A 72,089-nucleotide genomic window follows, 5' to 3' on the forward strand; every position below is an offset into this window, starting at 1 on the left:
CATTGTACATATCAGAGTCAGGTGCTCGTTTTCTTTTCAAAAGCATGTTAGAATTGCTCATCTGGAACTCTATAGAGCAAATTATTTAAGTTATAGCTGTCTGACATTTTCCTGTAACATTATCCATAGATTTGGACCATATCGTCGGCAGCCGTCCGTCTCGAGAGACGATGGTGTAGCTTCTTAAGAGTCTATCTGCACCGCCGAGAATGGTTGTGCAGTCCGACTCGGGAGTGACATGGTATCTGTCTCCTCCCGTGTTGAATCGACGTCTTGCGATGACGCTGGAGTGTCCTCTCCAGTGAAGCTGACGCTACAGAGCCTGGGCAGGGTGATATGGAGGGTCTGCTGTTGCCCATGCAGCAGACCCCCCCTCTCTTCGCAGCTGAAGGGTCCAAGGGAAAGACTGAGTCAATACAGCTTGGCTTCAGGTGCGCCGCAGGAGTTGCCGGTGTTGACTACAACGTCAAACCGCCTTAGGGACTCCGGCTCCGGATTTTCTGTCGGGGTTTACTCCCTTAGCCTTTCCCCTGAAGAGGTATGCCGCAAGGCAGCGGAGGTTTTTTGGAGTCAGAGTTTTCCTTCTCTGATGTGCCCTGACTGGAAGATCGAACCAGCGACACTTAGCTCGCAGGCCGACGCTCAATCCACTGAGCCAAACCAGCCAGGGACCATATCACCTCATAATAAATGAAGGAGTCTTTTTAAAAGCTTGTAGTACTAAAATCCTGTGGTGAGAATTCCGAATAGACTTATCTTAAATTCTGTGCTGTTCCAGTTAGTGTTACAGCCAGGTTCCTATGTACTTTTACAAGATAGGTGAATAAACATAGTTTTCAAAAAATACAGACATGAAAATGAAGCACTAATGTCTTTTGATGCTAGATTTTCCATTACTCCTACTGATATGCTTATGTGGACATTGTTCCCAGGCCTGTGATGAATTCCTCTTTCCTGGGGCAAACTGCTAAGTCTTATTTTCTTTTTTGGTTAGAACTGGGACTTGTCCATTAAACCTAAGACAGCTAGTTCTGGGGACACTGCTTAAGCCTAAAGGAGGTAACATTAGGACCAAAAAGAAAAAAGGTAGCATATTACACACCGCAGGCGGTAAATGTGTAGGAAGTATTACCAGGAGAGAAGTAACATGGACTGAAAACATAAATCCTTGAACATTCTTAGATAAACCACAGAAGCTAGATCCATAAATATTGTGGTGGGTTTAGGAATCTTGAAACTACCCTTAATGTAGATATTGATGTTGCAATAACTACGTCTTCCTAAAACGTTCCCCTAAGTGTCCCTGTAAAAATCACACTGAACTGATTGTGTAGTGAAGTGAACTAGTATAATCTCCACTTCCACTTTCGATTCTGAACAGAAGAGGGTAGAGTGAGGCAGCAAGTTGCCTGGGATCACAGATTTGGAATCATATGGGTGATCTTTACTAAAGGCTTACATGTGTCAGCCAGCCTTTGCCTCGCACGGGTGCAGGGGAAGTGAAGGAACTTAATGTTATCAATGAGTTCTAATCGGTATTCCCTACCCCCAACCCCACCCCAACAGGGATTTAAATTTTCTATAGAGCTTTTAATGCTTTCAAGATTCAGCATAAAGGTCTTTTTACATTGTTTCCGGCTAAATAAAAGTTAACCGCCTTTGCCTTGCTTGCTCACTCCCATACTTGAAATGTTGGAGGCTACAGAGTTTCTATACAATCGCTCACGTCTCCGCCCCATTGAATCGGAGAAATGGCATTTCAGGAAGGAGAGCTGCTTCAGGCGCCAAATACAAGGGCTCAAAACGAGGAACGCGTCGTCGGCGGTTAACCCCGGGAAAGAAAAATCAGGCGATTTAGGGGAGGGGCTTGGCGAGGCTGGGAGTCTGGTTTTAAGCGCCAGAGAGCTAATTAACAGGAAATTAGGCAGAGTGGGCGTGGCGCCTGCGTCCGGTCCCGGTGCTTCTTGCAGGTCCCCGCAGTTCAGCGACCGCCTGCTGGGACTGGCTTGTTCCTTGCTCCTGCTGCGATCCACGGTGCGTGCAGGGGAGGGATGCACGGGGAGGGGATGCACGGGGAGGGGATGCACTGGGAGGGGGGGAGAGGGTGGCGGGCGGGGAGGGGAAAAGCTGGTGGCGGGTGCAGGCCAGAGAGGTTTCTGCAGCCTTCAACTTCTTCGCTCCACATAGGCGCTGCCAGTTTGCTTTTCAGCCTGTCGCTCCTGAGAGGGAGTTGCGTTCTTGTGCCCTTGTCGGAAATTTTTCCCGTAGTCAAACTCCAGGAATGACTTGAAAGAGTAATCTTTTCATGTTTAAGTGATGATCCATTTGCTCTTTATTCTCATCCACTTTGAAAGGGCCCTGTTGAACTTCTGGGGAATAAAAAGTACATGCAAGTTGTAGCACTGTATTGGCAGTTTCTGCAGTTGAAGCAACTGTTGTTCACCCTCAGGGTGTAAAATCCCGAAGCTCATGGTCAAAGTGGCCTTTGTACCTATTGAAGAACTTGTCTTCTCGTTTACTTTGATAGGCACGAGAAACATCAGCAAGTATAAAATAATAATAACAACAATAAAGTGCAGGAGGACATGGATTAGACACTGATATAATAATAATAATAATAATAATAATAATAATAATAATAATAATAATAATAAAATGCAGGAGGACAGGGGTTAGACCATGTGATGTTTTTATGTCCAGTTGATTGGAAAGCTAAGACTGGAACTCCCTAGAAGGCTCTCCACTCCCCCCCATCTGGAGGAGGAAGCCATGGGGGAGTAAAAGAAAGGGAGCTTGCTTTGGGAGTGAAGGCCTCAGATGTTACTGCTATCTCCAGACTGGGGTGGTGGAGAGAAGGGTGTCTTCCATTTCCCTGCTTCCTTGGAAATAGTTCCAAGGCCTCTTAGCAGTCCTGGCACCCCTCTTATTTTGTCCTTTTCCCTGTCCCTGCTTTCTCTCCAAGGCAGTGCCAAGTAGGCTCTAATGAAGCCTTGTTACACCGCCAGAGGGGAACTGCCCCAGGACCCCAGCTAATAGCCTTGAGTTCTCAGGGCTCTAGCCTGCTGTGAATGCCAAGCCAGACACACCTTTTGCATGCCCAGTGGGCTTCCAACTTGGAGTTGGGCTAGTTTGGGGGACTTGCTGTCCTCTGCCTTGTCCAAATTGAAAGTACTGTGTGTTAACCATCTTTGGCCACTTCAAAATTGGCTCACACCTGCATATCGGTCTCTGTGGCAGACAAATACAATTTTTCTAAGGGCTTGTTTTTAGAGTGGAGTTCGTTAACCATCAAGGCTAGAGAGGCCCAGGGCCCTGAGAACAGCTGCACCCCCGCTTCCCCGCAGGGCTGCGGGCATTCTTCTCCCAGCACCTGGGCTCTGCAGTTTAGGAGGCCAGCTCTGCAGTCACCTCAGTCCTTTCAGGACTTCCTAGGACTCATGAACAGCAACAAAGGACCTGGATTATCTTCTTCCCTAATCTCAGGGCTAGTGTTCTGTTGGTTTCACAGAGTACAAAACTGCCTAGTCATGGCCCTGGGGATGTGTGCCCAGATTGTTTGTGTGTTTCACAATATTGATGGAAAGAGGCCACCATGAATAAAAGAACTTTCCTCCTTTTGGCCAAGAACCTGTAAAGAGAAGAGGAATATTCCTCAGTTGAGAGATGAAGACTCAACTGTGATGGAGCGGGGGAGGGAAGGACAAGATAGGATTGGGATATGACAGATAATTCTCCCAAAGGGCTAGAGCAATCTTGAATTGCTAGCCTGAAGGTGGAGAGACCACAAGTTAAACACCTGAGAAAACTGGGTTCTAGTGCTGGTCCCTCAATTGTGAATTTGGTCACATTAGTCACTCTACCTGTCTGGGCCTCAGTTTCCTTATGTATTAAAGGTGGAGACAAATATTTGCTCTGACTATAGTAAAGTTTTCCAGATCAAGTGAGATAATGTGAAAGCTTGAAAACTCTAAAATTTTATGCTCGGTGCCTAGAACAGTTCCAGAGTAGAAGCTATTTATTGACCCAATACTTAAAGAGCACTTCCCAGGTCCCAGTATATTTCTAAGTACTTCCCACTTTACTCATTGAATCCTCACAAGATTCCTGTGAGGTAGGAAGCATTATTAACTTCATTTTCCAGGGAAGGTAAGTAGGCCCCAGAGAAGTTAAATCATAGCTCCTAAGTGACAAAGTCGAGATCCACCTGAACTCCGGTCTAGTGCAGAGTCTGGGTGTGCTCAACACTCTGCCCTTTGTCCTCTCAAAGGCTGTAACCGCCACATCCTGGAACCGAGCCCTGCTCTCTCGTGAGATAGATTGAGCTATTCTCTATTATACCAACCACTGATAGCCAATAGAAGCAACAACATGCTATACATTGTAATCAATGTTTTCTATAATTTATATTTTTCTCTGCTTGCTTTACTTAGATTATTTCTACCTCATTTTTTGAATGCTCAAATCATCTCATATTTTACACTCTTATTATTACCACTGTACTGTGCTCCTTCCTCCTGGTGACCTTTTCTGGTAAGAAGCTTTCAAATAATTTCATTCTGGTGCAGTGCCCAACCTTGATGCAGGGTCAAGGCAATTTAGTGGCAAATTAAATTTGGAAAAAACAAGTCTAGACTAGCAGCACCTTATTTCATGCTATAAATGACTCCTATTTCTTAACATCTTACCCTTAACCTCCTCACCTGGCCCTTGGTTATGTTAGGAGTGGAAGATGCCGGTCCCAGAGAGGAGGGTCATGGACCCACCGGGTGTGATACCAGAGGCTCAGCATTGGCCCGTCTCCCAAAACCACAGGCCAGAGGAGTTAAGCCACATTTTTGGTGATTGAGAAACTCTCTCTTTGTGAGGTGCACTTTCACATTAATTTTTTTAAATTATATTTTATTGATTATGCTATTACAGTTGTTCAGTTTTTCACCCCTTGCCCCCCTCCACCTTGCATTCCATACTCCCTCAGGCAATCCCTACACCTTTGTTCATGTCAATGGGTCATGTGTATAAGTTCTTTGGCTACTCCATTTGTGATACTTAACATTCCTAAGGCAATTCTGTAATTACCAATTTGTACTTCTTAACCCCTAAGACGTTTTCAACCTTTCCCCAAAAACTCTACTCCCATTTGACAACCATCAAAATGCTTTCTGTATCCATGGTTCTTTCTCTGTTCTTGTTTGCTTAGTTTGTTTTTTAGATTCGATTGTTGATAGATATGTATTTATTGCCATTTTATTGTTCATAGTTTTGATCTTCTTTCTCTTAAAATAAGTCCCTTTAACATTTCATATAATAATGGTTTGGTGATGATGAACTCCTTTAGCTTTTTCTTGACTGGGAAGTGCTTTATTCACCCTTTGATTCTAAAGGAAAGCTTTGTTGAGTAGAGCAATCTTGGCTGTAGGTATTCAGTTTTGATGATTTTGAATATTTCTTGCCAATCCCTTTTAGCCTGCAAAGTTTCTTTTCAGAAATCAGCTGACAGTCTATGGAAATTTCCCTGTAGGTAACTAATTGCTATTCTCTTACTGTTTTTAAGATTCTCTCTCTATCTTTAACCTTTGGCATTTTAATTATGATGTGTTTGGAGTGGGCCTCTTTGTATCCATCTTATTTGGCATTCCCTGTACTTGCATGTCTACTTCCTTCACCAAATTAGGGAAGTTTTCTTTCATTATTTTCTCAGATAGGTTCCCAATTTCTTGCTCTTTCTCTTCTCCTTCTGGCATCCTTATGATGCAAGTGTTGGAATGCTTGAAGTTGTCCCAGAGACCACTTATACACTATCCTCGTTTATTTATTTATTTATTTAATTCTTTTTTTCCTCTTGTTGTTCTGATTGGGTGTTTATTGCTTCTTTATGTTCCAAATCATTGATTTGGTTCTTGGTTTCATGCACTCTACTTTTGATTCCCTGAAAATTGTTCCTTATTTCAATTAGTGTATCCTTCATTTCTGACTGAATCATATTTATGCTGTTGCGGTCCTCACAAAGTTCCTTGAGCGTCCTTATAACCACTGTTTTGGACTCTGCTTCTGGTAGATTACTTTTTTCCATTTTGTTTAATTCTTCTTCTAGTGTTTTGATCTGTTCTTTCATTTGGGCCATGCTTCTCTGTCTTCTCATTTTTGGCAGCCTCCTGTGTTTGTTTCTATGTATTAGGTAGAACTGCTATGACTCCCTGTCTTGGCAGTATGGCCTAATGTCATAGGTAGGTGTCCTGTAGAGTCCAGTGGTACTGCCTCCCCTATTCCCAAGCTGGGTACTTGAGGTACACCCTTTGTGTGGGCTGAGTACATCCCCCTTTTGTAACTAAGCCTTGATTGCTCTTGTCAGGTCAATGGGAGCGATTTACCCAGGCCAGTCTTCTGCAAGGACTGGCTATGACCGCTGACCACCAACCTCTGACCTTGTGAAGGATCAGATGTGCAGGGCAGTGTGTTTGTGCTCCATTGTGACTGTCCACTGGGTATGCAGACTCTGGAGTTTCCTGGGTGGTGAAGGCCAAGGTTAGCTACCCTCTGTGTTCCGCTTGGTGCCATCCAACGTGAGCTACAAAGCAATCTGCAAATGGCTGCTACTTGTGCAGGGCTAGGAGGTTCCCATGTGAAGCCAAGGTGTGAACCTAGGGTGGCTGCTGCTAGTGCTGGGCCTAGGGCCACTTAGCAAGAGGTACATGGGCTGGGGGCTCACTGAGGCTGGCTGTTACTTGTTTGAGAGGATTTATAAGATGTGAAGCATGAACAAAGATAAGCCAGTCATATGGAAAAGCCACTGTTAACAACTTTGCTGGGCCTATAAATTGGGTGGGGCAGAGCCTCGGAATCACTGGGGCAGAACAAACAGTGTGAGCCACATTAATGGAGTCTCAGATATGCGCCCGCCTTCCAGTTCTGTGGCTTTGTTGGGGGAGGGTTCAGAAAAGGAACAATGACCTCTGCCCACCATTATCTCTGGGAGAAAGCTGTCCCCGAGTCTTGCCCTGATGCCAGGCACTTCATTTCCTTCCTGAATGCCACTGGTGCCTTTCAAGCTGTTACCCAGGTGTTGGAGCTCAGAGGGAGTGAGTCTGAGTAGGTGAGTCCGTGTGTGTATGTTCTTTAAGAGGAACTGATTGGGGCTCCAGCAGTTCCTTCCACTAACTCAATCCCCTCTGGCTTTTGCAGTCATAAGTTGTGGGGACTTATTTTCCTGGTACTGGAACCCTGGGTTGGGGGCCTGGTGTGGGGCTGGGACTCCTTGCTCCCAAGATATCCCTCCCAAATTTTTATCCGCCACATTTGGGTGAGGGATGAGCCTGTTCCCCATCTTCGCCCTTCTTACTCATCTTGATGGATGTAGTTTCTTTAATTCTGTAGTTGTTGGACTTCCATTCAACTCTGTTTCTGATGGTTCTGTGATGGTTATTCTGTATTTTAGTTGTAATTTTTATGTGGTTCTGTGAGGAGGTGAGCCATGTTTACCTGAGCCTCCATCTTGACTGGAAGTGCTCCCACTTCCACATTTTAAAGAAGAAGCTTCTCATTGCCTGTTTCCTCCAACTGCTGACATCGGTGTGCTGTTTTCCTATCAACAGTTATGGAAGTCTTCCACTTTTTCTCTACTCTTTCTGTACCAATTTTCACCAAGGGGCAAACATTCCCTGAACTTCTATTCCATTGCTAAATAAATTTCATTATGGGGACGTTAGTAGAGACATACAGAAACTATTGTAGTTTTAAAATTATTATTAAGTAGCAAAACTTATTACTTGATAAACTTTTCTTCATTAAAAAAAATTAACTTCTTCACTGTTTCAGATCTCTTTCCCAGAATCATAATTCTTAGGAATCCCTTATTAAATTAATTAGTTTACTTGAGCTCTGAAGGATAGAACAGCTTATTCATGACTTTCACCCTTCAGTACTGGAACAAGTGCCGATAAGTTATATGTTACCAAAAGTATTACCTTGCACGGAGCATTTATCTGACATCCTATGCTTTCAAGACCACTGACTTGTGGAGGTGAAGTAATTTATCAATTTTTTTTTTTTTAAACCACAGTATATCATTTCTGTTTGCCTGACTCTAAGGAGTGCATATTTGGCTTACCCTTAAAAAATAGGGGTTACTTAGGAAGCTTCACTTTATCTGCAAAATGGGAATAATAATAATACCCACCTTGTAGCATAATTGAAAGAGGAAAGAAGATAACAGATGTAAGGGGTACCAGCAGTGCCAGCCAGAGAGCAGACATCTGTCAGTGTTAGCTGAATCAGAATTGAGCAGTTTGCAGTCTCTTGAAGGAGACAGTACAGGGCGGTTTGTGTACGGGATATGTGGTCAGAGATGTGGTTTTGTGTTGCAGCTTGGCTGCTTCACATATTTCATTCCCATTTTCTTCAAATGTAAAGTGGACCTAGTTGTGAGAATTATAATATTATAGTTATGAAGATTATGTGTAGCAATGCACGTAAAGTACATGGCATAGTTGGACTCAGTGCATAAAATTAAATATATATGTATATTGTATACTGTTAATATCACATTCATCAGTAGCACATAGACAACTATATGACCAGTAACAGAGCAGAGAAAGATATATAGATTTATAGATTTATAGTCTGATAGATAAAATGATTAGAATCTGACAGAGGTCATTCTAATAAGATTGCATGCAGGGGTTGAGTTTTCAAGGCAGGAATGAACATTGCCTAGAAGAGACTGCACTCCATGCTAAGCAGCTTAAATAGTGTTTTAGCGTGAGCATGAGAAAATATGTGTGTTTATGTGAAAGAGATAGAAGAAGCAGATAGGAGAGTTGATAATGGAATACAAAGAGACTAAAAAGGCATGGCTATCAGATAATGTGAGGAGTTTAAATTTTAAGATTTACCCTAAATTCCTACCCACTTTGACTTCAGTATCACCACTGTACCTTAGCTTTCCTCTTGAGCACATAATTACATTCGGTTTACTCTTTCCATCTTTTAGATGGAAGTAGAACCTAAGGAGTTATATAAAACTAATCCTCCTTCCCTTATTTCTTCAATGAAAGTACCATAAATGCCAAGTTTCACCTTGCATTTGCAAGCCTTTCTTAGTTTGCCTCCATTCTTCTTCACTTGCATTGGTACTAATGATGACCATGATCATGGTGATAGTAATGATCATGATAAGAATGTAATAAGCTTTAGTAAGGGTTTTTCACGGGCAGGTGCTGTGCTAAGTATGTTCCACATGTTATCTCAATTAAATTCTGACAACAGCCCAATAAGCTAGAAGCTATTTCTAGACTCATCTTATAAATGAACAAATTTAGCTTCAGAGAGGCCAAATCTCCCAACCAAGGTTAATAACCAAATGGTGGGTTTGGGATTCAGTTCCTGAGAACTTGAATACTACTGAAATCACAGAAAGCTGAAAGTTTGGTTTCGAAAGTTTGAGACATTCCTAATCAAACATTAGTGGTACTACTACGTACATAGTTTGATGTTTCTGAAGAGCTCAGTCCATGGACTCTGATCTTTTGTGTACAGCTTGTGTTCATCTTGATGTAAAAATATGACTTTAGTCTATCTTTACAGCAATTTTCCTACTTATTTTTGGCTTGTAATACCCAATACATTTTTATTTTCATTCTAGTCATTTGATGTCTTCAAGTTTAATGACATAGAACTAGAAAAAAAAATAGTACTGTTTATTTTGAAATTTTAGAAAAAAATGATTATTTCTTTTGTAAGTAACCCAAGATATTTTAAAGAACAGTATGGTTAATACTGCAATATAAACACACCAAGTGATCATCAAGACATTTGGGATATTTATGTCTGCTTTTTCTTATCTTGTCTACAGTCTTTTGAAGATTCCAGATCAAAGTTGAAAAAATGGCTGCCACTAACCAGCTACTGGAAAATAAAGTATTCATGGCCTTTGCCTCCTATGCAGCAATTGTTCTTTCAAAAATGATGTTAATGAGTACTGTAACTGCATTCTATAGATTGACAAGAAAGGTAAGAAACTTGAAGTGTATATTTTCTTACTTTTAAGAGTTGGAATTCTGAAAAGCAATTTTCTTAATCTACATTTTTCCTGTATAGTCCAACGGCACATTGTTTAATGCTGCAAATGAAGTATGCAATCATCTAGTACAGATGGAGTTGATATATTTATGAACAGATGCTTTCCTCTAGAAACTAGTAAATGTTTTTTGTTTGTTTTTTTTTTAATTGTGGATTTCACCTTTTGTCATGCTACTTCAGCATATGAGATTTCTGGAAGATCAAAGTTTTCAAGGAAACTATCTGTGATTTTGAAGTTAATTTTGCCCAGTTAGAGTTTATAAAATAGTCATTTTCCAGATAATTGACTGGTGCTTTCAGCTCTGTTACAGGTCAAAGATAAGCTGTTGGGGACAAAATTAAAGTCCTTATTCCCACAGTATAGCTTCTTATGGGACAAGGCATTTGAATTTTGTATACTTCTGACTTCTTAAGTGAATAATATTGCTACCCAGTGTTATAAGAATGATTTAAAAGAAAAAAAGTGGAGGCATGAAGAAGGTGGCAGAAAGATTTGGAGCACATATCCTATATTCCAGCAAGGTGTATGACACAGTGAGGGGAGTTGAGCAAGTCTACCTTGACAAAGTTAAATGATTTTCAGTGGTGTGGCCCTTGTACCCTATTCAGTAATTTCTTTTTTCAGAAAACCACTTATTTCTCTCTCAATACCTGTCCTGAGTTTTGTCCGTCAGAGTCTTGCTTTAATCTGGAGGTCACAGTACTTGTTAAGGTATTTTCTTGTACTGTCTGGAGGTGTAATTCCTTACCCAGGGATATTTGCATTTTAATGGGGCATATACCCACTTACTTAAATCTCTAATGGGACAAGGTATTGGAGCAGCAAGCTATAAAATAGCTTCCTACCAGCAGGTCCCCACTGTCCTCCAAAAACATAGTGACACCAAGGATAGCAGAAAGGTGCCCTGTCTTATAAGGAAAGGACAGAGGAGTTCAAAATTGTAGAGTGCTAGCGATGTGTTCCAGGAGTCATGATGCCCTTCACATGTACCAGATCATAGAACTGTTTCACATAATTGTTAGCATTATCATGTGAGATCCTCATCAGTGTCCTCATTTTATAGCTGAGGAGCTGAAAGTCAGAAGAGTAAAGTAGTTTACCCAAGGTTTCGCATCAATAAAGGGTGAGGCTGACAATCAAGTTCATATTTGGTTAAACATAAATCTCATACTTTCCATCATAGTATAATTATTTACTTAAAATATATTTATTGGCTATCTAGTGTATGCCAGACATTTATTTAGGAACAAGATAGATGACCTGATGTCAAGAACTGATACTGTATTACATTCCTGCCCATCAGTCTCCTTAACATCTTTATCTGAAATAAATACTCATATCACATAAAGAAAAATGTTATATTATTTATGAGATTTCTGAGCTTAAATTAAGGCTAATTTTATAGTTCATGTTTTTATTTATTAATTTATTATGAATTATTAAACAATGGACCAAACTTAAATATTTTTTAAGTGCATATTTCAAGTTTCAAGGGATGGGGAAATCATTTCAAACAGCATAATAATTACAGAAAGGAATACATAAACATACGCGGTCTCTCCAGAAAAAGTCCAGCCATTTTTAATGTAACAAGAATGGTTTGCAGGACATTGATGTAACCTGGCAGCCAAGGTGAGTGGACTGGAATGTGCCTGTGTGAACAATAACGACTTCACTGTACTAGTCAGTGGGGGTGGTAGATGCCATTGAGTGAGCGTGTGCACTGTGTGGCTGTCGCATTCAAAATGACTGAGGGAGTAGATCAACAAACCTGCATCAGTTTGTGTTAAGCTTGAACGTTCCTCTGCAGAAACTATTTGGATGATTCAGAAGGCTTTTGGGGACAATGCAATGAGTGCAATGCAAATAAAAGCGTGGCACAAATGCTTTAAAGATGGTTGAGAATCTGTTGAAAGTGATCCATGTTCTGGAAGGCCTGAAACAAGCAGAACACCTGGAAATGTTGAATGTGCACAGGCTGCAATCAGTAAAGATCTGCAATAGTGCGAGAACTAAAGCTGACCTAGGAATTCCAAAAACTACTGTGTCAGAGATTTTGATGCAGGATTTTGACATGAAACATGTTGTGGCAAAATTCGTTCTATGGCTTCTGCTACCAGAGCAGAAGGAACATCATGCTGCAGTTGCTAATGACATGATTCAAATCACTACCAGTGAGCCAGATTTTCTCAAGAAGGTCATAACTGGAGATGAATTATGGGTCTATGGCTACACATATGTTCTGGAAACAAAGGCCCAGTCATCCCAATGGAAGTTGCAGCAAGATCAAGGCCATGTTACCTGTGTTTTTTGATTTGGAAGGTGTTGTCCATCACAAGTACACCCCTCCAGGACAAACAATTAATAAGGAGTACTACCTCAGTGTTCTTCATCAGTTGAGAGATGTAATATGAAGAAAATGGCCACAGCTATGGGCAACTGATGATGACAGGCAGCTTCATCATGACAGTGTGCCCACTCATGCATCATGTCTCATGCAGAGTTTTTTTGCAAAACATCAAATCACGCAAGTAACTCGGTCCCGCTACAGCCCAGATTTGGCACTCTGTGACTTCTGGCTTTTCCCAAAACTAAAATCACCTTTGAAAGGGAAGAGATTTCAGATTGTTGACGAGATTCAGGAAAATATTGTGGTGCAGCTGATGGCAACTGCATGAGGAAAACTGCATGAGGCCCCAAGGTGCCTACTTAGAAGGGGACTGAGGCGTCATTGTCCCATGCACAACGTTTCTTATATCCTCTTCAATAAATATATCTATTTTTCATAACACGTGGCTGGATACTTTCTGGACAGACCTTGTATGCCCTAGAACATGTACTTGGTATTTATAGGAATGGAATCAACTTCTTATATTTCACTATATTTTTCAACCCAAAGCTCCAGTTAATTAGAAAAAGTAAATAGGTACACATATCTTAATAAAGTACAAAATACATGTTCTGCCCCTTGCTTTTCTAATATCTTTAGCAAGTAAACTTAGGACTTCCAGATGAGCAATGAACTGGAAATGTTAATGGCCTTGAAAGAAGGTGCATGAATATCATTGTGAAAAAATGCCGGTTCACCATAATGATAGTCAGTGATGACTTTGAATTATGCCCTCTTTTTATTTTGCTTTTCACCATTTTTGTTCATTGGTTTTTATTTAAGTTCTTATTTATGCTTCTCTTTTCAAAAAAATTTTGTATTATTAATAAAAATTCAGACTTAAACTATAGATGCTCTTTTCTCCCCATGTCTGATGTATTGCTCTAAATTTTCTCTCGGTAGGGCTATTCTGGATGCCTGTTTCTTCAGTTAAAATGAAAATAACTTAGATAGAATACCGCGGTGTTTTCTGGTATTTGAAAGATATTTCCTTGGTTTTTGGAATAGGTTTTTGTGAACCCAGAAGACTGTGCAAGCCTTGGCAAAGGAGAAAGTGCCAAGAAATATCTTCGGGTAGATGACAGAGTGGAACGTGTACGAAGGTAAGCCCCCTGTCTCCTGACATTATTTACTTGGTTGATAATTTTTGGTCAAAGAGTTCAGGAATGATGTTGGAGTATAGTAGAAGAAGGAAGAAAAGTAAGTCCATATAATAATTACAGAAAATTAGGGATCTAGAAGTCTTCAACTATCACTGTAATTACACCTATTGCCAATTTTGCTATACTTCTCTGCACTTAGTTGGGGTTAATGACTTTGTTCTGTGCAGGTATATATCAAAACTAATGATAGGTATGAGGTAAAATAATAATGGTAGGTTTTTGCAATTTTGTTATCTTTCTCCAGAGGTGAGACTGTCAACTTATGTAAAAGGATGAAAACTAGGTATTTTGCATAAGATTCAAAATGTGAACGTGGGATATATTGCTCCTATCTCTCTCTCCTTTGTAGATATTATGTTTAATGTACTGAGAATTCAATGAGCAGGGAGAAGCAATAAGCCAAGATATCATCTACACAGCTTCTTAAAAATATAATTAATATACTTATTTTAAAAGCACATTGAATTTTATTCTGTAGGTATATTTCTTAATCCTTGTCATAAAGTCAGGTAAATGAATTTTTTCAGCTTTACTGAGGTGTAATTGGCAAATGAAATTTGAAGACATTTAAAGTATACAACATTATGCCCTGACCCATGTGGTTTAGTTGGTTGGGCATCGTCCTGCAAAATGAAAGGTTGCCAGTTTGATTCCTGGTCAGGGCATGTGCCTAGGTTGTGGGTTTGGGGCATGTACTAGACAACCTATCTGTTTCTCTCTTACATCAACATTTCACTCCCTCTCTCTTCCTTTCCCGCTTTCGAAAAAATAAATAAATAAATAAAATATACATCATTATGATTTGGTGTACACATTCATTTTGAAAGTATTCTTCCCATTAAGTTAATTTTATTACCATGCATTTATTATCTCATATATTTACACCTTTTATTTATTTATTTATTTATTTAGTGAGAACATTTTTAGTTCTACTCTCTTAGCAAATTTCAATTATATAATACAATGTCAAGTACAGTCACCATGTAATGCATTAGATCCTCAGACTTTATTTATCTTTTAACTGAAAGGTTATACCCTTTTATAAAATTCCCCTTATTACCTGTCCTCCCACCCCAATCCCTGGCAACCACTTCTCTATTTCTATAAGTCTGACTTTTTTTTTCCCTTAAATTTTCCCCATGTAAGTAATACCATACAATATTTGGTTTTCTCTGTCTGGTTTATTTTACTTATTATAATGCCCTCAGGTTTATTCAAGTTGTTGCAAATGACAGAATTTCCTTTCTAAGGCTGAATAATATTTCATTGTAGGTATATACCACGTTTTCTTTATCTATTCACTCATTGCTAAATACAGGTTATTTCCATTATTTGGCTGTTATAAATAATGCTGCAATGGACATGGGAATGCACACATCTCTTCAAGACAATGCTTTCTTTTCCTTTGCATATATACCCAGAGTGGGATTGTTGGATTATATGATAGCATGGTCGGTGGGAATTAGGTTTTTCCATGTGATCTCAAGGAAGCAATCCTAGCGCCCAGGCTTGGGAGATTGTGGTGGGCAAAGTTTTTTCGTGTGGACATAGAAGCTGGCCCCTGGGTTTTCAATGTCCCATCTCCGTCTGTCCCACCATGGAAATAGCCTAACCATGTCCTCAGCAAGGCTGAGACGAAAGCCAGTGTCCCTAGTCTCTGCTCCATATTAAAGTACAGTCCCCCTGAGCGCATAGGCAGCTGCTATGCAGCCTCAGTCCCTCCCCATCCTGGTAGCTTAGCTTGTTCCAGGATGTTCCAGTGGCAAAGTCCACGTGGCTGCTGGAGAGCCTAGTCCTTTAGGAGCCCACACCATCTGCTGTGGACTCAGTAGCTGCCCACATGGTCATGTGCTCTCAGGCTAGCTAGTGCATGAACAAACCGGCTAAAGCATCACAGATTGGGTAAGCGAAGCTTCTTTGTTTCCTGGGATTAATATTAGTTTGGATGTGAGATGGACCAGGTGCCTTTTCAAAATGTCCAATGAACTTCCCAAGCTTCTGCAGGCTTTGGGTGGGCGCATCTCCAAACCAGTCCCTTTTTCCCCAGGCTAGACTGGCAGGCCTCTTTGGTCAAGCACTTCCCATGCACCATTTTGACTTCTTTGGTGCATGTGCCTGCCTCCCCCTTCTCCCCACAGGAAGGAGGAAGTGAGGATGCTGTAATCCCCTGGGGCGTGAAGCTGTAGCTTCCTGGCTAGCAAGCAGGCTTATGTTCTCCAGTTTATTAAACTCAATGTCTGGTTCCCTTGGCTGTCTTTCCTTGGTATTTAGCTAAACACGATGCTAACAGTAGATCTGTTATTAATTTATTGAGGACTCTCTATATTGTTTTCCATAGTGGCTGTACTAGTTTACATTCCCCCCAAAAAAGTGTACAAGGGTTTCTTTTTCTCCACATCCTTGCCTGCCTTTGTCATTCTTGCCTTTTTGACAATAACCATCCTAACAGATGTGAGGTAATAGTTTTAATTTGCATTTCCTTAATGATTAGTGATGTTGAGCACCTTTTCATGTACCAGTTGGCCATTTGTATGTCTTCTTTGGAAAAAAAAGTAAGTCCTTTTTCTATTTTTAAATTAGGTTATTTGGGGGTTTATTGCTATTGGGTTGTGTGAGTTTCTTGTATATTTTGGGCATTAACCCCTTATCCGCTATGTGGTTTGCAAATATTTTCCCCCCTTAAGATAGTTTGCCTTTCCATTTTATTGATGTTTCCCTTTGCTGAGCAGAACTTTATTATTTTGATGTAGTCCCACTTGTGGGTTTGTTTGTTTTGCTTGTGCTGCCTTTGCTTTTGGTGTTAAAAATAATTATTGTCAAAACCCATGTCAAGGAGATTATTCTCTATGCTTTCTTCCAGGAGTTTTATGATTTCAGATCTTATGTGCAATTTTTAAATCCATTTTGAGTTGATTTTTATATACAGTGTAAGATAAGGTCCAGTTTCTTTCTTTTTTGCCTTTGAAAATCCATTTTTTCCCAACAAAATTTATTAAATGGAAGCCCTGGTGGCTATGAGAGCTGGATGATCCAGGGACCTGTCCCTTGTGCTGGGACACAGATACGCGCAAAGCTATTCCCAGGAAAGATACCGGTGACTTGGAGCTGGCTAAAGGGTAAAAAAGCAGGGCAGGTGTCTGCTGGCATCCTCTTTCTAGGAAGTATCAAATCTAGCCCTTAGGTGTACGCTAAATTGGAAGTTTGACCCTCAGGTAGCAGCTTTTCAAGTAAGCAGCTGGATTCCTTTCATGAAAATCAAGGGAAATGGGTGTTTTTACCTCTTCTCTCTGTGCTGAGCTCCTGGTGATAACTGGTTAAGACTGCCTTTGTTTGCTATTGGGACTCAGGAAGGGAAACACAGTATTGGCTCTTAGAGCCAGGCCCTCTGGGGACCCATCCATCCTGCGGAAGTGAAAAAATTGGGGCACAGAAGTGTGTTCAAGCTCCTTCCAGGCAGATATACAGGAGACTTGGAGTGGGCTACAGGTGGGTAGCAGGGATGCATGCGCCAGCTTCCCCATCTTCAGAGAGGATTACAGCCAACCCATAGATGTGTGCTGAATGAGAGACCTGACTGACAGGCAGCAGCTTTCAAGTATGCAGACGGACCTTTTTCAGGAAAAGCCTGGGAGATGGCGATTTTGCCTGATCCTGCTGAGCTGATTCCTGGGAATCATAGCCTCACTTAGCATGTGCTTATGTGCTCGGAAACAGCTGCTTCTTTGTTACTATAGTCGTGTGGTTCTCATGGACTCAAGGCTCATTGGCTTTCACAGCTTAGATGCTTTGGGGGCCCATCCGTTAAGTGAGAGTGGGAGTCTTAAAAGTTGGGTGCTAAATGTGGGGTCCAGATTCTTTAATCCTTAGGAAGAAGCTGGAAGTTGAGAGTTCCCTCCTAACGGTATGGCACTATGCCAAGGGTGAAGTTTATGGTCAGAGTGTCTCTCAGCCTTCCCTACCTACTTTGATGAGGGTATTTTTTTTAATTCACGGGACATATAGGAGTTGCTCAGATAGTTTCTGGATTTATTTCAGAGGTAATTGCTCCTTGTGTTGCTGTACATTCAGTGTGTCTCTGGGAAGAGGGGAGTTCAAAGCCTCCTATGTTGCCATCTTGGTTGATTCCCCAGCAAAATTTTTGTATTGAAATTGCATTGCCAAGCCATGAATCACTATTTTCTAACATGTGAAACATAAAATTTATATGCCATCTTCTCATTTAGTATTTTCTAATGCTCATCCAAACTGGCACAATTCTAGGCATATTCAAGGAAAAAATAAAATTATATAAAATTAAACAATGAAGAGTTTTTCTAGCCATACTTAAATGGGCAGATATTCTGTTTTGTGATGCAGAGTTAAGATAGGAAACATCATGAGTGTACTTGACGACTCTCCCGCAGTTTGGGGAGTATGGGTAGAGAGTGAAGTGGAGACAGAGAGAAAAAAAAAGAGTTTACTTCTCTATTTCAAGAGTGAGCTGGAAATTCTTCCCCACTCTCCCTTCCTGCCCAGTTCTTTCACCTTCCTAGCCCCATGGCATTGTACTTATAAAAGAAAATTCCATTATCTAAGTCTGATTGTGAACAGCAAATAATTGACCATAGTTGTGAAATGAGTGTCCTTCAGGAGGTGCAGCCACTGTGTGCACAGCACCCCCTGGTGGTCAGACACTGGCTTTTCACTATGGCAAGAGAGGAGACAGTCCAAGGAAAACGAGGTGTCCAGTTTCCAGTTGTGCTTTTTGAGACATTCTTGACCCTATCCAACGTTCCTAATAATAGCTCACTTTTGGAGATAATTTTCAGGGAAAGAGTGTTAAGTATATTCACTAGACTTTTTAAAACAATAATTTTTAAAACTACTTGCACATATAATTGCAAAGCTGTATATTAGCATATTCCAAAGGCAGGGACTTAATAAAGCTACAAATGAAGTAAAAGCTATGCTTTCAGGTATACAATATCGAGAAAATTAATACATACACATATGGAACAATTAATTAAAAATATAAGGTAATATGTGTTGAAATGACTAAGTGGCCTAATAAAATGAGTTATTTACATTCCAGACAGACAGAAATCAGTGGTGATTAGGAAATATTTTACATATGTACTTATTTAATTCCATCTCTAGAACTGTTCTAGAAAGAATTCAAGACCATATACATTTAGTACAACAAGATAAAAAGCAAGCCGTAAGGTAATCGGGGCAGCTAGAAAAATAAAGGCAATCATTTTAAGAAAGGGCTTGGGTTCAACATTAAGGCTATACTAGCTTCAAAGGTGAAGAACACTCTCAGTGTTCCGCGGAGTTTAGGTGACACTGGCGGGGGATTATGTGAAGGGCCTGACGACCCACAGGCTAGGAGCTGAACGAGACGCTCGAACAAGCATTTATTGAGAGATCATTGTGTGCCTGTCATTGTCACTTCTACTGGGATGACACAAAAGGGCTTTAACACTGTGTTCCTGCTCTGGAAGACTTTAAAATTATTTCCCTGAAAATAAGATCAACATGCATTTAATAATTAGAGAATAATATAAAGCAGTCTGCCATTAGATGTTAAGTTGTAGGGTATGAGGTATAAGTTCCTAGGGTATTTAGGAGTATTTCATCAAGGAAGAGTTTGAAGGATATTAAGATTTAGAAAAGGGAAGAAGAGAGGAGAGATTACGTCAGTTGGGGAACATATCTTTGTGGAAATTTGGACACAGTGCTGTACACTGAGTGGGAAGAGCCTTGGCTGAGATAAGGAAGTCAGGAAATCTGGTGTGAAACTTCTTTTGTGGTTGGCCACACCCTGACAACTCTTAAAGACATATGGCAACTCTGGCATCGGGCAGGTTAATACTGAGATCCAAGTGGTTCTGATCTGAGACAGAGAGGTATGACTGGAGCGACATGAACATCAGAGCAGGGTTAATGGGAAGGTCAGCCACAGATACCAAGGGACATTTGTCCAAAAGAGAGAGGAAAATGGGAACATGAATCATAGAGTGGGCGAATAGACCCAGCTAGAAAGACTGATGGCCACCAGTAATACATTCGGTAGCTGTCTAGACATGAAAATGAAGGAAGCTGCCACAACAGGATGAGCTCTGTTGTTTGAGCAGGGAAAGGGTTACAGTGCAAGGGTGATACTGAATGACAGCAGGTACTCTCTGGGAGAGCTGGGTAAGTGTCTGCTTGCAGCAGGGTCTAAAAAGTACAACATATAAAATGGCATAAATCAAAAAATAGTATGAGGGTCTGTTGAAAACAGGCCTTTCCAGGATTATATGGAATATTATCTGTGAGAATATTTTGAAAGCTGAGGACAGGGAAAAAACATTGAAGAAGAAAAATAAAATTAAGAGGGAGGGGAGGTCAGAAACCATGAAGAGGCCATTAAGGTCAAAGGAAGCCTTGTCCCTGACCTTCCTTCCCTCTACTCCCACTAAATCTTATTATCCCTTATTGTTCTTGGTGTTCTACCCTGTTTTAAGACTAAATTCTGTTTTCTAAACACTGAATACAGGCTTAGAAGTGAGTTGATTTCTGCAGGGTCTTCCTTTTAAAGATTCTTCCCCAAATTTGAAAAATCTGTTCTTTTAAAATGTTGCAAGGGAGAAAACTAACATGCCCACAATTGGAAGTGAAGATTTATCTGCGGTCCAGCGGAATTCAGAGGACCAAGACAAATACCCCTGAGGAAGAAGGCTGTTCTTTAGTAGAAAATACTATTTCTGTCCTTTCTTTCCCAGTTTACTCTCAGGAGCCCTTGGGTCGTTCCATGAAATACAGGGCAGGGACACTCATCTTTCTGTCTTTGCTTTTGTTCTTTATTTAAATCTTTCAAAACCATTATTTCTCTTGATAACTGTCATTTTCTTCATACTTCTCTGTTGGCAACATCCCTGTCAGACAACCTTAGAGATAATCTATGCAAAACAGGAGAAAGGAAAGGAGGGGGAAGATAGTGGTGATCACCGAGTTCACAGCATGTCCCTATCCCCTTTTTCCTTTTCTTTTCTTTTCTTCCTTTTTTGGCTGAAAGAGAAGAGAGTAACATAAAACAAATATTTTTCATTTTGAAATATATATCAATAGCTGTAATTCTATAAAATCTTAATTTCTACTGTAGGTTCTAAAGCAAGTTTTAAGTCTGGAGACATAAACAGGTACATCAGATATTTTAAAAATAAGTACTTAAAAAATATATCGAGCCCCGGACAGGCAGCTCAGCTGTTTAGAGCATGATCCTGATATGCCAAAGTTGCAAGTTCGATCCTGGTTAGGGTACATAAAAGAATCAACCAATGAATGCATAAAGAAGTGGAACAATAAAACTCTCTCTCTCTCTCTCTCCAATTAAAAAAATATCATCAATAACAAATGTGCTTTGTATTCGTACTCCTAGCCAGAGAAAACCAAGGTGCCAGGAATTGGAGGAAAACTTGTTTCTAAACCATGCTTTTTATTTTCTTCTAGCTGTGGTATAAAGATAAAACTCAGGGAACATATCTCTCTTTGTGTTGTGTATCATTTTTGTGTATTCTTTCTAATTTGCCCCATTCACTTAGCTAATTACTTCTGTAATTTGAGGATACATTGACTAAAATATTACCCATATTGGAAAGGCTAGTTATGTATTCTGTTATTTGGATGTTGAAAGCATGAGATTCTTGATATTAAATTGGTAAATTAATTCTTGGCAACCTGTGGTTTGGGTGAATGATCAAGGATTGTCTCAGTAACCATTTTGCAGATTGACAGAAGTGAGGGAGGAGTCTTTAGAAAGATAACCAAAAAGGATTATCTTCCTTTGGGTGGGAGACTTTTTATAAGAAGAATCTTGAATTGCTATTGTACCATCCCTTGAAGAAAAAGTATTTCCTATCTACAAAAAATGAAGTGAATTTTACTATTTAGATGCAGATTTAATATTCTTGAAAGTGCAAAATGCCTTCTCTGTTATAATTTTTAAGATCCATTGATATTTATATTTAGTTGTAGAAGAAAGGGAAAAATGAGTATATTTCTGCTGATTTTAAAATTAGTATTTCACTAGTCATCTTTTTCCACAGGGCCCATCTGAATGACCTTGAAAATATTGTGCCATTTCTTGGCATTGGCCTTCTGTATTCCTTAAGTGGTCCAGACCTCTCTACAGCTATCCTGCACTTCAGACTCTTTGTTGGATCCCGGATCTACCACACAATTGCATATTTGTTACCCCTTCCTCAGCCAAATCGCGCTTTGGCTTTCTTTGTTGGGTATGGAGCTACTTTTTCAATGGCTTTCTGGTTGCTGAAGAATAGATTGTACCTATAAGGAGAATCATGCAACTCATCATCCAATTATTTTATAAGAATTGTGTACTTGCAATTTATAATGAATACTTTTTAAGATTTTAAGTGGGAGGGAACACAGAATTTAAGATGGGGAAAGCCTAGTCTGAAGAGTAACATCACCAATATTCTTGTTTTATTTGTACTAGAAATTTAATGTAATACTTAAATCTTTTGTCTTATTCTTGAAGGACTTTGCTGTAAATTTTGATTGTAACTTGTAACATTCATTAAGCATTTCATATTTTAAATCTATAAAAAGAGTGAGTGCATGTATGAAAAAACCAGTACTTCAGTACTGCTGAAATAAGCATATGAAATAATTTAAAGAATAATTTTATTTGATTTTAGCTTTCTCAACTTGTATTTTCAAAAGTTTCAAACCTAAGGAAAAGTGGAAAAGTAATACAATGAACCTTTATATGTCTTTCACCTAGATTTACTAATTTTCAACATTTTGTCATATTTGCTTTAGCTGTATTACTCAATGTTTTTTTGTGAACAATCTGAATGTAAGTTGCAGATATTAATATACTTCACTCTGAAGTAATTCACCATGTGTTTCCTTTGAACAAGAAATCTCTAAATAACTACAATACCACTATCACACCCAAGAAATTTAATATTAGTAAAGTAATATTAATTAATATGTATAATTCATATTTAAATTTTCTTAATAAGTCCTTTATAACCGCACTATTTCTGATCCAAGAATCAAACAAGAACCACACATTTTATTATCTTGTGTATGTAGTTTTCAATAAAATAAAAGAGATTCTTTAATTTTTTTTCTTCTTTATTTTTTTACAACCTCCCCATTTTTGAGGAGTATAGACTGGTTTTTTATAGAATAACCCTTGATCTGGCTTTGTTGTGTCTGTTATTTTCTCATTTTTAGATTCAGATTAAACATTTTTTTATGATATTGTGTCTTTCACGTTATAGCACATCAGTAGGCATATGGTATCAGTATGTCCCATTATTGCTGGTGCTAAATTTGATCAATTTAGTATGGTATTATCAACCAGATTTATCAATTGTAAAGGTATCTTTTTATCTGTCTAATCATATGTGGGCCAATAAATTGAGAATTTGCGAATCCTGTTCTCCAATAAACTTTCACCTAATGGGCTTAGCATCTAATGATGTTCATTTGGTTTCTACATAAAAATATAAATATATAAACATAAAAATTTATAAAAATTATATAAGTTTACAAACCTATGAACACATACATATCCACACAAATTTAGATTTTTTGTCTTAAATGGAATCATGTCTACTTAAACCTTTTTAATTAAGTATGAGCTTTTAAAGTAATATTTTCCTATACTTGCTATCTAATTTATATTAATTATTTGTTTCTATCCCTTGATTAGTTTTAATTTTAAATGTATATTTCTTAAATAGTGCTTTTTGTGGTTCTTAAAATTATTCATTTAGGTTTACCAAACAAGAGAAAAGTTATTGTGTAATATTTTAGATTTCATAATTTGCATAATTCTTAAGTCCATGAACAAAACATGTGGACAATTGATTATGGGAAATTCTGTACAAATTTCACTTCTTTTCCTAATGTTAGAAGCTGTTTTTCATATCCTGGGTGTTGACTTCAGGAAAGCTTTGTGGTGTAATTAATGAAAAAAAACATGAGCTCAGAGGTGACAAGTCCAAAATTCAAGGACTGAATATGCCTGCTTAATATCTTTCTTCTCCCCTTCCCCATTATTTAAATTTGGGCAACCTATTTACACTGTCTGGTCTGTAGTTTTCCTCAAACATTTTTTGAAGGTCAAATGATCTATGTGTGTGAAGCATATGAAAAGTACTTTTTAAACAATAAAGTGTTCTCCATGTGTAAATTATTTGAGTAATCAAGCAATCAAAAAGATTCAGATGCCTGAGTGTTTACTCACTTCATGTGAGATAGTTGTTTAATCATTGCCTTCACCCATTGTTCTTTTAAAATTTCTACTTCCCTGCTAATGTTTCTCAGAGTACTAGCAAAGTGTATTGTGGTTATGGTAATGGTTATCAATTCAGCTACTAGTGTTTAATATCCATTACTAGATGACTATCAGAAAAAGGCTTATAAATATTATATTCTTAGGTGTAAGAACTATGTACATGTACAGAACACGTAGAAGGAAAAACTTTAAAAGTGTAGAGATCACATCCATTTCAATTTCCAAGTTTGAATAATAGTTATAAAGACAGTTTTTAAATGGTTTCTGACTGTATTTGCACTCATAAGAGAAACTAAATGTTGGGGAATTTATTAGTAAATTTTTTACTAGAAGAAGGTGGACAAAGGGGAAGAATGTTTCCTGGTTGAGTCTCTCCCTCACCAAGAGGTTCCCACCTGATCACCTGCTGCAGTGGGCATTGGAGTGAAGTCTGTGCACTAAGTAACCTTAACCTGTGATGGGACAGGCAGGGAGGAGAGAGTGCATGGTTTACATGAACTGTTACCTATGAGGTATGATGGGTATGTTCATGTTTCCGCTACTTAATTGGAATGTGTTGAAAGAAAGGATTATGTTATATTTATTTTTGTATATGTATTCTCAGTCATGTACACAGAGATACACTGCACACACACATACACACAGTGCCACCACCATCATTATGGATACTTAGTACTTAGGTTAACACATTGCTTTTTCAAACTTTACCATCTTCCATTACTAGTGCCTTAGCCTGTCCTAATCTACCTTAAACCAGCTCTATCATAAGTAAGTCAAAATCCTTCCTCAAAAATGAGAAGAAATTGATCTGTAGTTCTTATAGAGGTATCATCTAACGAAGTGATGTGAGTTCTGGGGGGAGGGCGCAGTGTCTCAAATGGGGCTGGAGGGGAGAGTGGTGCAGGTTTTATCAAAACCTCAAAATCTCTAAAGCTATGGTCTATACACACATGTAAATATATATATACACACACACACACATGCACACATACATATACTATTTTATTTAGGACTTAGCTATATTATATTTTTCTTATTAAAATAGAATCTTCTTAGCAGGTGAGGACATCTGTATAAAATATACTGATTTGGCTTGGGTGAGTTGGAGGATGTTGGTGGGACATGAAAATTTCTTGTATCTCAAGAGGCTCTATAGTTTAAAAAAAGTTATCTAATGAATGACAAATGGATGAGTCCCTCTGTTTTGAAGCCTCAGAGACTTACTCTTTCAGGGTGTAAGTGTAATTAGGTCCTGAAGGGTAGACTCATAAGAACCAAAACATAAATGAGACTGGGATATAAACAAAAATGGTGAGGAATTCATTGAAACTCGGTCTTGCAACTTCCCCGGTCTGGTGGTCTGAATTTCAGGATGAGTCCATCCTGTCCCTGTGGTCAAGCTTCCTCGGAAGCTAAATCATGGTGAGAAAGGCTATGTTGATTTTCTCTGAGGGATCCCTGCTGAAAGAGCCCTGTGAAGGGAACCCAAGTTACTCCATGACTCAGTGTACATGTCCATAGGCTTGTGTGGGGAAAAAAGAAAATTCTTGGAAGGTATGGGTTTAAACCAAAGACAGGTGAGCCAAATATTAAATGATGTAAGACTACGATGATCTGACACATCCATATCAAGATAGAGGTGGTCTCATGAATGGGACTAAAGTACTCCTAATCCATTGTCTATTGCACCTGCATTCATCGCCACACTAGGAAGAGCCTTGCAAATGGAACTGGCAAGACCACAATGACATGAACCCCCCACCATTGTCTGCACTTTGGACAGACACAGTCAATGCTTAACTTTAAATTCTTTTTCTCTCTTTCCTTTCTAGGTACTCTCTCCTCTGAATGAAGCATTCTTCCTTTCAACACATGAAAACACAAAGAGTCTATCATCTCCTGGGTTTTATTAACCTGGCTGCTAGTACCTGGGCATGTCTATGTTATGTTCAGCTGGGAGGTCAGCTATCAAAGTCATTATACAACCTCTGGTTCCTAGTTATTAGGAGAACCTCAAGAAACACCCTAAGTACTACTAACAGCTACCCTTCCACTCTGACATTCAGTTATTCCAAAGCCAGATATTTCTCCAGGCAGTGAGGAGAGCATGGAGTTTCTGGTGCCCCAAACATTAAACTGTAATGCAGAGAGATACTCAAGCCTAGGGAATTCTCCATGGGTTCTACAAAACACCTGAGGCTTCTTCTTCAATAATCCCCCCAAAAAGTGTTTGAGTTGCATAGTTGCATCACACTGACTCTCCTTGGAGGCAAATGGTGAGCAGTGAGGTAATTTACCTTGGGAGTCTCTACAATCCATTTAGAAACAGCAGTGCAAAAATCCTATGATCATCTCTTTCCTGCCAGCCTGAAATGTCAGCCCTGTGGGAAGCTGATAGGTGTTCCTGCTATCAGCGGAAGAAACACCTCTATATTTGTATCTTTCAGAGTATTTTATTCACTATATATCCTATGTAAACCGTTGGATTTGACAAGGAGGAGTTGTTGAAGGCAGACTGCTGGGAAGGGGCTGTGTTGGGTTGAATTTGGCACCAATCTCTCATACTTGACAGCTCAAGTACAAGATTGTGGATGAGCTATAGGACCTATGAGCCTCCTCAGTCAGTGAGCGCAGGCTCTAAGTCACATTTAATTCAGAAAACCCTGACAGCCCTGCATGAAATGGAAGCAGTAAAATGCAGAGAGAGGAACTGTGTGCAAGAGTGGGCCATTTAAGTTATTTCCTTTTACTAGAGTTTTGGAAAATATGAATCAGGACAATATAGACTATGGTACACCACAAGGAGATCTGTGTCAGCAATTTAAAGAAAATAATCCAGACTTTAAGCCAGGGTGACATGATTTTTAAAAGCTAAAAGCTAAGAGGGGACTCACTGGAGAGGTAGATGTAGCTGTACCAAATTCTTCATCTAATAGCCTAAATTATCTCTACCCATATCTCTATATAAACAAACCCACCTAAAACAAAGAGGAAAATAAAGGGCTTAAACAGTTTTGTATAGTAGAATACTGGACTTGGATTTTTAACTGACACCTTATGGCTGAGAGAATGACCAAGGTATTTAACCTCCTTCAGCTGCATCCTTTATTCTAAAATGAAAATTGATACTTCACCTACTGTATTAATAATCTTTTGCCACAATAATTCTGTGGAGCAATCACCCACAACTCAGTGGCTTTGCGAAGGATTCTGCAAGGTTGAGCTGATGTAAGCTGGGTTTGTTCATGCGTCTGCTGAAAGTTACAGGTTGGCCAAGCAGTGCTGCTGGACGCGTTTTGCTGTCTGACACAGCTGGGAAGTGGCTGGGGTTCGGCTGATTCCAAATGACCTCAACTAGTATAACTGAGGCAACTCAACTCTATGCATTTCATTCTTTAGTACATGTGTCAAGAACCTGTGGCACATCAACCAAATCCAGCCCATGGCTGTTTTTATAAATAACATCTTATTGGAATACAATTGTGGTTATTCATTTCCATATCTTATGGGGTTACTTTTGTGTCACGATGGCAGAATTAAGTAGTTGAATAATTTCAGTAGAGACCACAAGGCCCACAAAACCTAAAAGATGTGCTATTTGGTCTTTCACAGGAGAAGTTTGCTGACTCTGGTTCCAGTAGACTAGCTTCCATGTGTGACGGCCATGACAGAGTAAGAAAGAAAATGGAAATGTGTAAGCACCTTCTGAAGATTCTGCATTTATCACATCCATTAAGATGTTATTGCCAAAGGAAGTCATAGCTGTGACTACAGAAATAAAGTGCTACGGAATAGACTCAACCTCATTAGAGAGGAAAACCGCAAAGTCGCTTGGCACGGGGGCATGGATGCATGGAAGGATGAATTTAAGCTGTTCATGCAATCCATCTGCAGACTTGCCCACTTTATGTAGTTGTTATGAGGTTTAATTCAGGCATGTGTAAAACATCTTATAAACTCTACAACACTGCGCAGTTAAAACAGCATTCATTTCCAATGTGTCATAATTATATCAGATTAGTATGAATATATCCTTAGTATGATAGCAATAGCTATAACTAAATAAAAAATGTGGCCCTGGGTATGTGAACTTGGCCCCCTCCCTGTCAGTTGCAATGTGCTGCCTTAGGGAGACAGATGGAAGAAGGAACAAATATTTGGATAGCCTTATTGCCTCTATAATCAAGTTGGTTCCCAAACTGTGCCCAGTCTGTTCTTTTGAAATTATCATCTGCACCCTGCTCTCAACCAAGTGGTTCATAAAAATTAATTTCTGACTATTGGTGTATTGAATGTAAAACAGACTATTATTATATTACTGGTTCAAATGTAAAATTTTTGTTAGTATTTGCTGAAATAATTATATATTATCTTTCTACTGATTGTATTAGTCATGAAAGCAAGGGCTTTGCTAAATCCTTGTCTAAGCTTCTAAATTTTAAACTTGGTAACTAATTTACTGTTTCTTTATAACTCACATTCCATGGCAATATAGTTGAATTGAGAACCAAGAATTGGTCTACAGTAGCTTTGCTACCAACTTACATGAGATACACAGGCAAATCACCTACTTTTGCTTTCTCCATGTCCTAACATTTAAAGTAGATTGAATTAGAAAAATATTTGAAATATCCTGTAACTATAAACATTATGTTTGTCAGGAAGCAAGTGTAAGTCTCCTCTTTTCAAGTGATAAAATATGAGAAACAAGATATGGGAATAATTATAATAAAAAGCTTGTACGTCAAAGCTAAATTTGTGAATTTAATAGTACTTTGTGGCTTATATCTTAGCATAATAATCTTTAAATTAATTTTCTATGAATTACCAATGTTATGTCATCAAAACCAAATGGTCATTTGTTAATTGTCAGGGGAAAAATAGCATTGAGTTACCCCCATATTAAGATGTCCTTCTCTTAAGTTTTCTTTAGACATTGAACATATTCTCACTTGAGTAGACCAGTCACTAGCAGTCATGATTATTTGTGGGCCAAACCACTAGAATGACCAGGAGTAAGTAAAGTAAGATTCCAAAATCTTGATTTTAAGAATTAGGTTTCACCTAGCCCAAATGTCTATACATAAAATAGCAGAAAATATTTTATTCATTGCTTCATAAAAGAACTATTTATGGAGGGCCTCCAATGTGCCAGGTGCTTGGAATACGTCAATGAATAAACAAATGAGTCCCTACCTTATAGAGTTTGTATTCTAGAGGGAATTCTTTAATATGGGTTTGTGAAGAAAGCAGAAGGATTGCTGAACTGACTGAACTCACACAATAATAGAAATTTTCTATGCCAGAGGTCAGTCCACTATGACCTGTGGACTAAAACTGGCCAGCTACTTAATTCTGTGTGGCTCACAAGTTAAACTAGTTTTTACTAATGAACATTTCCAACAAATTTGGTGATGGAGAACACTAACCTTGAAGCCTAATTAAACAAAATGTTATCCTTTGAATAAGATTCCGTTCTCACTAGTTGATCTAAATTACCAAAGCCAAATTGTGCTCTATTATTATCTTTTAAATTTCATTAATAAAAACTGGAAATTTATCTTCTCTTTCATTATATAAGTGCCTACATAACATATTTGATTTTGTCTTTTTGCGCACAGTCTAAATATCTGCTGTCTGACCTTTTACACAAAGTTTGTCAGCCTCTGAACTATACAATAGAGTAAAAAAAAAATGACATAAATAAATACAGAAATTTCTCTAGTTCTTTTTTATTAAATAAGTGTTGCTAGAATTTAATCGAAGTGACCAAGGAAACAACTTTATTTCAACATTGATCCTCTTGTATTTGATCCAAATTATCTATTTTTGTTTCAAATTATTATGTGCCATATGGTATGGTATATTTGGTAATCTTGTCAGTATTTGCTCAATTGTTAGATGTACTCTACCTGGTAGAGAAATTTGCTCCATAAGATCAGTACTCTTGGTATTACAGTGATGGATATTGAAGTTTTAAAGCCTCTTTTACTGGAAAAGCATCTTTTTGGTTAGAGTAAATATATAGAAATCATGACACATTCAACGTACCGCTATTAAATCACTCACTTCTCAGAAATTGTAGTTAAAACCATTAATGTTTAATCACTTTATACACAAAGTCAGATAGTTTACTGTAACAGAAAACAGGATAAACTATGGCCTAATGAAACTGAATGAAAACTCAGAAACAGCTGATGAAGTCTAATTAACATCTTTATTTTTTTTAACTGGGACTTTTATGCTCATGGTGGTGATTTTATATTGCATGCATATAATATTGTCATGGTTATTGCCTTTAAAATTGCTCCTAGTTTCTTTGATGGATTTAAATTTATTACTTCTTTAGGGAGAAATAGTATATTGTTCCACTAGGAAAATCATGATTCTCATTGCTCTGCTCCATAAACAAATTTTAAATCCACTAATTCAAAATTACCCTAAAACCTTTATTCAAAACAAAACAATAACAATTATGTTTTGAATTCTGAGCTTGAGTTTTAAAATATATTTCAAAATAGGAACTAGAAAATTTACATAGGTTCCCATTTTTAGGAGTTTATGCCAAAATTACACCAGTCAAAAATAGAAAAGTGCTTCTGAACAAAGCTATTTATAGAAGCGGCATTCATATTGGCAAAACACTGCCAACAATTTAAATATTCACCAATAAGGAATGACTGAACAAATTATAATGTATTTATGCAATGGATTATTATGTAGCTATATAAAAGGATTTTTTAAAGTCTCTATATTTTACCAAGGAATAATTTCCAAAATATTAATACAAGAATATAGACTAACACATGTGTGCATGGATGTATTGTATGCATATATGTGTACATTTGTGCTTATATTTTAAAAATCAATAAAAAGACAAAGTTTAAAAAATAGTTAACTATAAGGGGAAGGAAGAAATAGAGTAGGAGAGAAAGAGAAACTATTTAAAATTTTTAAAAAATTTTTTGGGAGAAACAAGAAGGCGGAGGAGTAAGTGGAAGCTACACTAACCTCCTCCCAGAACTAGTCTGGATTTACAACGCAATTTTGGAGAAATCATCTGGAATAACCAACCGAACACCAGCTGGAGAGAAGTCTTATAACCACGGAGAGACAGAAAAGGCCGCTACATCACAACGTGACCGGTAGGGAGTGCGGAGACGTGGAAGGGCTGGCTGGGCTCCCACGGGTGGCAGCTGAAGGGGCTGAGAAACAGCTCAGCAGCCGGGGATTCACCCTGAGAAGGGCAGGGTCTAAACCCCCAACTGAGCTTCCCAGCCTACAGCAACAGAGTGGAAAGTAAAATAGTATCCAGCTGAGAAAAGCGAAAAGCCACAGGGTTTCTGCTAGCTGGAGAGAAACAGCTGGAGAAAAAGAGCTCTTAAGCGGATCACATATGAAAATATTCTGCCCCCACTTACCCTGGGCACAAGCAGAGGGAAGGCAGAGAGGACTGGAGATGCTTGGGGAGAGTTTGGTGTGGTGGCTTTGAGGGGAGAGCTGGGAAGCGGCCGGCCGGGTCCCAGTGCTGACTCATCCCCACACTGCAGGCAGACCTTTCTCGGCCAAGTGGCGTCAGCCTGAGGGGAAGCAAAGGCCCTGCCTACAGGAATTAAGCTGCCACACCCACGGTCCTTAAGCCTGACGGCTAATCACAGATTGAATAGATTAACAACTAAGAAGCCAGACAAAGGCAGTAGATCCCTGGAAGTCTCCAACAGGCTGCCTAGGCCCAGACTGGTACAGGATCTGACGCCACCAGGGGCAGATCCAGGAAGTGCAGATCATTCTAAGAAGCACCAACAAACAATAGGAGTCACAAAAATGGGGAGACAGAGAAACAACCCCCCATCGAAAGGAAAGGTAGAGTCCCCAGAAAGAGTGCTAAATGAAATAGAGGGGAGCAAACTATCAGATATGGAATTGAAAGCATGGATTATGGAGAAGCTCAATGAGCTCAGTGGAAACTACAAAGAACTCCAGAAAAACTACAGTGAACTCCAGAAGAACTATAAGGAACTTACTGAGAATTATACCAGCATCAAAAAGGACATGGAAGCTATCAATAAGATCCAGGAGGAAGTGAAGAATACGAGCTCTGAATTGAAGAACACAATAGAAGGAATTAAAAACAGGCTAGAGGAAGCAGAAGATCGGATCAGCGAGCTGGAGGACAATGTAGACAAAAACTCACAGACAGTGCAACAAAACGAAAAAAGACTGAACAAGACTGAAGAGGCTCTAAGACAGCTGCAGGACAACATGAAATGTAATAATATCTGTATCATAGGAATTCCAGAAGGAGAAGAAGAAGAGCAAGGGATAGAAAACCTCTTTGAAAAACTGATGACAGAAAACTTCCCTAACATGAGGAGAGAAAGAATCATGCAAGTCCAGGAAGCACAGAGGGTCCCAATGAAGATGAACCCCAACAGGCCCACTTCAAGACACATCATAATTAAAATGTCAACATTCAAAGACAAAGATAGAATCCTAAAAGCAGCAAGAGAGAAACAACTAATAACATACAAGGGAGCTCCAATAAGGCTATCATCAGATTTCTCAGCAGAAACACTACAAGCCAGAAGGGAATGGCAAAATATATTCCAAGTAATGAAAAACAAAGGCCTACAACCAAGAATACTCTACCCAACAAAGCTCTCATTCAAAATGGAAGGTGAAATAAGGAGTTTCCAAGACAAAAGAAGGCTAAAAGAATACATCTCCACCAAACCAGCATTGCAAGAGATGCTAAAGGGTCTGCTTTAAGAAGATAAAGAAACAGAGAGAGACAGAGAAGAACACGAGTACAAAGGGGGAAAATGACAATGAATAAGTACTGAAAGAAAGAAGGAACTTCTACCATTTGCAACAACATGGTTGGAACTAGAGAGAATTATGCTTAGCGAAATAAGCCAGGCAACAAAAGAAAATTACCTTATGCTATCACCTGTTACAGGAAACTAATGAACAACACAAACAAATGAGCAAAATTGAACCAGAGGTATGTAAACAAGGAATAAACTAACAGTAACAAAGGGGGAGATGGGAGGGAGAGAAGTGGTAAGAAGGGGAAGGGTCTAGTCAAAGAACATGTATAAATGACCCATGGGCATGGACAACTGGGTGGGGACTGAATGTGGGAGAAGGGAGGGACAGGGTGCAGAGAAGCAAGAGGGGGGAAAAAGTGAGGCAACTGTAATGGAAAAACAAACAAACAGAAAAATTTTTAGTGTGGGGAAAAAATAAAAATATAAAGAATAGAAATGCAAGTTCAGTGAATATTAGGACAAGGGTTTTCCTTCACACTGTATATTTTTCTCCCTATCTGATCCCTCCAGAATTTGGCATTCTAAAGAAGTAAGTAATGACCTAACTTTCTTTGCATAAAACTAATAAGACCAGTTGTTAATAGAGGTTTTTTTTTTTTTTTTTTTTTTTTTTTTTTTAACTAAGACTTTGAATGGAATGTCATGCCTAAAGGAGACATGCTTGGGCTTTGGTTGTTACCAAAAAGCCCTGAGCAACTGGGACTGACTTTCAAAGGTAATAAAAGTCCATGAGATAAAAGGCCTGGTACCTTGGATGGATGAGTGGTCCATAGCAATCTTTCCAGGGAAGGAATGAAGGTTGTTTTCCTGAAAGATGGCTAGAAGGGACCTTAAGGCACAATGGAAAACCAGGAGGACCTGGAAAAGACAGGTGTTTACAGGCAAGGCTGAATGCCAGGTATGTGGCTCAGCTTCTGTGCCCTGAAGGGCAGACTGAAGGTCACCCTAAATGTTCCTTGCGTAAGTTCCAGCAAAGCAGAACTAAAGATCATAAGTGATCATTTGCTGCTCTTGTTGTGTTTATGCAAATGAACAGGATAAATTAAAAATGAACTTAATGCAGTCCCTTTAATGACAAGGAGGGTAATCTTAGGGAGAAAAATCACGATTCAAAGAAGATCACAATGCCCAGTGGTAGACTATAAAGTAGTGCAACTAACCGTCTTTAAAGTTTCTTTTCATTTAAAATTTGTTCTCATTTGAAAGTTAAACTATGTCTGTGGCATTATCAAAGATGTTTAACTTACAGGCAAGAAGAATGTCAAATGCCTTGCAACTGGATGTCTTTCCGATAAGACAGTCCTACAGATTTAGAGACTTGTATGTGGGTTATGTTACATAAATTAACATGTGTTTTCTGTTTTCAAAGGGCATAAGCCTACGATCTCATTACCTGAGTGATTGTACGTATAGGCCTCGCTTAATCCTGTCTGCATTGCTGCCTCCTGAGACTCAATGGTTTGGCTGAACTAAGTGGCTGGGTTGGTGAAGAACGGGATGGTCTGTGGGCTTCACTTTAAAACTGGTTTCTCTTTTCTATCCTAATGGCTTGGACAGAAAGAGTCCAGAGGCCTGAGAGGGGGGAAACCTAAAATATTTCCCTCAGTCCAAACTAAGTATAATGGGCAAAAGGGTTTTGGACAGGTGAGATGTACCTGGCATACCTTCCTCCAAAGAAGGCCTTCTTTTCCCTAATGTGGGACATTGAAAAATTAATACCTGTCTTTTGTCATCTAGTGGTTACGGATTGAATGATGTCCTTTAACCCTGTTGCCCCCAGAATACAACAAGGATGCCAGCCTGTTAAACCAAGCATGCCGTTGTCCAGAGACAGCCAACCAACCTGGAGTCTGCACGATCCTTCCCCTTGTGGGAAGACCACCCTCCCCTCCACATCCCCACTCTTATTAGGGATTTCTTGACCCAAGGGTAGGTAGGACGACGACCATATCCAGCTTGAAACAGCTAGAGGAGCTCGAGACCTTCGTCCATTGTCCTTTATAAGATTGTAAAGTGTCTTAAGTCTGAGAGGGAGGGATTGTTATTTTTTATTGTTAAAATATTTAACTAATTAATTAATTATTTAAAAAAAAAGAAGAATATATAAAAGGGTGAGGCAGGAGAGCTTGTATGTACAACCCATGGGCATGGACTTGGGGAGGGGATTGTTGGGGAAGGGGGGTGCTGGGTGGAGGGGAGCAAAGGGGAAAAAATTGGAACTATTGTAACAATATAATCAATAAAATATACTTAAAAAAATAAAAAATAAATAAAAATAAGTAAAAATATTTTGAATAAAACTATTATTTAATATCTTGTTTTGAAGATGTGACTTTGGAAATGTTTATATTTTACATAATAATTTAAAATAATTAAGTACAAAGAGAAATTACCAAACATTGGAAGAAAAAAAACCAAAAGGAATTAGTGTCATAGCATATCCTTTTGATGGCATAACCTCCCACTGAAGAACTTTCCCAACTGACTTTAAAGCATAACAGCATAGAAGGTCATATATATAGTCTTTTTTGAAGAATGTTAGAGATCTTATTCTTTTTGAAAATCTAAAAAAAAAAAAAAAAAAAAGGCCTTTATCTTGCCTCTTCTATGCAAACTGTAGCTCAGCAATCCAATCATTGCTGAGAAGAAAATGTCTTTTTGTAGAAGCATATCAGCTAAAAATTGAAGTAATAATTTATCTTTTCAATACCTAATAACTTAATAGATCTAAGCAATGATTAAAAATGGCTATTAACATCACAAAAAGAAGGTAAAGAGCGATTATTTATTCCTGAAGGTAGTCTAGAACACCGCCTATGAAGTTGTCTAGACAGAAAAGCCAGTGTGAATCTCCACATCTAATTTTGAATACAAATTATAAGAAATACAAAAAGCAAAAGTCACTATTAAGATAAAGTCAGAAAAATTCAGACTGAGGACAATGTTATAGGATAAACCCATTTCTTCAACAAAAACTTGAAGTGAAAGACAGAGTGAAAGAGACACAACCAGAAAGAACCTGTAGATTAAAAACTTTTTGAGAGATTTACCATCTCTCAATGTATAGATGTCATTTGGATTCTAATTCAAAACAAAGTGAAAAGTGATAAGCAATTGGGGAAATGTGGTGGAGTATTTGATATTAAACAATTGTTCTTAACATTTTCAGGTGTAATAATGTTATTGACTATTTTTTTAGATGCCTCTCTGAAACATTTACAGATGATATGATATCTGAGAGAGCTGCATAATTCAGCGATGGGATAAAGAGGGAAAAGAAGGTGTCAGTACAATGGAAGCAAGGTTGGTCGTGAGTTGTGAACTGTTGAAGCTAAGTAAGTGATAGGTACATGGAGAATTATTATACTGCTCTCTTTACTGCTATTTATGTTTCAAATGCTCTAAAATGAAATATTAAAACATAGAAGATAGAGGCGAGCAAATTCTTCTAAGACCTAAAGTTATATAGCTTATCAAAACCTCATGAATTAGATGCTGTCTGTTGAGCTAATACTTTTAAGTATTTTTTACTCAGTAGGGGAAGATTACATATAAACTGAGGTGTATTAGTGAGTGCTTGTTAAAATATTGCCACGTGGGACCAATATCCTAATATAACTGACTCTGTGTGTTTGTACATATTTAATGAAGATAAGATTTTTGAAATATTATCACAAATAATAGAAACTCTTAAATCACACTGCTTTTTGTGTCATTGATGTATGCCCTAAAATATTTATCACCCCAGGGAAGAGGCAAATAGATACCTTATATAACCAGGAGGCCAATAAGTAGAAAAGAATGCAGATATGACATAAGTAAGTTCCTCACTGAAGAGGGACAGAAAGCAGAAGCACTTCCGGTGCAAAAAGGAGGGATTTCAAAGAGAATGAATATACTGTTGGGATGCTACTTGGATCCCCTTAGGTATGTACCACACTGGCATTTTATGAGAAGATAGAGGCCTCAGTGAGGACTATGCCTCGTGTAGTTCATTTAAGAGTGCTCCACCTCTCAAAAAAGATGTTTATACATCCTAAGCCCCAGAACCTATAAATATAAACTGATGTGGCAAAAGAGTCTTTGCAGATGTAATTAAAGATCTCAAGATGAGCTTATTCTGAGTTAAGATGGGCCCTAAATCCAATGACAAATTTTTATGAGACGGGAAGAGGACACAGATGCAGAGATAGAGAGAGGAGTTCATGGGGAGTCGGAGGCAGAGATTGGAGTCAGGCTGCCTGAGCCAGAGATTGCCAACAGTTGCCAGCAGCCCTCAGATGCGAGGAGACAGCCCTGTCACAGATAACCCCTCTGAGCCTCCAGAGAGAACCAACCCTGCTGACAATGTAAGGGTAGACTTCTGGTCCTCCAACCTGAGAAAGAACACATTTCTGTTGTTTTAAGCCACTAAGTGTGTGATAATTTGATACAGCAATCCCAGGAAACTAATATACCCTACTTTTCATAGCGAACTCTAGGACAAATGAATCTCATAGGATACTGCAGGATAATGAGATGGCCAAAGAGTAATAAGATCAGTGCTGTGTGGTTTGGAAAAGAGAGGTCTGGAAATAAGACCCCTAAGCCTCTCTTGGCTCACTCATGGTCTGTTTTCTGGAATTCTGACATGCTCCCTGAGGGATAGATAAGAACTGGTGGACCAGTCACAGAAACCCCTAATGGGGGCTACAGTAGAGGCTGTGGGGGGAGGCAGATAGTAAAGGTAGAGATTTAAGCAGAGACAAGGGTTGGGGGGGAAGGGAGAGGCAATATTAGACATTCCGTGTGCTGAGGAAACAGTCCATGGATTTCACCAGAGTGGACTTGTCAGAGTGTATTTATATAGGATAGACTGAGGTCAGAGAGCAGGAGAAACCAGTTAGCCCTCAGGGAGGCAGAAGCCAGGAGAGAAATACAACACCAAGTCTAGAGACCACATCTCCAGTATGATCTTCTTTTGCCCAAATTTCAGTTGGGAAAGGAGGAGAAACTTGAAGAGAGAAATTGTTCAAATAAATAATTTGAACTGCAATGGGCAATTGTAATCAAGAAGAGGTTAGATGACTGAATGGACAGGTTTAAGAGCTTTCTTGTCATTAGATGGGTGGAGATGGGTGGATTGAAGGGAGGGCTTGGAGATTGCACCAACTGGATAATTTTTTAAAAGCTGCATTAGAGTACATGAATCATACTATGTAAGATTTGATCTTGCTAAATGTAGCAGAGGCGAAAATCTGTGGTAATAGACTTTCAATATTTTTCTCATAATAAAATCCACTATGAGTTTTACCAGCTAATTTAGACCTTAATTTAATTTATTTGCACATCTGCCTGCCTGTGTAAGAGTCAGCTTTTGACAGTGAAAATCTGATGCAACGGTATCTATTTTAGCTTCAGTCTGACCATCAAAGGCGAGGAGAAGCTTGCCTCTTCTGAGGGCTGTATTTTATCAATCTGTGTGGCTAGCTTTGATTTGGCTTTGTCATCTTGCTGTGAGGCTCACCAGCAACTCTCATTAGGAGTTCTGCTGATGCTAATTTTCACATCAGCAAGTTGGGAGGACTGTTTTTAATGTATTTAGTTTATTTCAGAGCTTTGCATCTTTTGTACCTCTCCAGGGTCATGTCTGTTTTACAGCCTACTAGAAAGAGTATTGAAGCAATTGCCCATAAAATGAGGGTCTCCTATCTCTATTTGCTCTTTAGCACACTGGCCTAAAGAATTGATCTCTTGCCTTCAGTCTTTGCTTCATGTGGCTTTACAGTGACTTGTTAGGTGTGGCCTAATAAGTGGCCAGGGTGTCCAGCTCCATTTCAGGTGCTGCAAATCACTCTGAACCTCTGCTTGCCTTCATATGCACTGACTAATTTGCAAGAGTGTGAGGTCAAGTTCAATAAATAACCCAACTTCCAAGCAGCTCGTGGTTTAGAAATCCTTGGGCTTCTCTGAGTGGTTTGGTGATTTCCCATTGCCACTAGATGTCCCTGTGTGGCTTTTCTTTTGGTCATCAGTGCTGTATACATGTAAGTTATTTGTGCTCTGCTGGATAGAAGAAAGTTCTTTGCAGTCTCTGAAGAGGCAGTTGACAGTGGAATTCATCCAAGTTGCAACCTGACACACCGTGGCCCTAGTACACTGATTTCAAGTAGGTCATGGTAATGCTGAAAATTACTCTGAGACTGCACAGAAATTGGGACTATCTTTATAGAGGTCCCTGGGTTCTTTTTTACTTGAATTCATTAAAATTTCCCCACTCTTAATAGCCTATCCCAAAGCTTTAAAAAGTGTTCATCAGGAAGAACTAGCTTTTAAAAGATAATGTTTGCCCTTCTGATCTCTTGCAGACCAGGTCTTACTAGGCATGTCCAGTTTGCAGCTTACCTGAAATGTAACTCATTACGTAAGTTTGATAGCACCAAAACCGAGGAGTCCCTGTTTAATGAAATGAGTTCACCAATTATATGCTTGGATGTCACTGGGCGCAGCCATACTAGCTGACTATAAAAGTTTTTATAATGCAGATCTCCATTTCTGTATTAACTTTGTCATTGACTGGCAGCAGTTTGTAGACTACAGTGATCTGAGGAGCATGTTTCGAGTGGCGCTGATATAGCTATTATCCTAAAGCTTAGTTCTACATTCTTCATCAAAACTAGGGGACCATGAGGAACTACAGAGGTTCAAGGAAGCTTTAGAAGACTTGAATAGAGACTCCTGCAATGTGCAGAAGGCTGTGGCTCCTGTTCTAGACCAGGCCTGGAACTTCCTCTGAGCTACTGCACTGAAGCTCAGATTCAGGCTACTGTAGACAGAAAACAATGCGTGGTCTCCATCAGCAACAGCAATGGAGAGAGAATGAAAGTTCTTACAGCTTCTGAACTTTCTGGCAGAAAGTAAGTGCATCTTGTTAGGGCCACTTTGTACTTTAGAAGAAGAATCAAGGTGTCATAGGGATGGTAAATACCTTGTACTTGGATTCATTTTACTAATTAGCCATAGAGACACCTAGGTGACAGACAGTTTGATGGCTTTCCTGGCAACCAGCTGCGATGACAGAAATAGTGGGAGTTTTAGCTTCACAAACTGAAAAGAAATAGTTGGTTTACTCAATACACCAACAGTTAGTGTCCCAACAATCATTTTTTAAGCCAGTTAATTGTTATGCAAGAGCACCACTTGCCTAAAACACAACGTTGAAAGTAATGGTTAAGTCTCCTGTTCGTTCACAGAAAAACATTTAAACCAGGCAGTAACTGAAATAAGATAATGAAGCCATATTTTTCTCTTTTTTTTTTTTTTAAAGTATATTTTATTGATTATGTTGTTACAGTAGTTCCAATTTTTTCCCCTTTACTCCCCTCCACCCAGTATCTCCCTCCCCCAGCATCCCCCCCCAAGTCCATACCCATGGTTCGTAAAAAATAACTATCCCTCCCTCTCAGATATTAAGACCCTTTGTAATCTTGTAAAGGACAATGGGCGAAGGTCTCAAGCTCCTCTAGCTGCTTCAAGCTGGACATGGTCGTCGTCCTACCTACCCTTGGGTCCAGAAATCCCTAATAACAGTGGGGGTGTAGAGGGGAGGGTGGCCTTCCCACATGGGGAAGGATTGTGCAGACTCCAGGTCAGTTGGCTGTCTCCGGACAACGGCGTACTTGGTTTAGCAGGCTGGCATCCTTGTTGTGTTCTGGGGGCAACAGATTTGGCAAAAAGGGTTAAAAAGCATCATTCAATCCATAACTACTAGGTGGCAAAAGGCAGGGATTAATTTTTCAATGTTCCACATTAGGAGAAAAAAAAAAAAAAGGGCTTCTTTGGAGGAAGGTGTGCTAGGCACATCTCTCCTGTCCAAAACCCTTTTGCCCATTTTATTTAGTTTGGGCTGAGGGAAATAGTTTATGTTTCCCCCCTCTCAGACCTCTGGGCCCTTTCTGTCCAAGCCATTAGGATAGAAAAGAGAATTCAGTTTTAAAGTGAAGCCCACAGACCACCCCATTCTTCACCAACTCAGCCATTTAGTTCAGCCAAACTGTTGAGTCTCCGGAGGCAGCGCTGCAGAGAGGATTAAGTGAGGCTTATGCGTACAGACAATCACTCAGGTAATGCGGTCATAGGCTTATGCCCTTTGAAAACAGAAAACACATGTTAATTTATGTAACATAACCAACAAAAAAGTCTCTAAATCTGTAAGACTGTCTTATTGGGAAGACATACAGTTGCAAGGCACTTGACATTCTACTTGCCTGCAACTTGAATCTCTTTGGTGATATCACAGATATGGTTTAATTTTCAAGTGAAACCATTTTTTAAATGAGAAGAAACTTTTAAGACGGTTAGCTGCCCTACTTTACAGTCTGCCACTGATCATTGTGATTTTCCTTGAATACTGATTTTTCTCCCTAAGATTACTCTCCTTGTCTTTAAAGGGACTACATTAAGTCCAGTTTTAATTTATCCTGTTCATTTGCATAAGCATAACAAGAGCAGCAAATGATCACTTATGATCTTTAGTTCTGTTTTGCTGGAACTTACCCAAGGAACATTTAGGGTGGCCCTCAGTCTGCTCTTCAGGGCACAGAAGCTGAGCCACATACCTGGCATTCATCCTTGCCTGTACACACCTGTCCTTTCCAAGTCTTTCTGGTTTTCCATTGTGCCTTAAGGTCCCTTCTAGCCATCTTTCAGGAAAACAACCTTCGTTCCTTCCCTGGAGAGATTGCTGTGGACCGCACAACCAACCATGGCAGCAGGCCTTTTATTTCGCGGGCTTTTATTACCTTTGAAAGTCATTCCCAGTTCCTTAGGGCTTTTTGGTAACAACATGAGCCCAAGCATGTCTCCTTTAGGCTTGACATTCCAGTCAAAGGCTTGTTCAGAAAAAGGAACCTCTATTAACAACTGGTCTTATTAGGTCCATGCAAAGAAACTTAAGTCATTACTTACTTGTTTAGAATGCCAAACTCTGGAGAGATCAAATAGGGAGAAAAATATACAACGTGAAGGAAAATCTTTGTCCTAATATTCACTGAACTGGCATTTCCATTCTTCATATTTTCATTTTCCCCCACTAAAAAAAATTTTTTTGTTTGTTTTTCCATTACAGTTGTCTCACTTTTTTTTTTTTTCCCCTCTTGCTTCCCTGTATCCTGCCCCTCCCTTCCCCCACATTCAGTCCCCACTCAGTTGCCCATGTCTGTGGGTCATTTATACATGTTCTTTGATTTTACACTTCCCCTTCTTACCCCCTTTTCTCCCTCCCCCCTCCCCCCTTGTTACTGTTAGTCTACTCCTTGTTTACATACCTCTGGTTCAATTTTACTCATTTGTTTGTGTTGTTCATTAGTTTCCTGTAATAGGTGACAGCATAACGTATTTTTCTTTCGTTGCCTGGCTTATTTCACTAAGCATAATTCTCTCTAGTTCCATCCATGTTGTTGCAAATGGTAGAAGTTCCTTCTTTCTTTCTGCTACATAGAACTCCATTGTGTAAATGTACCACAGTTTTTTGATCCACTCATCTACAGATGGGCATTTAGGTTGTTTCCAGCACTTGGCTATTGTAAATAGTGCTGCTATGAACATTGGAGTGCTTAGGTTCTTTTGAATTGGTGTTTCAGGATTTTTCGGATATAATCCCAGTAATGGAATTGCTGGTTCAAAAGGCAGTTCCATTTTTAGTTTTTTGAGGAAATTCCAAACTGTTTTCCATAGTGGCTGCACCAGTCTGCATTCCCACCAGCAATGCACCAGGGTTCCCGTTTCTCCGCATCCTCTCCAGCACAAGTTGTTTGTTGATTTGTTGATTATGGCCATTCTGACTGGTGTGAGGTGGTATCTCATTGTGGTTTTTATTTGCATCTCTCTAATGGCTAGTGATGTTGAGCATATTTTCATATGTCTATGGGCCCTCTGTATGTCTTCTTTGGAGAAGTGTTTGTTCAGGTCCTTTGCCCATTTTTTAATTGGGTTGTCTATCTTCTTGGTGTTGAGTCGTATGAGTTCTTTATATATTTTGGAGATCAATCCCTTGTCTGAGATGTCATTGGCGAATATATTTTCCCATATGGTTGGTTTCCTTTTCATCTTGCTGATGTTTTCTTTAGCTGAGCAGAAACTTTTTAGTTTGATGTAGTCCCATTTGTTTATTCTTTCCTTTATTTCCCTTGCCTTAGGAGATATATCAGTGAAAATGTTGCTACGTGGGATATCTGAAATTTTCCTGCCTATTTTTTCCTCTAAGACTTTTATGGTATCACGGCTTACATTTAAGTCTTTGATCCATTTTGAGTTTATTCTGGTGTATGGTGTAAGTTGGTGGTCTAGTTTCATTTTTTTGCATGTCCCTGTCCAGTTCTCCCAACACCATTTGTTGAAGAGGCTCTTTTCACTCCATTTGATGTTCTTTCCCCCTTTGTCAAATATTAGTTGACCATATGAACCTGGGTTTATTTCTGGGCTCTCTATTCTGTTCCATTGATCTATATGTCTGTTTTTATGCCAGTACCAGACTGTTTTGATTACCGTGGCCTTGTAGTATAGTTTGATATCAGGTATTGTGATTCCTCCTACTGTGTTCTTCTTCCTCAAAATTGCTGTGGCTATTCGGGCTCTTTTTTGGTTCCATATAAATTTTTGAAGTATTTGTTCTAGGTCTGTGAGATATGTTGCTGGTATTTTAATAGGGATTGCATTGAATCTATAAATTGCTTTGGGTAGTATGGACATTTTAATGATGTTGATTCTTCCCATCCATGAGCATGGTATATGCTTCCATTTATTTGTATCTTCTTTAATTTCTTTCTTCAATGTTATGTAGTTTTCTGAGTACAGGTCTTTTACCTCCTTGGTTAAGTTTATTCCTAGGTATTTTATTTTTCTTGTTGCTATGGTAAATTGAATTTTTCTTTCAGTTTCTATCTCTGAGTTTTTATTGTTGGTGTATAAAAATGCCTTTGATTTCTTAATATTGACTTTGTATCCTGATATTTTGCCGAATTCACTTATTAGGTCGAGTAGTTTTTTTGTGGAGTCTATAGGGTTTTCTATGTACACTATCATGTCATCTGCAAATAATGACAGTTTTACTTCCTCTTTTCCAATTTGGATGCCTTTTATTTCTCTTTCTTGTCTGATTGCGGTGGCTAGAACTTCCAAGACTATGTTGAATAGGAGTGGGGAGAGTGGACATCCTTGTCTTGTTCCTGACCTCAGGGGGAATGCTCTCAGTTTTTGCCCATTGAGTATGATGTTGGCTTCAGGTTTCTCATATATGGCCTTTATTATGTTGAGGTATGTTCCCTCTATTCCCATTTTGCTGAGAGTTTTTATCATAAATGGGTGTTGTACTTTATCAAATGCTTTTTCTGCATCTATTGATATTATCATGTGGTTTTTGTCTTTCATTTTGTTTATGTGGTGTATTACGTTTATTGATTTGCGAATGTTAAACCATCCTTGCATCCCTGGGATGAATCCTACTTGATCGTGGTGTATGATCTTTCTAATGTGTTGCTGGATCTGGTTTGCCAATATTTTGTTGAGGATTTTAGCATCTATGTTCATCAGCGATATTGGCCTGTAGTTTTCTTTCTTTGTTGTGTCTTGACCTGGTTTTGGAATTAGGGTTATACTGGCTTCATAGAATGAGTTTGGCAGTCTTCCCTCTTCTTGTATCTTTTGGAATAGTCTGAGAAGGATAGGAGTTAGTTCTTTCCTAAATGTTTTGTAGAATTCACTTGTGAAGCCATCCGGTCCAGGGCTTTTGTGTGCTGGGAGTTTTTTGATTACTGCTTCAATTTCACTAGCTGTTATTGGTCTATTCAGACTTTCTGCTTCTTCTTGATTCAGTTTGGGAAGACTATAGGTTTCCAGGAATCTGTCCATTTCCTCTAGGTTGTCAAATTTCTTGCCATACAGTTGTTCATAATAATTTCTTATAATCCTTTGTATTTCTGTGGTATCAGTTGTGATTTCTCCTCTTTCATTTCTGATTTTATTTATTTGGGTCCTCTCTCTTTTTTTCTTGATGAGCCTGCTTAAAGGCTTGTCAATTTTGTTTATTTTTTCAAAGAACCAGCTCCTACTTTTGTTGATCTTTTGAATTGTTAGTTTAGACTCTATGTCATTTAATTCTGCTCTGATCTTGATGATTTCCTTCCTTCTACTTGATCTGGGCTTTGCTTGTTGTTCTTCCTCTAGATCTTGTAGCTGTAGGGTTAAATTTTTTATTAGATATTCCTCTAGCTTTTTTAGGTAGGCCTGTATTGCTATGAACTTTCCTCTTAGGACTGCTTTCGCTGTATCCCATAGGTTTTGGGTTGTTGTGTGTTCATTATCATTAGTTTCCAGAAACTTTTTGATTTCTTCCTTGATGTCATTGTTAACCCATTCATTATTTAATAGCATGTTATTCATTCTCCATGAGTTTGAATGTTTTTGAGTTTTTTCCTTGAGGTTGATTTCCAATTTTAAGCCATTGTGATCTGAGAAGATGCTTGATATAATTTCAATTTTCTTGAATTTGTTAAGGCTTGTTTTGTGTCCTACCATGTGGTCTATCTTTGAAAATGTTCCATGTGCACTTGAGAAGTATGTATATTTTGCTTCTTTGGGGTGAAAACTTCTATATATATCGACTAAGTCCATTTGATCTAGAGTGTTGTTCAGTGCCTCCATATCTTTGGTGTTTCTTTGCTTCGAAGATCTGTCCATTGTTGACAATGGGGTGTTAAAGTCCCCTACTATGAGTGTGTTGTTGTCTATATCTTTCTTGGAGTCTTTCAAAAGTTTCCTTACATATTTGGGTGCTCCTAAGTTTGGTGCATATATATTTATAAGGGTTATATCTTCTTGATGGATTTTTCCCTTAAGTATTATGAAATGCCCTTCTTTGTCTCTTTTTATGGACTTTGCTGTGAAATCTGTTTTGTCTGATATAAGTATTGCTACCCCAGCTTTTTTTTCATGTCCATTTGCTTGGAATACATTTTTCCATCCCTTTACTTTCAGTCTGTGTAGATCTTTTGTTCTAAGGTGGGTCTCTTGTAGACAGCATATATGTGGGTCATTCTTTCTAATCCATTCAGCTACCCTATGTCTTTTAATTGGAGCGTTTAATCCATTTACATTTAAGGTTATTACCGATAAGTACTTATTCATTGTCATTTTTCCCCTTTGTACTCGTGTTCTTCTCTGTCTCTCTCTGTTTCTTTATCTTCTTAGAGCAGACCTTTTAGCATCTCTTGCATTGCTGGTTTGGTGGAGATGTATTCTTTTAGCCTTCTTTTGTCTTGGAAGCTCCTTATTTCACCCTCCATTTTGAATGAGAGCTTTGCTGGGTATAGTATTCTAGGTTGTAGGCCTTTGTTTTTCATTGCTTGGAATACTTTTTGCCATTCCCTTCTGGCTTGTAGTGTTTCTGCTGAGAAATCTGATGATAGCCTTATTGGAGTACCCTTGTATGTTATTAGTTGTTTTTCTCTTGCTGCTTTTAGGATCCTCTCTTTGTCTTTGAATGTTGCCATTTTAATTATGATGTGTCTTGAGGTGGGCCTGTTGGGGTTCATCTTCATTGGGACCCTCTGTGCTTCCTGGACTTGCGTGACTCTTTCTCTCGTCATGTTAGGAAAGTTTTCTGTCATTAGTTTTTCAAAGAGGTTTTCTATTCCTTGCTCTTCTTCTTCTCCTTCTGGAATTCCTATGATACGGATATTATTACGTTTCATGTTGTCCTGCAGCTGTCTTAGAACCTCTTCAGTCTTGTTCAGTCTTTTTTCATTTTGTTGCATTGTCTGGGAGTTTTTGTGTAGGTTGTCCTCCAGCTCGCTGATCCGATCTTCTGCTTCCTCTAGCCTGCTTTTAATTCCTTCTACTGTGTTCTTCAATTCAGAGATCGTATTTTTCATTTCCTCCTGGCTCTTATTGATAGCTTCTATGTCCTTTTTCATGCTCACGTAATTTTCTGTGAGTTCCTTGTAGTTTTTCTGGAGTTCTTTGAAGTTTCCGCTGAGCTCATTCAGCTTCTCCATAATCCATGTTTTGAATTCCATATCTGATAGTTCGCTCCCCTCTGTTTCATTTAGCACTCTTTCTGGGGATTCTACCTTTCCTTTTGATGGGAGGTTGTTTCTCTGTCTCCCCATTTTTTTGACTCCTATTGTTTGTTGGTGCTTCTTGGAATGATCTGCACTTCCTGGATCTGCCTCTGGTGGCGTCAGATCATGTACCAGTCTGGCCCTAGGCAGCCTGTTGGAGACTTCCAGGGATCTACTGCTGTTGTCTGTCTTCTTTGATTGTTAATCTATTCAATCTGTGATTAGCTGTCAGGCTTAAGGACTGTGGGTGTGGCAGCTTAATTCCTGTAGGCAGGGCTTTTGCTTCCCCTCAGGCTGACGCCACTTGGAGGGGAATGGTCTACCCGCAGTACTGGGGATGAGTCAGCACTGGGACCCAGTCAGCTGCTCCTCCAGTTCTCCCCTCAAAGCCACCGTGCCAAATTCTCCCCAAGTGTCTCCAGTCCTCTCTGCCTTCCCTCTGCTTGAGCCCAGGGTAAGTGGTGGCCAAAATATTTTCGTATGTGATCCACTTAAGAGCTCTTTTTCTCCTGCTGTTTCTCTCCGGCTAGCAAGAAAGCCTGTGGCTTTTCGCTTTTCACAGCTGATACTATTTTACTTTCCACTCTGTCGCTGTAGGTTGGGAAGCCCAGCTGGGGGTTTAGACCCTGCCCTTCTCAGGGGGAATCCCCGGCTGCTGAGCTGTTTCTCAGTCCCTTCAGCAGCCACCCGTGTGAGCCCAGCCAGCCCTTCCGCGTCTCCGCACTCCCTACCGGTCACGTTGTGATGTAGCGGCCTTTTCTGTCTCTCCGTGGTTATAAGACTTCTTTCCAGCTAGTGTTCCGTTGGTTATTCCAGATGATTTCTCCAAAATTAAGTTGTAAATCCAGACTGGTCCTGGGAGGAGGTTAGTGTAGCTTCCACTTACTCCTCCGCCATCTTGGATCTCCATATTTTTCTCTTTTAAAAATAATTTCATGGGTCATATTAAGTTAAGCTGCAGAGAACATTGCTTTCTTTGTCCCAAATTCTTGAAATCCCAATTTCAAATTGTGGTGGAAGAGGTCACCCCTTCTCAGGGCAGCCAGTGGGGAAATGGGTTTCTCTGAACTTCCTTGCTCTGGTTGGGGGGCGGGGATAATGGTACATGAGTCCCGTAAGGCGGTAACCAGCAGACAGGATTCCAGATGAAGGGGAATATGGAAAAAAACGCTTCAGTAGCTGTCTCTTTCGGGGCTGAAGTCTAACATTACGTTTGATGAGCAGTGTCAGGGCGTTTGTGGTCAATCAGAGGTGGCCGAGTGAGACACTAGATCTCTTGGAGAAGGAGAAATAGAGAGGCGAGTGCCAGAAGCACTGGATGAGGGTAGAAGTGATGGAGAAGTGGGGTGGGCTTCACGTGTGCAAAAGAAGAGAGAAGTGTGGGTAGGAGAAGGGAGGTGAGGGTGATACCTACAGCTCTGGGAGTCAGGGATTGAAATTCCACCAGTCAAGGCTGGTTTATGTGGCAAGGGCTCCAAAGGACAGGCCCTAAATATGTCCTCACAGCATGACAACAGTAGTGAGGGCTGACATCTGTACAGTCTCCCTTGGCAATGTAATGCACATAAGGGTAGATCCAGGTTTCACGGGGCCTTAAGCTTACATAATTTGAGGTATCTTAAAAAAAAAAAACCCAAAATATAAAGTCAGGAGTGAAAATAAATATTTATTTAGATGAGAACATAAATAAAAACAAAATATTCTCTTGAAAAAGCTAACAAAGACTACAAAACACATAAAAATCTTAGAGATATACCTGACAATTAAAATAACTAGCTTTGAAAAGATAGTGTTTGCCCTTCTGATCTCTTGAGGACCAGGTCTTACTGTGCATGACCAGTTTGCAGCCTACCTCACATGTAACTCACATGTAACAGAAGGGTAAACACTATCTTTTCAAAACTAGTTATTTTAATTGTCAGGTATATCTCTAAGATTTTGTTTCTACATATTTTCATTGCATCTTCTTTGAGTGCCTCTCCAAATGACAATGATTGTGGAAAATGATTTTTTATTGTAATAATGGAAGGATAATATTTTTCTCTAAACTTTAGCATATGATGGGGTTCAGGACATGCCCTCCCCCAAATATAGCACCTTGGCATATTGAGTATTTTAAGATGAAAGAGTCTAAGAAAACAGCAGAAGCAGAAAGGTCAATCTGATTTTCCCTCATCCCATTCCCCTGTGGAAAAGATCATAAAAGTCTCACGTGAGAGGTGCCCTCCCTACACCCAGGGGAGAGGGGCATCTTCATCTCCAAAGTCAATGGGATGCCAAGAAGAATCTAAACAAAACAGGCCTTGCTAAGTCTTCTCCAGTTTACTGAATTTATTGTACCACCAATCCTTAACTTATCATATTTCTACCATGGCCCACTCTTCTTTAAACCTGGAATAAAAATACTTGGATCCACTGGTCTCTTTGGGTCTTCATTTCCTTATGAAGTTTCCTATGTCAAGTAAGACTTATATCAAATAAATGTGAATGCTTTTCTGCTGTTAATTTGTCTGTCAGTTTAGTTTTCAGATCTAGCCAGGGACCCCAAGAGGGTGTGGAAAAACTTTTCCTCCCCTACATATGTTTAATCAAAAATTTTAAAAAATGCATTGATACTTTTGGAAACGTGTTAGCTTTATAATGTAGTGTCTGCAATATCATGCAAACTTTTAGGATTGTTGATAAATTTAGGACAATTTTTAGTGAGGCTTTTTTTTTTTTAGATATATGAACTGTTTGGAAGATTTTTTTTCCCACAGCGTAGCCTCTGGTTTCATACATTTGAACCCGATTTCTCTCCCAGTATTTACATTGCTTTAGCAGCTAGAACTCTAGCTTCTTACTTTTGTTCTCAGCAGATGCAGACCACAGTGGCCAATAAGAACATTCCTGCAAGCCATTCTATGGATGGATCCTCAGCAGTCATGACTACAAACAATACCTGCGTCTCTCTCTCTCTCCTCATTTCTATCTCTATCTTTGTGCAGCTATGTTATGTAATTATACATATGTCTAATATATAATTATACCTATTTATTTATTGATCTATGATTAATAGATCAATAGATAGTAGATGGATAGATATGGCCTAGATAAAGCGATAGATATAGGTGTTTATCCATATGCCACTAATATTATATTAAGTGTATTTCCAGCTCAACTTCCCCATAACCATGTATTGAAAGTGCTCTGGACTATTCTACTCTCACCCACCATGAGCTGAAGTTTTATGAAGAGGGTGTTAGAGTAAAAATTGACAGTGGTCTTAACTCATTCCCATTAAAGTATCTTAGTTTTTTGCAAATTTTATAAAGATAAAACAATGTGAGCACATTGCTAGGGCCTTTTGTAGAAATCTGTGCAAATAAGCCTCATTAGCTTCATAATAAATCTGTGAAAAGTGACAGTAGCTGGAGAGTTTGTCCCTAGGAATGCTGGGAACAGAGAGAAATCTACCCTGGTATGTGAGGAGCATTAGCTTCTCACACTTTTCCTTCCAAAAATACAGGAGGCGAGCATGGGAGGAACGGCCACACTTTCTTTACCTGTCAGGGCAAGGGAACTGTAGCGTGAGGCTACTCACAGGAGCAGTGGAGTCTGATACTGCAGCTACTGTGGCTACTGCTTCTTACAGCTTCTTCAGGAAGCTACAGGCTGGTTGAATGCCAAAATTTGCCATAGTCACTGATTGTGTGCTGTTTACAATCGATCTATAATGTGCATAGCTGCTTTCAATAAAATATTAATGCATTCAAAGCTAAAAAACAAAAAAAGACGCAATGGAAACAACAGATCTGGGGCATAGTTTCATCTAACCTAAGGCCTGGAGAAACAGTAAGTAGTAATCAGAGTGTTTGTAAACCTTTGATATCTACCTTGGTTTGAGGAAAGAAGGGAGACTAAGATTTCAGATATTATGCTAACTGGGGTTCAGCCTGTTGTATAATTGTTCGCCATACTCTCATGTTACTCTTTTCCTATGTCAGTGGCCCAGAAAATGTCTGCCACATGTAAACACTATTTTAAATCACTAATATATTGTATCAGCTAACACTCAACTCAAACCCAATCCCAGCCTAAGGTATAGTTCCTTTATTGCCAATTTTTTTGTAGAAATCTACTATATTAATAGATCATAATTTTTTATTTTTTACTTATTTTTCAATTACAGTTTACATTCAACATTATTTTATATTAGTTTTACGTGTACAGCATAATGATCAGAAATTTATATAATTTACAAAGTAATCCCCCCAATAAGTCTAATACCCACTTGGAACCATAATAGTTATTACAATATTATTGACTATATTTCTTATTCTGTACCTTACATCCCTGTGACTGTTTTATAACTTCAATTTTTACTTCTTAATCCCTTTACCTTTGTCACCTATTCCCCAATCTCCTTCCATTCTGGCAACCATCAATCTGCTCTCTTTATTTATGAGTCTATTTCTGTTTTATTTGTTTATTTTGTTCTTCGGATTCCACGTATAAGTGAAATCATATGGTATTCTTTCTTGGTCTACATAGGCTCATCTATGTTGTTGCTAATAGATCACAATTTATTTAACTAGTTTATAAACAATTAGGTTGCTTCTACTTTTTGCTACTATAAATACAGCTGTGAACATCCAGATACATGTGTCTTTGTGCTAACATGCAATATGTTTTCTGGTGCATATAAATAGGAGGCAAATTAATGGACTATAGAATATACACATTTCCAATTTTCCCAGGTAATTACAGCTTTCCATAGAGACAGAATTAAGAAGCACTTCCATCAGGAGTCTTTGAGAGTTCCTGTTACAATATAACTCCATCAACTCTTGAAACTGTTGGACTTCTAAGTATTTCTCAAATTTGTGAATGGCTAATAGTATCTCATTATTATTTTAATTCACTAACTGTTCTAATTGTGACTTTTTGGCCCTTGGAGTTTGTCTTTTTGGAAATGCTCATTCAGATCTTTTGGATTTTTCCTATTCATTTACCCATCTTTTTCTTTTCTTCTTCTTTTTTAAAAGTTGAACTTACTGGAGACTTAACTTGAGGTAGTGAACACACAATACAATATACAGATGATGTATTATAGAACTGTACACCTGAAATTCATATTATTTTATTAACTAATTTAACCCATCTTTTCCTTATTGATTCACAGAAGTACTTTATATATTCTCAAAACTAGCCCCTATCAAGTTTATGTGTATCAAATATTTCCTTTTAATCTATAGCTTGTCTTTTCTCTCTGTTTGAGGTGTCTTGATTAAACAGAAGTTTTTATTTTAATGCAATTGAACTTAAGCATCTTTTCTTATTTGATTTTTGTGTTTTCTGGATAAAATTTATGGCAATACTCCAAGTTAATGACAATAATTTTCTATATTTATTTATAAAATATTTATAGTTTTGTCTTTTACATAAAGGCCATAATCTCCTGAGGAAGTGACTTTTTAAAATATAGTGTGAGGTAGAGAAGAAAATTTTCTCATCACCTCTTTTAAATCAGTTAATCACTTCCAAGTGAAATAAAATAAACCTTTGCCATAAGTGAAGTATCTGTATATGTGTGTATAAATCTCTGGCCTCTCTATATCCTGTTTCATGGTCTATGTGTCTATGCTAGCATCAACAACATGGTATCTTAATTACTATATACCTTTACCTTGAATATCATCAAGATCATCTTGTCTTTTTTATGACATTGTTCTATATATCTCACTGTCAACTTATTATGTTCTGAATATATATGCATACACAAAAACACAGCCCTCATTAAAATTTTGGATAGAATTACATTAAATCTATAGATTAATTTTAAAAAGCCCTTGAAAGACTTAACATCTTTACATATTGAATCTTCTAGTTCATAATCACAAATATCTGCATTTATTATGTGCATTATGGTTTCTTGCACACCTATTTTAATTTTTCTGGAGAATTTTTGTGACTCAGTTAGTTTTTTAGTTACTTGCCTAATATTTTTATTCTAGCTATCATAAATAGTATCTTTTTCTAATTATTTTTTCTGTTTGTTGTTTGGGTATAGAAATACAATTGAGTTTTTTATATATCATTTTTGTATGTAAATTTCCTTAAATTTCTAATATGAGAGATTCTTTTGGATTCTTCCTCTGCTTATGCCTTTTAAGATTTTCCTTGATTAGTCTAACCAGATATTTGTTCATTTTTCTTGCTTAGTCTTTTAAAGAACCAACTTTTGTTTTTGTTGAGATTCTCCCATTAATGTGTATTTTCTGTTTTATTTACTTCTGCTGTTTGCTACTCTATCTTTTTACTTTTTTTGATTTATTTTTTATTTTATACTGTATTTTCAAGACATTTAAAATTTATTCTATTTTTTTAGATAGATGCTTGACGCAATAATTTTTAGTTTTTTAGCTTTCTAATATAAATATATAATGCTACAATTTTCCTTAAAATACAGCTTTAGCTGTGCCCCAGAAGTTTTGATACATAGGATTTTTGTTACCATTCAGTTAACATGTTCTAAATTTTCATTTCAACTCCTTCTTTGACCCATAGATTACAAAGAAGTATGTTCATTAAATACTATTAAATGCATAAGTTTATTTCCCCCTTTTTTTGTTTGTTTGTGTTTAGTTTCTGACTTAAGTGTACTGAGATGAGAAGATATACCATGTACAAGTAATGGTGCTTAGAATCATTTGACTCCTTGTATGAATGATATTATAAAACTGTTTTCTAACACTCTTGACAGAGGACAGAACTAAAGAAAAAAGTGTCTTCTCTGATGATGTATATTCTCTCCTGATGTATATTATAATTTTATTCTCTTTAGTTGTAAAGGCAGAGTAGAAAAATCATTAAAAACATAGACTTTTGGAATCAGGTCTGAATCCTATCGTATTCAGGTTCAAACACTTATCAGCACTATGGTCTATAGAGTTACATAAGTTCTCTAAGTCCCTGTTGACTTGGGTATAAGATGGAATTAATAATAATATCAACCTCATAATGTTGTTGTAAGGATAACAAGAATGAACTTATATAAAGTGCTTAGCATAGTGCCTGATACATATTAAACTATTAATAAATGTTAGCCATTATTATTTGACTTGTGATACATCTGAATTTTTTAGTTAAGTCATACAGTTGCAATATAGAAATTTGGGCTGTATTGTTTCAAGTTAGTTTTCTGACATAGATGAAAATTAAAGCACACTACACTTGAAATCAGAAGACCTGGGTTTGAATCCAACACACTAACTGTGGACATGGGCATGGCCTAAATCTTAACGACTGCATTTATAATGTGGGGGATGCTAACCTCTCCCTGATAGGGTTGTGTTAAGCTTACCAAATATAGTAGATAATGTAAGTGTTCCTTTCAAATATCCTAAGTTTCTGTTTTAACTTTTTCAAATTGACAAATATAGTGAGAATTGTAGTGAAATGAGAATTTAGAAATATTAATTTTGTTCTAATCTCTGTCCAGTGGAAATTTTTCAGAGACATCTATTGTTTTGAAAACTAAAATTGTGGACAATAAGTATTTGGAGGAAAAAAATGACCAACATTTCATTTTTTGACTCCCAGATTAGGCTTTTGGAGCCCTTGTCAAATACAATAATTTTAAACAATATTTTATATTTGAAAGAGTCAGATTTATATGGAGAGAAGAAAAGGCTCTCACGATTCAAGAAAAAGGATCCTTAAGAAAGGGTTGTGACCATATGGTCTTATGTAAACAGTATAAGGTAATTCCTATATTCTTCACTCCAACCTCTAGGACACCTGAAATTCTATTAAATCAACATTTCAAATATTAAATAATGGCAAAATTCAACCTAATAAAGTCACAATCAGTGGCTTGAATGTGAAGGAGATAGTAGAGAAGATGAGAGAGAACCAAAAGTTTCAACACAAATTTTGAATGACCTGAAAGTTCCACCTGGTAGTATACTGTACTTTGTTTAGAGTAGAAATAGTTAACAGTGTTTAGATTATTCTTTTAAAGTCATTCCATTTTGTATATTTTTATTAATGAAAACAATTTTTAAGTGAGGTAATTATATTCAAGTAGAGGCAGTTATCTATTACTCATATGTTTACATCTTTCTTTTAGAACTAAATATCACTTTTCTAATTGTCCTCACTAACATAGTTCCAAACACTATAATCACTATCTTCTTGGTTGAATGAATTCTGAAATTTGCCTTCATCTTGGACATTTTTGAAGGCCTAGCCGGAGGTCCTGAGCCAGAAAGGCACACAGCCTTGCAAAGGTGAGTTTAATTGTGAGTGTCACAAGCCCCATTAGAATTGTGGTCCAACATTTCATTGTTGTTGATTTTAAGAAAACCTTCTTGACAAATAGTATAATAATATACGTTAACCTCAAATCTAGTGATTCTCAAATCTGGCTAACCTCCAGAATTTTCTAAGGCTTGTTAAAAAGGCAAATTTCTCACCCCTTTAGGATTTTGTTTCAGTAGGTCTGAGGAGTTGTCTGTATTAATAAAAAATTCCATATTGATTCTGATATTCCATCCAGATCCAAGTTCGTTCTCCAAACTACTACATTAGCAATCTTCGACCTTTTTCATCTCATGGCACACATAAACTAATGACTAAAACTCTGCAGCACACCAAAAATATTATTATTTTTGTCAATCTGCCAAAAAGAGGCATGATTTTGATTCGTTCACACTGAAGGCTCTTGTTCTGTTGGCTGTTGTCATTTTTTAAAAATCTGACAATCTAAGGAAAAAGAAGTCAGTGTCTCTGACTAGTCAGGTATTGAATGTTTTAAAAATTCTTGTGGCACGCCAGTTGAAAATCACTGTTTTACATTAATAAAGCCAATAGTATGTAATTGAACATTTAAGTATTCATTTTTATTAAATGTTAATAAATATTTATTACATATTTTTTAAATTGCAAACTCTGATTCAAATATTATATTTATTATTCTGTCTTGTATTGTTTGCCACCATGTGTTTTCTCTCTTCTCTATATAGATTTCAAACCCTCTGAAAACTATAGGTCACTACACTTTCTGATCCAAATAATAAAAAGTCAAAGAGAACATGCTGGTTAACTTGAAAATAGTGTTGCAAGAAGGGGAAGATAGACTGTTAGTTCTACCGAGGGAAATGACATTTGTGTGCAAAAGTTCCCTAAGCTTTCATACTCTCTTTCTTGCTTTGGTATATCAACTATTTTAGCTACCATCTTATAGTTATATGAATACAGATTTATGATTTTTGTAGGCTAAACAGTGGATTCCATACATCAGAGACTTGAAATTGGTAAACCACTTATTATGTTCAAACTATTGACCAAGAGTGAAAGATTCGTGTCTTCCTCAATATTACCTGACTTTTCTAGGCCTCAAGATAGTTATTTAAAAATATTTTTGAATAATTACTATATGTTTTAGCATTTATGGCAGATTAAAACATTTATATAAGGAACCAAACATTAAAAGCAAAATTTGCATTTTATAGTTGATACATTCATTTTCTGGAATTATATATAGGGAAGGAAAAATAATTTTTTCTGTATAGCTTTGAGCTCTTAACTATAATAAAAGACAGGCCAATAAGAGAAGTCAAGCTTATTAAGATATATACCTCATATATGCATGGAAAATATCCAGGGAAAAAATGAGTAACTCTTCAAGGTGGCTTAGAATTTAGGGTGAAATACCATCTTAACAGAGAAAGTAGGGAGAGGACATAAGTCTCTTATGGGAGCGTAAATAATTTTTAGGAAAGATAAATGGGTTCTTAGAAGAATAGATGGGAGGTGTGATAGTTGTATCAAAATTTGCCTGGGCATCACCTTGACTTCTGATTTCCTTTCCCGTGATAAGAGTTCACCTCCTCTGGTTAATGAAAATCCCTGGGAAGGTACTTTTGACGATGGGTTCCTTTTAGATGATGTGTCTTTGTCAGATAACGGGTCAGAGAAAGCCTGTCCCAGAGAAATTTGTTATTTCTCAAGTACGTACAGCTCAAAATAATTAACATACCAAAGCAACATATTTGGGGGTTACATATCCTGCTATCCTTCATGTACAGTATTAAGATTTTAGATATTCTACTCTTCACATAGTTCTTGCCATTTTTCTAGTTTGAATACAAATGCAAGGACTTTGCTCTATAACCCTTAGAGATTGTATTATTTATTTCACAATGCCAGTCCATTAATTTTCATAGTAAAGAAGGCAACATTTTGAGGACATCTTTTTATTTACTCACCATATTTCCTTGGCCATGAGTGAAATATACCCAACCACACAAGTGAGGAGAAGCCGACCTTCTCAGTGGCAGGATACTTATCCTTAAGCACTAGTAGGAGAAAACTCACACGTACAATTCTATAAAGTTTCATTTATAAATGTTTATATCTGTATTATAGAATTAGCTTTAAAATTTATTTCATATATATGAAAAATTTTAACAAAATAAATAATACTTGGTTAGAAGTCCTTTCTATGTCTGTTTGTATGTAATAACTAAGTAGTTGTTTTTAACATAGGGTCATCTTTGCCTATTCATTTTCATTTGAGAACTAAAATTTTCAATCTGGGGACAAGATAGAAAATGAGACCATGTGGCAAAGAAAGAACTTTGTAGCTACAGATTTCACTGATTATGAAGTCAATTTACACCTCTATTTTAAAAACTTGTTATATGTCTGCTTAAAACTATTGTTTATAAATGTTCTGTTATAAGCTTGTGATTTTAATGATGTGAATGAAGAGAGTTTGTAAAAGTTAAAAATGAGTAAGGGTCAAGCTTAACCTAGAAAAAACAAACACAAAACTGTACGACTAAATATTGAACTAAATAGAAGTGTAACTGTTTAGGATTGAAAATGTGAAGAAATTTCTTTCACAGGAAAATAAACAAATAAAATATGTGAGGGTGTAGAGGTGAAACAATTTTTATAGACGAGAGATTTGGTCGAAGAGAAACCATTGAGAGGAAATTCTCAGATTGGAGAGATTTGGTTGAATACTTCTTGAAAGTTTACTGTAAAAAAACTGAGTTAGAAATATGCAGAACTAGCATCATGGATGAAAAGGGACCACATACTAAACCTGACAAGCTCAGGGGAGGTCAGTATAGGGGGCATTATAAACCAAAGTAGACACACAGGGCAATCTGAACATAAAAATTCCTAATTTACTAAAAGTGGGTCATGGTTGATAGTCATGTCCTAGACCTGCAGCTTCCTGGACAAAGGTCAATCTTTATTTTGAAATTGCCTTTTGTTTTGGTGCATCTAAGATAACACACCTTTGAAATGTTAGAGTAATCTTTTCCAGACCCCTCAAAAACACCAGAGCACAAGACCACATTGCTATGCTGCCGCCCACACACCATCTCCATGTGCTGTAATACATGTTAACTATCCTGTACCCACCAATGGAAAATAAATGAGTCCCTTTATTTTGATTTTTATCCAATCTCAGAGATTTCTCCACTTTGCTTCTTCCTGCCTCCCTAATGAATTTCATATAACCTCTCTTCCATCTCCTCCTTTGATTCTAACATATAATATAATCTGCAAAACTACCATTCTCAGGAGCCTTTTCTTAATCTGTGGAGATTTTGCTTCCTGGCAGTTGTCAGCTTGGCTCAAATAAACTCTTATAAGACTTTTCCTTAGGCTGGATGTTCTTTGTTGACAGCATGCTTTATCTAAGCTGCCACACCATGTCCAGATTAAAGGCATGACCACCAAGTAGCCAGTTGAAAATGCATCAGAATTTTAGCCTATAATTCTTATTATATTAATTGATTATCTAATAGTCTAAAATATTTACTGATTCAGAAAACATTTTTGCAGTTTTTACTTTATTCTGAGTATTCTGCTGGACTCTGAGTGTAAGAATGAATGAGAAGAGGTGCCCTTCTTAAGGTGCTCAGGGAGCTATTTGTCCAAGATCTTGATGTCAGAGAGTAGCAGAGCCAAGGTAAGAATGCAGGTATCATGATCTCTGGTTTACTTCTCTTTCTTCAAGGCCACACTGCTTCTGAAGTTTAAAAGTCTGACTAATAGCAACACCAGAGAATGCATGACAGGTAAGCAAATCAGCACCTCTATCTAATGGTAGGTTAATAAGGGTCTAGGTATTTTGGAACTATATTAAAAAACAAACCTACAGAATCTAAGGTAATGGGTCCCAAGTCCCTGCAATAGCAATCAAATCCTAAATCTAAGAAACATCCCCAAACACAAGTACTAAAACACCAAAGGCATTGCTCTTAAAATACAACAGCACTAAAGTAAGTATTTAAAGTATCAAGACAAGTATTTAAATGTAATTGAGGTCCTTTCTTAATTACTCAGTTAAACTAATTCCACATATGGGAGATAGGAAATCTTCAATTTCTAGCTTGAACAGCTCTGCCTTGCTCCTTACTGTAGGGAGAGACTTAAGACTCAGTGGCTAATTGCACATGTATTTTTTCATGATGAAAGTAAAGCAGTCACAGCAGGGCAAAGGAAACTCCCAATTATTGAGTATCATCCATGTGCCCTGAACTCTATGTGTGTCATGTCATTGATTCATCAGAACAACCTTATGTAGTAGAGATTATTGTCCTTCTTTTACTAAAAACTAAATTTGAATATTTTAAATACTCTGCCCAAGGATATACAGTTTGCAAGTGGTAAAGTCAGGTCTAATTACAAAGTTCATGTTCTTTTCACCATACCATGCCACCTCCAGGGATTATAGCAAGATTTCTTAATATTTCATTTTTTTGCTTTTATTTATTTTATTTTATTTTTTCAATTGTTCTATTACAGTTGTCCCATTTCCCCCTCCATTGCTCTCCCCTGTCCCACCTGCCCCCCTCCCACAGTCAATCCCTATCCTGTTGTTCATATCCATGGGTCATTTATACTAGTTCCTTGACTAGGTTAAGGGGCTAGTCATTTCATATTTCATTTTAGTGAGAGGGGAAGGTAGGGAGAAAGAGAGAGAGACATCAATGGATGTGAGAAACATTGATTGGTGTGCCTTAACCAGGGACTGAATCTGCATGCAACCTAGGCATGTGCCTTGACAAAGAATTGAGCCGGCAAACTTTCATTTCATGGATGACTCCCAACAAAATGAGTCACACCAGCCAGAGCTAGAGAAAGATTTAAATGAAAGAAAAAAACATCTGAAGTTGAAGTAGGAAGATGGCAATAGAGAGAAGTCAACATTTAAATTTTTGTTGAATTAACATATGTATCAGTAGGAGGGCTGGAATTGTAATCTTCATTATTCTCTGATCAAAAACCACTTTTCAACAAGTGGCACCAGGGCCCAAACTCAGTTCACTACTTACTCGTGTTGGGCCCAGAAGCAAACAATGACACTCATAGGGAATCTTCTGAGAGACTCTGCATTCACTGAGAAGCAGGAAGATAAAATCTTGGGCTCTAGAAGCAGAGAGCCTGTGTTTAAATACTACCTCTGCTATCAACTGTCTGTCTATCTATCATCTATCTGTCTAACATCTATCATCATCTATCTATACCACCTTGTTTAACTTTCTTGTGTCTTTTTTGTCTCGATGGGGATAATTTTAATGCCTTATTCCTAAACTTGGGGAACAATACATGTAAAGAACTTAACATGGTGTCTCATCCAAAGTGAGTGTTCAACAAATGTTAGTTTTTCTATTACTATTTTTAAAAAATGTGATAAATATAGATTGTTTCCCTGTATGCTGAGGAAAGAAATGATACATATCTTTATATTATAAACTAACTTTGATCCATTTCAAGGATTGGTAAGAAGTTCACTGATTAATTTGGAGATCTCGTTCCCACCCTTTTGGGCATATATGTTTATCGTTCTAAACTGAAGAAGAATCATTGTTTGATGTCAAGGCTCATGAGTCCTAATCACAGATGGTGGCTCTAATCTCCAAATAGGGCCTCTTTTCCAAGGTATTCCAGCACTTTCAGCATCGCAGCCATTTCTATTCAAGGTTCTACCACTCATTTGATTGGGGTTAGGTCACCATCAATCTCAGGAACCCAGATGTAAAGATCTTTCCCAATCTTAGAAATCTAACCATGCATTTTGAGTTTAGACAATTCCCTCTTCAAAATCCTCTGTCCTCACCTCTTCTAAGCTATCTCAGCCTACTTCTTTTTAACACACAAACCTCTAATATTATCATCAGGATAGCCAAAGCTCATCTGGCATATTCTGTTCTCTGATTCTAGAAAAAAAGGCCTTTCTTCACCAAAGGATGGGAGTGGTGGGAGAGAACCCAAAACTTTAGAAACACAATTCTGGCTTATCCTTATTAATGGAAGATGAATGCCTTCATTATTTTCTGGTGAGATTCTGTCAGAAAAAATTTTAAAGCAACAGGAAACTTTCTCAGTAAATTATGTTGTTACATAAATATGTATGAAATCTTTCTATGTGTAGAATACTATAGAAAATATTTTCAAAAATATGATCTATTCCCTCAAGGAGCATACCCTCTACTTTTATCCTGACCTAGTCAGGATAAAATAATGGAGACACTTCTGAGCTTCCTAAAATATCTATCAAAAATCTGAATATGCTTGCAGTGATTTTAAAACATGATGCTTTTAACTAAGCACTAGTTTGGAGAGTTATATCTCTGCCTGAAGATATACTTTGATGGCCATAATCTTTATCTTTCTGCTTCAGTGACATGGAGATAGATTGGATGTCAGGGTGTCAGAGAATGTTCCTAGCTGATTAGGCTACTATAGACATAACAAAGGCCATAGTTTAAATTAGCTCCAATTGTCTAATCAGAATGAACAGACTACTTGGGTCAGTGATGGAGATGTATTGGCAGCTAATGAAGGCTGTCTAGAGGGATTTTGGTGAAAAAACCAAAGTATATTAATGCTGAAAGCAGTTTGATTCTAGTGCAAGGACTTAAGGGTGATTTGAGAGAAAATGTATATGCTAACAATTTATTTCATTTTGATTCTATTTTCTTTTAAGTTTCTCTTTATGTATGATAAAACTTTGCTCTCAGAATCATGAAAAATACAATTTTTCTCATCTTTTTCATGAGCGACTTAAATACTAATCTACTTAAATACTCATACTCAGGAGCATTTTGATATCTCAGACCACCTCATCAATATGGTCACTACCATTGGGGTAAAACACCCTAATTGCAGATTCAGTTTTTTTTTTATGGAGAAAGTCAATTGCATCTTGACTTTTCAACCTTGAGCATATTCATAATCTAAGAAAAATTTACATCTCTTATCTTTGGAAGTCACTAAATTTACTTTTATAAAGAACTTTCCTGGATTATATCAAAATTTTAATATGTTTTCAAACCTAAGTAGGAAACTGTCTTAAGTCCGTTTTCTTTGGAAATAAAACTTGAGTTGGACATTTCTATGAGGACGTTTATTAAGGAATGATCTCAGGATCAAGGGTCAACACCTATAATGGAGTGAAACAAGGACAATGGAAGAGGGAGGAGCTGAACTGTGATGCCATCACAAAAAGCCTCCCTAGATCCTAAAGGGAGCTCTGGAAGTGGGGTGGCTATTTAGAGCTGGACCTTTATTTATATTCATCAAACAGTCATTGGATTTGAGCTGTCCAAGGGAAGGGGAAGTGGTCTTGGGTGAGACTGCTCTCTTCTGCTAAAGGCAACTGCCAGAGAAGGACTCAACTAAGCACCTTCAAACATTAGTTGAGTCTCCCAGCAGTTGAGATGATGAGTGCCTCACCATCCATTACCGTCTACCCATTGAGTTTCTCAAATCCATTTGCTAATGCGTCTACTACTCTGTAAGCCCTAGCATAGTCTGTAAGGCAAACTTATTCTTCAAATGTGAGTCCCTTTGGTCAAGATGGGTCTGTATACTAAATTTGACAGTAAGGGCTGTTTGGGACAAAACTTTTCTGAGAACCCTACTGGATACCTCATGAATTATGAGGTTTTCCAGTCTGGCTGGTGGGAAAAAGGTCTCATTCCTCTGTGTAAGCTCTAGATATGGTTTCCTCTAATCTTTTTGGGTAGTTATTTCTGGGTCTCAGATGGTTCTTTTTCTCACATGCATATGCTGATCATACTCAGCCAAATGTTCTAAGGGAGACTCTGAAGAACTCTTGAGCTTCCTCTCTGTATCACTCTGATCTACAGCACTCTGCCCATGAACTCTAGTTGCCTTGTTTTCCCCTGGCTCTGTTTCTTCAACCAAGGAAGTCTGCTGAGCTCCACAGTTTTCCCTCTTTAAGTTTCAACGTGTAAGCTTTCTAAAAATTAACCTGGAGCAATCTCAGAGCTCACCTCAGTTTTTTAACCTCTCAGTGATCACTGTCTTTCACTGCCTAATATTTAATATGTTGGAAACCATTGTTTCATGTATTTTCTTCACTTATTTGGTTGTTTTATGTAGGAAATATTATTTTGGCCCCCACCTTGACCAATGTCCTCAAATGTTGATTTCAACTCAGACATGGGATTTAACAAACTTATAATCATCTGTGTATTTCTTTTTCCTAGTTTATGAGAGTAGACATTTTTCCTGTATTGTGAAATGAAAAGTAATTCTCAGATACTTTGGTTTTCCCTTTTGTCTATAGCCTGTGTACAGAATATCCATGTCGTAATTGATTACTATTTATCTCTAGACTTATTTTACCCATTTTCTACCTTACTGTAGAATTTTATGTGCACATTTATTATAATTCGAATTCCCTGAGAACTTATTTTGCTGCCCTACATCCATGTCTCCTTCCTAATGGTTCCCCGAATTCCATTTTTGGGATGATGACTTCTCTAATTCACTCCTCTATGCAAGGGCGCCTGACCCACAGTAGGCCAATTATGTGCTTCTTTCTCAGTCAAAAAATGGTCATTTCACCTGAGTAGGCACAGCCTCATCAGATCCTTTTTGCTATAACTCCTCTATGGTGGTTCTGCATCTTAGTCTACTGCCTGATCTTGGTGGCTTTATTGCTCTAGTCTGGTTCTCTAAAATATCATCAATTGTTAGTCTCCCCAATTCATCTAATACATTTTCTTTCCCATAACATATGCAGAGGACAATTCTTTTTCCTATTTACACTCAGTAAAGTGACCTTATAGCTTTGTGTTATGGTTATGTATATTTCTTTCTGTAACTAAACTGTGGGCCAGTGGAGAGCAAAAACCATGGTTTATTTATTCTCATTTTCTGCAAGACCATGAAGAAATGTAGATGGTAAATAAATTCTGTGTTCATTTTAATCAATCATCAAACATTTTTAGCACTTCCCATGTAAAAAAAGGATGTATTGCTTCTTTATATGAACATGCCACAGTCTTTAAATTAAACTGAGTAGTCATAGAATCAACTTCACCTTGACCTACCTTCCTGAGAGAACTAGTTTTGAAATTTATTAATTTAAATTATACTATATTGATGATGCTGTTACAGTTGTCCCAATTTTCCACCTGTGCTCCCTTCCACCCAGCACCTCCCACTCCCTCGGCAATTCCCATACCATTGTTCATGTCCATGGGTCATGCATATAAGTTCTTTGGCTGGTCCATTTCCTATACTATACTTGACATCCCCATAGCTACCTATTTGTACTTCTTAATCCCCTCACCTCTTCACCCATTCTCCCATACCCTCCTTCCAACTGGCAACCATCAAAATGCTCTCTGTACCCATGATTCTGTCTCTGTTCTTGTTTGCTTAGTTTGTTTTTTAGATTCCATTATTGATAGATATGTATTTTTGCCATTTTATTGTTCATAGTTTTCATATTCTTTTTCTTAAATAGATCCCTTTAACATTTCATCAAATAATAGTTTGGTGATGATGAACTCCTTTAGTTTTTTCTTGTCAAGTAAGCTTTTTACCTGCCCTTTGATTCTAAATGATAGCTTTGCTGGGTAGAGCAATCTTGGCTGTAGGTCCCTGTTTTTCATGACTTTGAATATTCTTGTCAATCACTTTTAGCTTGCAAAGTTTCTTTTGAGAAGTCAGTTGACAGTCTTATGGAAACTCCCCTGTAGGTAACTGCTTTTCTCTTGCTGCTTTTAAGATTCTCTCATTATCTTTAACTTTTGGTATTTTAATTATAATGTGTCTTGGAGTGGGCCTCTTTGTATCCATCTTGTTTGGGTCTCTCTGTGCTTCCTGGACTTGTGTTTCTATTTCTTTCACCAAATTAGGGAAGTTTTCTTTCATTATTTTTTTCAGTTAGATTTTCAATTTCTTGTTCTTTCTCTTCTCCTTGTGGCATCCCTATGATGCAAATGTTGGAACACTTGAAAGTGTCCCAGAGGTTGCTTACCCTATCCTCATTTAAAAAAAATTTTTTTTCTTCTTGTTGTGCTGATTGGTTGTTTTCTACTTCTATATGTTCCATATCATTGATTTGATTCTTAGCTTCATCCACTTTACTGTTGTTTTCCTAAAAGTTCTTCCTTATTTCAATAAGTGAATCCTTCATTTCTGACTAAATCTTTTTTATGCAGTTGAGGTCCTCACTAACTTCTTTGAGCATCCTTATAACCAGTGTTTTGAACTCTGCATCTGATAGATTGCTTATCTCCATTTCATTTAGCTCTTTTTCTAGAGTTTTGATCTGTTCCTTCATTTGGGTAATGTTTCTTTGTCTCTTCATTTTGGCAGCCTCCCTGTTTTATTTCTGTGGATTAGGTAGAGTTGCTATGACTCTCTGTCTTGGTAGCATGGTCTAATGTAGTAGGTATCCTGTAGGGTCCAGTGGTACAGCCTCCCTTATCATCCAAACTGGGTAGTCGAGGTAACCCTTTTGTGTGGGTTGAGTACACCTTCCTCTTGTAGTTGAGACTTGGTTGCTATTGACAAGTGAATGGGAAGTATTCACCCAGGCCAGTCAGCTGCATGGATTGTCTGTGACCATTTACCACTAACCTCTACCCTTTGTGGAGAATAAGCTGTATGGGGCAGGGTGGTGGTGCTCCAAAATATTCTGTAGCTGTCAACTGGGTATGTAGGCCTTGCAGTTTCCTAGGTGGTGCGGGCCAAGTTCAACCCCCACCTTTGTTTTGCCTGGGGCTACCTTACCTGAACTATAAAGCATCTGAGATGGCTGCTACTTGTGCTGGACTTGGAAACTCCAAGGCATAGACGAAGTGTGAATCTACGTTGCCCTGCTGCTAGTGCTGGCCTTGGATCATTTAGCAAGAGGTACAGGGGCTGGGTGCTTGCTATTGTTTATTTGCTAGGATTTAGGAAGTTGTGAGACATGAGCCCAGACTAGCCATTCTTATGAAAAAGTCACAGTTAACAGTTTGGTTTTGCTAGTAAGTTGGATGTGAGAAAGTCAGGGGAATCTCCAGGGTGGGACAAACAGTGTTAACCAGGTTGATGTAATTCAGATATGGCACCCACATTCCAGCTCTGTAGGCGGAGGGCTCAGCAAGGGGACAATGGCCTCTGCCTGCCTTTCTCTCTGAGAGAAAGATATATTCCAGCTCCTGACTTGATGCCAGACACTTTAGTTCCTCCCTGTATGCCACTGGTGCCTTTCAAGCTGCCACTCCAGTGTTGGAGGTCAGAGGGTGTGAATCTGAGTAAATCCATGTGTGGGTTCTTTAAGGAGAACTTCTTGGAGCTCCAGCAGTTTCTTCCAACAACTCTAACCCTGCTTGTTTTTGCAGCCAGAAGTTATGTGGACTTATCTTCCTGGCACTTAAACCCTGTGCTGGGGGTGGGGGGCTGGTGTGGGGCTGGGACTCCCCACTCCCAAGATATCCCTCCCAATTTTATCCACCACACATGTATGTGCAAACAGCCTGTTCTGCATCTCTGCCCCTCCTACCAGTCTGTTTGGGTGTGTTTTCTTTAATTCTGTAATTGTCAGTCTTCCACTGAACTCGACTTCTGATAGTTCTGAGTGATGGTTGTTCTATATTTTCATTGTAATTTTGATGTGTTTGTGCAGGGAGGCAAGCTGTGCCTCCATTTTGACCAGAAATCAGATAGTTGTGATAAAAATTTTGAAATAAACAATATTTACTATCCAAAAGTATATGGAAATTAAGTAAAGCCCTTCTCATATCACTATACAAAAGTTTCCAATAGTCTTTGCACAATTTAGTGATCTAAAAATCTCTGAAATCTGTGAACTATCATTGATAAAATCTAACTCTTTCCATTCCTGGACACCTTTTTATGCCTGGATATTTGAGTTGCTATTTTTATCTTTTCTTCTAGTTCATTGTTTCTTCCTCAGAAACCCAGGATTGAAATATGTGCTCTGCTACTTCTCTACTTTCTTTCTCCTACCTTATGGTTGAAGATGGTTTCCTAATCTTTATTCCAAGGCATAATTTTTCAGCTGTGTTCCCATTTTACATCTGCTCCTGCCTGAGTGACATAAGCATATACATATACTGCCACCCATTAAAGTTAAATCTGGCACAAATTGAACTTCTCACCTGTTAAACTGTCACCTTGTCATTTTCCCCACAATCATTAGAATTATCATCATCCCTCAGACTTAGAAAGTGGGATATCTCCTCTATTATATTTCCCTACTCATACAGATAAAGTCTGCATGATTCACAGTTACCCAAAGTAAAGTTGCTTCTTTACCTTTCTTCACTTATATACATGACAAACAAGAAACAAAACTGAGATATTTGAAGTGGCATAATAGAGTTAATCTATGGGAAAGAATAATATCTGTTTCACTCAACTATCTCTCATAGGTGTTTCTGGGAACCTAACATCTCTTGCTCTAACCCTGAACTGATTTAATTCAGGTAGGAGGAACTCAGGATTAAGATAAACATTCTTCTTTCTACAGCCCTTATGGTCTTTTAGGTTAGTTTATTTTGATTTCTTTGATATGTTATCTTCTACTTAAGGATAATAACTCAGTTGGATTCAGATAAAGATAAAAATATAGTCACAAGATCTTACAGGTAAAAGTACTAAGAATAGATACAATATATTCAAAACTTAGATTTATTTTTTCTTTTCTTTTTTCTTTTTGGTTTTAAATTGTGTGATTTATTATTTTATATTTACACAAGAATTAACTTCTGGCTTTACTTAGCATATTTTTTACTTTTGCACCAGCACTGTTCACTATTAAGTAGAATATACCTCTGATCTAAAATCATCATTAATTCTCAAACTATAGGACACCAAACTGATATAGATACTTCTAGTTACCCGATGACAACTAAACAATAGTCTAGCGGAAAGGTAGCTGCTTAGGAATATCTTGCATTCCTTCAGAACTTTCCCATGCTTCAGGTCCTTCACTGCTCAGTGGGATTCCTTCTGTATATACTCAGACTTCTCATTTTTCTCCAATTCATTCCTGATTCTCTATTTTCTACTCACTCAAATATTAAAGTATACACACATTTTCCAAATCCTTTTCTCTCCATCTAATGAATTAATTCATATCCATTTTATTTCTGATATACCACCTCCATTCATTTGTTTATGCGTATTCCATTCCATTTTTACTGCCACTGGTAAGTGCTGGTGTCATACCCCCTGCCTTGATTATTGCAGTAGACTCCTCCTCATAGACTCCTTCGATCCAGCCTCTTCTCTTGGCCAGTAATCTTCCATGCTGTCAACAGATTCGTCTTTCTCAAGAAAGGTCAGATCACTTTATTTTATGATCAAAAGAACTTTGATGTCCCATTGTCATTATGATACAATTCAAATTTCATAGCATGACATTCATTGCTATGATCTGAAATCAATTATCAGTTAAGCATTAAACTGCATTTAATAGAACTTCTTTTCTGCTAGCAACATTTCATAATAATACATTCGCTTTATACCCTTTGTCTCTTACTTACTATAGATATTGCTGACTTTATTCTTTTGCTATAGTAGTTTTTTTCCCCCCAAACATGCACTATGCATGTCCTTGCTGCCATGGCTTAGCAACACCTGTTTATTTTGATTGGAACACTCATTTATTCTATTTTTCTGTGTCAAAACTTCTTTCTGGCAAAATTCAAATGACAGTTTCTTTTTTGTTCTTCTGGTTGGAATAAGACAATTCTTTTCTCTATATCATTTTAATTGTCCTTATCTTCTTACATTAAATAAGTTTCATAGTTATTTAAATGGCTGTTGATTACTCCATTGTATTGATATAAATTTTGTCAGGTCAGAGACATATTATTTTATCTCTCTCCCTCTGCCTCTATTCCTATATTTACCTAGATAATCTACATCTCAGTGTGAGCATGCCTTCCCAGGTGGAAGTCTTCCCTGAGCTCCAAGAATATGTTGGGCTTCCAAAAACAGTTACAGTTACATAAATTTCTTCTTAATATCATACTATACACAATTAATTGTTTAAAGTTTTCATTGGCAGACTCTACATTATCTACTTCATTGCAATGTCACATGTAATCAGCCTAATGTTTGGCACATCATAGAAATTCAATAATTATTTATTCAATGAATGAATAAAACTAACTATGTTTTATTTACTTCATAACTATGACAGGACTAAGCCTTATGCATTTAAATGATTTAGCGTCCAATGAATGTATGTAATGCTATGTAATTGAATTGAATACTGTCAAAAAGTCATAAATAGACTAAGCACTCGATAAATACTTGTTGCATGAGTAAGGAAGTGAATGAATGAATACAGGCAGCCATGTAGTGTAACTGAAAGAATAGTAGACAGAGAATTAGAAGGCCTTGGCATTGTTCTACCACTATCTTACTGCATGGCTTTGAGCAACTTACCCATCTACTTTACCTGAATAATAAACCCTATATTATTTGCTGATAAATAATATAACAAAACTCAAATGTAAGGAGTTTTTACGATGCTACAACTCCTAGGTTGAAAGGAAGTGGTTCTGGAAAATGGCATCTGAAGACTGCCCAGTTCTCTAAAGCTGTGTCAGAAAAAGAGGCTTGAAATCAGAGGTTGGAATTCCTTATAAGAAGTAAAAATTACCTACAAAATCTAACTGCTCTCTCCTTCATAAATATTGGATTCTAGGTTTTTTCTACACACGTATCCCTGCCCCCAAATATTGAAGATTTTAAACTAAAGAATTAAAGGTCTTTACCTCATACTAGAGCTGTGACAATGCTCTAGATATTCCTTGAACTAGGAGTTCATACATTTTTTAACATAAGAGTCTATATATCAAAGTCCATGAACTGCTAAGAGTTCAAGTTAGGAACTCCTTGAAATTTTAGAAAAATTGCTGTGTGTATTTGTATTTTTCTGAGGGAAAAATTAACACAGGTTTTAACAATTACGTTCTAAAATGCATCAAAAGGCTGAAAAAAATAACATATATAATGAAGTGAGGAAATGTCCAAGAACTTGAAAAAAAAGAAACACTGAAGGATGAGTTTAACAATAGCAACACATGTAAAGTCAGAAGATATTTCAGAGACATAGAAGGAGAGGTAAGAAAAATTAATCCTACACCGAGACCATATTGACTTAATTTATACATTCTTCTACTAATCTCTATGGTTTTATTTCCTAGGCCAAAGGGAACCAGAAAAATCAAATCAGATTTGTCTTTTAGAAGGAAGTTCTCTGAAAATAACAAACCCGATAGCTAACAGAAAGAGAGAAATAGAGAAAAACATAAATAATTTTAAAAATTAATCTTATAAGCCTCAGCGGACCATAACAATTTCAAACAATGAATTTATAAAAGCATAGAAATTTCATGAGATTTTCACAGAAGCTCTTCCAGAACTTCTGTGAATAGATGGTGAGGAAGAGGGGGATTTCCATGACCAGTAACCAAGGGTGATGGAAACATTTACTGCTCACTAATATCTTTATTGCACACTCACCTTTCAATTAAACTTTGCTACTTCAAAATTATTGTACCTCAGTATTTCAAAACAATCACTGTAGTGTGATTGAAAGTTTGAAACTCATATTTTTTAGTTGATTTTTTTCTTATAATTTTCTCTTTCTTTTGATATCCTTAAATGACACTCTTATTTTCTCATCCATGTCTCTTAGCTTTTTCAAAATATATATATTTTCTCTCGCTTCATCCTTTACTATTGTCTTTGGGAAATTTTTTCAATCATATCCTTCAACTTCTGCTATTTATTTTACATTTTTTCATCATTTATTTCAATCACCATATTTTTGACTCAAATTTCCTCTATGTTCATTCTTATCGCATGTACAAGATCCCTTCTTTAAACTCTTTGGGAAATTGTTTTATTATTTTAAATATTTGCCTAATCCCTTCAATAAACTATTTGATATGATCTGTGTGTTCTATGTGTTACATGCTTTTAATGATGATTCTTCTTATTAAATGGCTAATTACAATGCTTAATATTCATTATATCTCAGAGATATTAGAAGCCCTAACTGGAACTGTGTATTGGGGATACACATTCTCCTGGTGAGTTGAGATGAGGGAATGTCTTCCATGGCCCAGGACCCTGACACCACATAGTACCTACATCATTACCTAATGTCATGCAGCCAGGCAACATTTCAGATAATTTTACTTTACCATCGGGGGAGTTCACTAGCTTCTCCTCAGTTTAAAATCCTCAATCAGTACTTGAGCAGTGGGAGTGGATAAGTAAACGCTTCTGGATAGCTGAGTTTTGATTTCTATCGTTTTATGTTTTGTATTTGTGTATGGGGCAAGCAATGATTCTCTCAAGGGCAGATGGAAGAGAGCCAAAAATAAAGCTTAAAAATGATTCAACATCCTAAAGTTTCACTTTTGTTTTTGTTGGCCCAATTTTATACTGTTAGCTCTGATTCTACAACTTTACCCCCAAATCTTTCTCTCTTTCACACACACACATACACACACAGAATCAATAGGATATTGGTTCATTTTACCTACTATCTATCTATCTATCTATCTATCTATCTATCTACCCATCTATCATCATCATCTCCATCATCTATATGTCTGTGTATCAATCTATCTAATTGGTTATATATAATGTATAGGCTATATATTATTTATATGTATAAAGAGACTTTTTTTATAAAGAATTAGTTCTCATGATTATGAAAGTTGGCCTGTCCCAAAATCTGCAGAGTGAATTGGCAAGCTGGAGACTCAGAGAGCCAATATGGAGTTCCAGCCTTAGTCTGAAGTCCCGAGAACCAGGAGAACAGGTGATATAGTTTTTGTTTGAAGACTATCAGGTTTAGAAACCAGAAAGTGCTGATATTTTAGTTCAGGTCTAAAGAAAAGAAAAAGCTGATGACT

At 37.8% G+C, this 72,089-nt stretch overlaps 1 protein-coding gene across 2 annotated transcripts; it reads left to right on the forward strand.

The window, feature by feature from the left end:
* Nucleotides 1-1,931: 1,931 nt before the first annotated feature.
* Nucleotides 1,932-22,743, forward strand: MGST1 (microsomal glutathione S-transferase 1). 2 transcript variants are annotated; one of them, XM_090275465.1, is made up of 4 exons: nt 1,932-2,034; nt 9,848-10,005; nt 13,473-13,567; nt 21,697-22,743. In XM_090275465.1, exons 2-4 carry the CDS (start codon nt 9,880-9,882, stop codon nt 21,941-21,943), a joined length of 468 nt encoding a protein of 155 aa, XP_090131591.1. In that variant the 5' UTR covers nt 1,932-2,034; nt 9,848-9,879; the 3' UTR covers nt 21,944-22,743. The 2 variants fall into 2 exon arrangements, with proteins under 2 accessions (XP_090131591.1, XP_090131592.1); XM_090275466.1 differs by lacking the exon at nt 1,932-2,034 and adding an exon at nt 7,071-7,090.
* Nucleotides 22,744-72,089: the final 49,346 nt, after the last annotated feature.

Source organism: Furipterus horrens, unplaced genomic scaffold (genome assembly GCF_987537825.1).
Source record: "Furipterus horrens unplaced genomic scaffold, mFurHor1.1.pri manual_scaffold_4, whole genome shotgun sequence".
NCBI lineage: Eukaryota > Metazoa > Chordata > Mammalia > Chiroptera > Furipteridae > Furipterus > Furipterus horrens.

Bases quoted from the DNA above. Each gene is read 5' to 3' on its own strand.
- MGST1 (XM_090275465.1), top strand. From the start codon at position 9,880: ATGGCTGCCACTAACCAGCTACTGGAAAATAAAGTATTCATGGCCTTT. The intron at 10,006-13,472 runs GTAAGAAACTTG...TTTTTGGAATAG, and splicing joins TCTATAGATTGACAAGAAAG to GTTTTTGTGAACCCAGAAGA. The intron at 13,568-21,696 runs GTAAGCCCCCTG...CTTTTTCCACAG, and splicing joins AGAGTGGAACGTGTACGAAG to GGCCCATCTGAATGACCTTG.